This window comes from Phascolarctos cinereus, unplaced genomic scaffold (assembly GCF_003287225.1).
Source record: "Phascolarctos cinereus isolate Bilbo 61053 unplaced genomic scaffold, phaCin_HiC Scaffold_7;HRSCAF=346, whole genome shotgun sequence".
In the NCBI taxonomy this organism is placed as follows: domain Eukaryota; kingdom Metazoa; phylum Chordata; class Mammalia; order Diprotodontia; family Phascolarctidae; genus Phascolarctos; species Phascolarctos cinereus.
Genome location: NW_027556180.1, coordinates 1,082,831 through 1,150,001, shown reverse-complemented (window position 1 = coordinate 1,150,001; position 67,171 = coordinate 1,082,831). Strand labels below are relative to the sequence as shown.

Genomic DNA, 67,171 nt, shown 5'->3' with positions numbered 1-67,171 from the left:
GGCTGGGAGGAGGCTTGGCCTTTGGCAGCACCTTGGGTATGAGTTTGGCATTTGGGGTTTTTTCCATCCACTGCCTCCCCTGAGGCACAAAAACCTTTCTCCAAAGCTCCTGAGCTTTAAAAGCAGGCCCTTCCCCACCCTGGCTGCCCTCCTCTGGACATTCTCCAGCGACCAATCTACAGCCTAGCTAAAATGTGGCCTTGGAACTGAGCGAGGCTGGCCACAGCACTAATGGTGTGGTCAGAGCCCAGCTGGGCCACCACCTCCCAACATGGACATCATGACCACATGCGCTTTTCATCTCTGGGCAGAATGTTTGCATGAGCTGTTCCAGCCACAAACCCTCTTCGCCTGAAGACCAACGGCCTAGCAATGACCAAACCTGGCCAGGCTAGGCCCATCCCGGAGGCCCGAGCTGGTGCAGAACTGGGAGGGCTTTCAGTGGGCAGTCAGCATGTAACAGCACCATCTCAGGGTCTGCAAACAGGCAGGTGCAGAGACATCCTGTGCCTCCTTCCTTCCTTCAAAGAATCCAAGTACTCTGGCAGATTTGCCCTGAGGCTGAACCCAGAAGACCAGGTGAATTTGAGGGAGCCACAGAGGAAGGCCCCGAGAAGGTGTCTGAAGTGTGGACCCTCAGCCACAGAGGGCTCCTTCAGCCCAGCTAGTATGGACTCTTGTCCAGGAGAGGAGGTCAGGGTTTAATGGGTGAGGTCTGCCTTGGAAATATTTTGATTAACAAAATTAAAGTATTCAAACCTTTGAACTAAAGAAAGATTTTTGGTATTTGAAGAAGTGAATGATGTAAAATGGATTGCTTCAAAAGATAATGAGTTCTCCATCTCTGAAGGTATGCAAGCAGAGACTTGTCAGGGTTCGTGTCCAGAACATTGCAAACGGCAGTTTCTGAGCTCCCCAATCCTCACTGAGCCTTCAGAGAGAGCTTTTGGGAGGGACTGAAGAGGCAGGAAGGAGAGGGGAGCAGCGCACACCAAAACTGCCTTTAGCTTTTGTCCCTAGGTCTGCCAATTTGGGGACAACAAGCCCTCAGACTCAGATGTGGGTCCTGGAAACAAACTCCTATTAATTGTGCTGTGCACAATGCAGCCTCTTAGGGCAATGCAGGGTCCAGAGCCCGGGGTTTGAGCGTCCTTTAGGTCCCCCCCCCCCCAGCACTTGCTGCCTTGTCTTGCCAGGCCAAAGCTCAGAGCCCCAGGAGAGGGGTTGGCCCAGGCGAGGGGCTCTGACCAGCTTTGATAAGTCCTCATTGGGAGTTCCCTAAATCAATGAAATTACAAGGTAGACCCAAACCAAAGCAAAAACAGAAGCATCATGGCGGGACCTAAACCTGGAACCTGAAGGAAGCTTACTGGTCATCTGATCCAATGCCCTCATTTTACAGAGGGAGAAACTGAGGCTTGAGGAGGTCATGATACCTGCCCAAAGTCTCACAGGTAGTTAGGGCAGAGTCAGATTCCCTCCCAGGTCCTGCACACTCATGGTAATCTGACCCTGGAAAAGCCTCCCCATCATGGCCCTGCACACCCCAGCTCCACCCCTCCCCAGGGGTCCTGACCTTCCCACTCAAAGACAGCTAGAGCAGCAAGCTAGCATGGGGGGGGGGGGTGGAGGCTGGCAGCGGGAGGGCCATGGCCTGCCGGGGCTCAGGGCTCCCTCCCTGTACCTCTCCAAAGTGTCATTCCACAGGACACCTGGAGCCCCAGGAAGTGAGGATTTAAGCCTCCCTGCGGCCATGAAAGGGCTTTTAACAGCCAGGACATTCTTGGCTACCCTCTAAAGCAGCAGGCAGTCATCCTCCAGGCCAGGCTCCTGCCCCAGTCAGGTCTTGGGGGCCAGAGCTTTTCTCCCAGATCGCTAACCAGCCTAGAAACAGCCTGACTAGGGCCTAGTGCTCTGCACAGCCCCACCTCTCGGAAAATCACCTACAAGAAGTGGCGGGGTGGGGGGCGGAGACCCTGGAGTCAGAGCAGAAGCCAGGCTAGGAGAGGGGAGGGAGCAGCCAGCACCTTGCCCATAGAATTTTAGCACCCGACATCGCCTGGTCGGACACTGAGACCCAGAGAGGGCAGGGCAGCCCTGGGTCGAAGAACTTGCATGCTGCAGGGCTGGGATTCGAAGCCAGATAGCTGACTCTAACCCGGTGCTGCCTGCCACCTGGTCTTGAACCCGGCCTCCCATGCCAGACAGTCTCACTTCCCCACGATCACCATTGCTGCACCTCTGACCTCTCTCCACCTTCTCAAAGGGGCTGCTGTGCTGGAGCACCCCTCCGCCCCCTCTCCTCCTCCTCTCACCTCTCTCTCCCCCTCTCCCTCTCCTCCTCCTTGAACAACGGGGTGGTCATCTGGCTTCTCAAGCCAGGCTTAGTGGAGACAGCATCGGGGTGTCTGTGGGTGCCCAAGTCTGGCACAGCTGAGGTGCTTGAGACCCAGCCAGGTTGCCTGGACAAGGGAAGAGCAGGAGCTGGCCTCCAGATGAGTACCACCTGTGGCTGCCGTGGCCACCCTGGGCCCTTAGGGCTTAGCCTTCCCTCAGAGGGCCTCAATATTTCTGGTCAGAGGGGCCCTGGATGCTGGCGTGCATTCCAAGAAGCCCCAGGCCTCCACCTTAGAGCATTTCTGCTGGGAGGGGACCCTTCTGAAGGTGCTGCCTCAGGATGACCCCATGGGCGGTGTAGCTGGGGAGGAAGAGCCGGGGAGCTGAGCAGGGACCACAGTCCTCATTTGGGGGCACCACCGTCCAAGCCCTATCCTTGCCCCCTCTCCTTTGGGGGCTGCTTCCCTGGAGTTTTGTCTGAAGCAAGACTGCACACTCAGGCAGACTCCACTTGGCTCCTCTCCTCCCCCCTCTTAGGACCAGCAAACCCCACACCCTCCCAGGAGATGATCCCAAGGGCCTCCTGACAGGCCCAGCGCATAGCCCTCCGCAGCCCTAAATCCCCCACCCATCACTCTGGAGCACAAAACAGGGCCGGACTCACCTCGGCGGCCACCTGCAGGAGTGCCGGCATTTCCCAGGGACTCGGCCCCTCTCTGACCACCTGGCCCAGGCCCGAGGTCCCCTTGCTTCCCAGACGAGCTGGAGCTGCAGCCGATGGTGCCGGGGCTTAAGTACTGCCCTAAGGAGGGGGGCTGTGGGATGCTGGAGGAGGGACAAGGCAGCTGCGGCTGCTGCTGCGGCTGCGGCTTGTGGTCCCAGGAGGCCCCAGAGCTCTTTCCCATCATTTCCCCCCTTTTTCAGTAGCTTCATTTAGCAGGGGCCCCTCCCTGAAAGCTTTCAGGGCTGCAAAGCATTTAGGTCCATCACACCCATCTGAGGCCCTGGGCCTGAACTCGGTAGAGGAAGCAGCCGCCAGCCAGTCAGTGGAGGAGCACCGACTAACAGCGCCTACTCCTATGTGCCGGCCCTGGACTGAACACTGGGGCCACGAGGAAAAGCAGAAGACAGGCCTGCCCTCAAGGAGCTGCCAGTCTAAGGGGGGAGACGAGGCTTGAAAGGAGCGTGGTGGTATGGACAGCCGATGATGCCAGCCTGGCTCTGCCTGCCAGCCTTCACCCATGAGCCCCAAGGAGCCAGGAAGCCTGACAGCTGCAGGACCCAGAAGGGAACAGACACAGCAACTGTCCCTAGCAGTATCCTGGGATGAAGTCAGGAACCTGGAAGAAAGGCTAGAAGCTCAGCACCCTCTGAACGGAAAAAGGGTGAGCTGGGAATAGCAGAGGGGGCTATGGGCTTGGCTGCAAGGACCCAGCTATGTGGGCTCCCACTGCCAGGCACCCTTCACCTTTGGGAGGATGCCTAGGTTGTGCAAAGCCCCCCCCAAAAGGCCCCCAGACAAGCTCTCAGGGCTCCCCTCCCCCCCAGCAGCCCAAGGTTACACTTCCGACCTGTAAATGAGCACGGACTTGCTGGCCCTCCCTATGTGCCAAGGTCTAGAGGAGATAATGGGCAAGGCCTAAGAAGCCATTATCATTCATTAATCAAACAGAAGGAAGCCATCCTGACATATTAATAAAAACCCTGGCGAGAAGTGCCCCAAACTCCCACTTGCCACAACCATTCCCCCTCCCCCCCACAATGCACTCGGCCAACTTTTAATTACCCAAGGAGATCAGAGGAGAAGCAGGGCAGGCAAGGAGCATCACTGGCCAGGCCACACCTCAGCCCCCTGAGCAGGCATCTCTGTGCTGCCCCTAACCCTATGTGCCCAGCACTGTGCTGAGGGGACATATACCAGCAAAAACCCCAGGCCCTGCCCTTAGGGAGCTGACCCCTGAAGATGTGTTTTCTTTCAACTTTCTTCCAACAATGAATCAGTTGATTAATTAATTAATGAAAGAAGATAAAGGAAGAAATACTGGCCTGGAGCACAGCATCAAAATGGAAAAGTGGGAAGCAGAGCTGGGAGGGGGAGGAGGGGCAGCCAGCCTGGGCCCATTCTCCAACTAGAAGCCCCGGGGGTGGGGTGGAGGGGCTCATCACTGGGGAGAATGGGGCAGTTCCAGATGGTTTGGGGCCACAGCACCCTCAGAGGTCCAGGCCCCTCCAATTTCCTAAGTGACACTGGACAAGAGAGCCCAGAATTTACCACAGATATTCCTACAGGCATATGAAAGAGGCATGTAAGCATGTAGGGAGACACAAGAACACACACACACACACACACACACACACATATACACACACACACCCCACTATGGAGCCCAGTATGTGTCTCTGGGGGGGGGGGGAGGCTGGCCAGCTCAAACCAACTCAGGAGGGATGGCTCAATTTTCAGGATGAGTATGTATGTCTTGGAAAAACGGCAGTACAAATGATTGATCATTGGGCTGCTGGTCTAGACTTGACAAAGTGATGGAGGCTGTGGCAATGCCACAGTGGCCCATCTCCAGGCAGGAGAGGCCAGACAGAGTCAGGGCCAAGGCTCGGCCTCCCACTGCTGCTCCCCACTGCCCCTCCTCTTGGCACCAGGAGCTCAGACACGCCCCAGCACTCAGACCTCATCTCCCAAGTCGCCCAAGGCACAAAATCAATCCATCAATTCATTCCAGAAGTATTTATTAAGCACCAACTAGGTGCCAGGCACGAAACTGTGCAGACATGTGTGGTGTAACCTCCAGAGGGCTGCCACTCCTTTATGGTCATCCATTTGTTCATACCGGATTGACCGTGCGTCCCTCCTCCGCCAGTAATGTTCCAAACCTCAGCCTCTCTCTCCTCAAAATCCCCACCTGCCTCCACTCCCCCTCAGCAGATGACCTCATCTCCTGTTTTCCAGAGAAAACCTAGGCCATTGGTAACATGGACTCTCATCTCCCTACTCTCTTCCTCTTCCCCAGCCTTCTGCATCTTCCCCATCCACTGCTCTAAGGGGCCCTTCTCACAGTGCCTTTCGCTCCCACCCTGCCCCTCTCCCCCAGAAGTTATTTCTCTCTCCCTTCCTCCTTCTCTGTCTCTCTCTTCCTCCTATCTGTATGTCTCTGTCTCTCCCTCTCTCTTCCCCCCTTCTCCCCTCTCTCTGTCTCTGTCTCCTCTCTCTCTCTGTTTCTCTCTCTCTCTCTCCTCTCTCTTTCTCTCCCTTCTCTCTTTCTCTCTCCCTCCCTCCTTCTCTGTCTCTGTCTTTGTCCCTCCCTGCCCCGAACCGCTCTTTCTTCTTTTATTCCAGCTCCTACAAACTGACCCTACCATCCCCCACAGCTGCCATCCTCAATTTCTCCCTCATTTCACCTCTTAACCCTTACAAAATGGGGGGCTCCGATGCCTCCTGTCCCCCTTGATCCTCAGACCCTTGCAGTCTCACATCTGACCTCCACTCTGCCATGCTGGCTCCCTCAGAGATCTTGAAACTGCCCAGGCCAGGGGCCTTTTCCCAGCCCTCCTCCTCCTGAGAGCTCTGTGGTTCTGGCCCTGTGGACCACTCTCTGCTCCAGACAGCCTGCCCTGCCTCTGGCCGGGCCTTCTACCCTCCTAAGCCTGATGGGAAGCTCAAAGACCCCACTTTTAGCTCTCCTCCTTCAACTCCCCCCACCCCCATCCAGTTAATGGACTCACTCAGTCTGGGACTTTGCCCTGGGACTGAGCTTTCCTAATTGGAGGGTGAGTGAAAACTCCCCTAACCCATCGTGGCTGGGTCATATCCAAGCAAGGGCCTGGCTGGTCTTCTTGCCTCCAATCTCTTCCCTCTCCAGCCCATCCTCCACAGAGGCCCAGGTGACTTTCAGAGAGAGAGAGAGAAGAGAGAGAGAGAGAGAGAGAGAGAGAGAGAGCGAGCAATGCTTGGACAACAAACAAAAAATCCCCAGGCATTTCCACTAGGGGCCAGGCTATGTTGCAAGGTGAAGAGAGAGTTTTGGAGCCAGGAGAATTTGGGTTCAAGTGAAGCCTGTAGCACATCCTCGTTGTAGGACCCTGATCAAGTCACTTATACCTCTCAGGGCTCTTGGCAACCCTAAAAGACTGTAAGTTACAGAGCATTTGAATGAATGAATGAATAGATGAAAAAACATTGACTGAGCACTTACTGTGTGCTCAGCACTGGGGCCCAAACAGACAAGGGGGCAGTCCCTGCTCTTAAGGAACTTATGGTCTAAGGGGGAGCCACACAGACAAGGGTTCAGCGGCAGGTCCGGTCCAGGAGCAAGGTAGCCTGGTAGCGTTTAGGGGGCAGCAGTGAGGCCCGTGGTCAGGTCTCTTCTGTCATTTCCACTGATAAAACCTTATCTGTTTCTGACACTGAGCTCCTGGACAGGGCCGAGTACTTGGGTGGCAGACGTTGCTTTAGTGGGTCTCCAGGAGCTTTGGTGGCTACAGCACCCAGCACCCAGCAAAACAATGCCCAAGTTACATCATCTCCACAAGGGCTGTTGCCCTGAATGATAGCTTCAGAGGCCAGGCTAGCAGTGGAGCTGGTGGTCTGGGAGGCCACTGGGTTCTTTGCCTCAGGGCCCTGGACAGTCCCCTTCAGGGTCCTAGAGTAGTGGGTGTATCCCCTGCCTTTTGCTGCTGTCTCAGGGTGCCCAGGCACTTCCTATAGGCTAGCCTGCCCGTCCTTCCAGGGGCAGTGAGCTGGCAGTGGGTGGGATGCAGAAGAGGGCCCCAGCTCCCCAGGATGATGGGTCTGAGCTGGGAGCAGGGCAAATTTTCCCAGCAGAAGTTTCCCACTCAGAAGAAATCAAAGGTCAAGGGGAAATGGCCCAGGGGTTAAGGATGCACCAACAAAAATGACACTGTCTCTGCCCTCAAGGAGGTTCCATTCTACCAGGAAAAACTATACACATCTAAAATAATTTTGGGGGGAATCAGGAGAGGCCATGGGCAGAAAGGAGGGGGCCCTGAAGCTTGACCCCAAAGGATGCTCAGAAAGGAGCAGCTCCCTGCCAGGCAATAGGCATGAGACTGAATCTGAGAACCCTAGCCTTGGCCTTTGAGGCTTCCTCAGACACCCTCTGCCTTTCTGTTCTGCTTCTCCCCTGTATCACAGGATGAAGCGGCCTTACTCTTGATCAAGGCCAGCCTCTACCTGCACAAGTGATCTCCTTCCATCGTGTCTCCTCCAGCAGATTGCTCCCTCTGTCAGCCCCACTTTCACTTACCTTCCATCTCTCCCTCCACTGGCTCCTTCCCTACAGCCCACAAACATGCCTGAGTCTCCCCCATGCTGATAAAACCCTCTCTTGGATTTTTCCACCCCCTGCTAACTATTGTCCTGTGTCTCTTCTGCCCTTTGTACCTAAATTTTTCTGCAATAGGGGCCTCCCCTGTCTTTCCTCTCACTGTTCCCACTCACTCCCTTACATTCTGGCTTTTGACCTTATCATTCTACCAAAGCCACTCTCTCCAACATTACCAATGATATCTTAATCATGAAATCCAATGGCCTTTTCACAATCCTCGTTCTCCTTGGCCTCTCTGCAGCCTTGGACACTGTTGGTCACTCTCTCCTCCTAGATAGTATCTTCTTTGTGGGTTTTCAGGACATCCTCCTTTTCTTCCTGGTTATCCTCCTCCCCACTCTCTGACCACTCCTCCTCTGTCTCCTTTGCTGTATCTTCTTCCAGATCACAATCTCTAACTATAGGTAGCCCTCAGGGTTTGTCCTGGGTCCTCTTCTTTTCTCCTTCTATACCACTTCACTTGGAGGTCTCATCAGCTCCCATGAATTTAATTACCTTCTCTACACTGGTAATTCTCAAATCTACCTTTCCTGCCCCAGTCTTTCTGCTGACTTCCAATTTGGCTCTTAGACATCTTGAACCATGGATAGCCAGTACATATTTTAAATTAAGCAAGTCCAAAATGGAACCATTCTCTTTCCCCCTAAACTCTCCCCTCTTTCTACCTTCCCTATTACTGTCTAGGGTACCCGTTCCCTCACAGTCCCGGAGAACAACAGACCAGGAGTCACCCTGGACTTCTCACTGTCTCTCACCCCCAATCAAATGTGGTGCTAAGGTTTGTCAGTTTCAACTCTACTACATCTCTGATCCATTTCAACTCTGTGGGCTTGCGCCCTGCCCCCCCCCCCCAAGCACCTCTGGTCCATTTCACCCCTGCAGAGTCTCTGGTCAATTTCACCTCTGCAGGCCCTTGGACACATCCCCTTCTCTCCTCTGCTGTGAGAGAAGCTAGGTCTCAGCCTCAGTTCTCCAGCGTGTCCCTGGGGTGGTGGCTGCTTCCTGAGCTTCCGGCCCATAGACTGAGGGGGTATCAGGTGGTTGATCAGAGGGGGGATTTCAGGGATCTTTTTGCTGAGGCAGGAATCTCTTGCTTTGCCCGTGCTTGGATCTGGGTCACAGTTCTGGGTGTCGATCCTGGGGCAAGGAGGACGCTGGTGGGGTGGAGTTTGTAGTGGTTGTACAGAAAAACTCCTCCTCACAGTTCCAAGACAGAAAAGAGTGCTTGTGGTCACTCATAGACCAGAGCACAGGCCAGGAAAGGAGTAAACACCTCACCCCTTATCATACCACCTTGGAAGAACTGAAAATTTACAGGTCCCTACAAGTATCTCTGAAAACAGCTGTACAAACCCCCGAAGCTTGGAACAGTACATTCTCCACATTGGAAGCAGACTCCTACCTTAACAAAGAGTTTATAACTCAAGTAATTGGCTGGGATCATGAGCAAACCTCTCAAGAAGTGTCAGACCACAGAATCTTTTTTTGGTAGCAAAGATCAAAACATACAACCAGAAGAAGACAACAAGGTCAAAGCTCCTACATCCAAAGCCTCCAAGAAAAATATGAATCAGTCCCAGGCCATGGAAGAGCTCAAAAAGGATTTTGAGAAGCAAGTAAGAGGAATAGAGGAAAAACTGGGAAGAGAAATCAGAGTGATGCAAGAAAATCATGAAAAACAAGTCAACAGCTTGCTAAAGGAGACCTCCCCCCCAAAAAAAATACTGAAGATAATAACACCTTAAAAAATAGCCTAATCCAAATGGCAAAAGAGGTCCAAAAAGCTAATGAGGAGAAGAATGCCCTAAAAAGCAAAATTGGCCGGATGGAAAAGGGAGTCCAAAAGCTCACTGAAGAAAATACTTCCTTAGAAATTAGAATAAAGCAATTGGAAGCTAGTGACTTTATGAGAAATCAAGACACTGTGAAACAAATCCAAAAGAATGAAAAAATAGAAAACAAAGTGAAATATCTCATTGGAAAACAACTGACCTGGAAAATAGATCCAGGAGAGATAATTTTAAAATTATTGGACTAGCTGAAAGCCACGATGAAAAAAAAAAAGAGCCTAGACGTCATTCAAAGCCCTTCATAACCTGCCCCCTCCTCCCTTTCCAGCTTCTTGCCCTTTGCTTCCTTTCATGCGCTCTGCTCCAGTGTCCCACCCTCCTGGCTGCTCTGCAAACAAAAGCCTCCATTTCTCCAATATGGGCATTTTCCTCTAGCTGCCCCTGATTCTGGAATGCTCTCTCTCCTATGCTCCCATTACTCACCTCCCTGGTTTCCTTTAAGTCCCAACTAAAATCCCACCCTCTACAGGAACCCTTTCCCGGCCCTTTTTTCTTTTTAATATAAATTTATTTATTTTTAGTTTTCAACATTCACTTCCACAAGTTTTTGAGTTCCAAATTTTTGCCCCATCTCCCCCCTCTCCCCACCCCAAGATGGCATGCATTCTGAATATCCCTTCCCCTAGTCTGTCCTCTCTTCTATCTCTCCCCCCTTCTCTTATCCCCTTCCCCTTCTATTTTCCTGTAGGCAGGATAGACTTCTGTACCCCATTTCCTGTATTTCTTATTTCCCAGTAGCATGTGAAAACATTTTTTTAAACATATGTTTTTAAAACTTTAGGTTTCAAATTTTTCTCTTCCTCCCTCCCCACCCACCCTCATTGAAAAGGCAAGCAACTCAATATAGGTTATACATGTGCAGTTATGCAAACACTTCCATAGTAGACCTGTTGTAAAAAACTAGCTCTATTCCCTAATCCTATCCTGCCCTCCATTTATTCATTCTTTTTTTGACCCTGTCCCTCCTCAGAAGTATTTCTTCTGATTACCCCTTTCCCAATCTGCCCTCCTCTCTATCATCCCCCTGCTCTCTTGTCCCCTTCTCCCCCTATTTTCCTGTAGGGTAAGACAGATTTCCATACCCAATTGAATGTGTATGTTATTCTCCTTAAGCCAAATCCTATGAGAATAAGATTCCTCATTCCCTCTCACCTTCCCTGTTTCCCCTCCACTGTGAGAGACTTTTCTTTGTTTTTTTTTGTGAGATAATTTACCCCATTCTACCTCTCCCTTTCTTCTCCTGAGTATCATCCTCTCTCATCCCTTAATTTTATTCTCCAGATATGACCCCTTAATCTTCAACTCATCCTGTGCCCTCTATCTATCTATCTATCTATATATATATATACATACATATAATTTTTTTCTTCAACTACCATAATACTGACAAAGTTCTGAGTTACAAATAACATCTTTCCATGCAGGAATGTAAACAGTTCAATCTTAATAAGTGTCTTATGATTTCTCTTTCCTGTTTACCTCTTCATGTTCCACTGAGTCCTGTATTTGAAAGTCAAATTTTCTATTCAGCTCTGGTCTTTTCATCAGGAATGCTTGAAAGTCCTCTATTTCACTGAATGACCATTTTTACCCCTGAAGGATTATACTCAGTTTTGCTGGGTAGGTGATTCTTGGTTGTAATCCTGTCTCCTTTGCCCTTCGGAATATTATATTCCATGCCCTGTGGTCCTTTAATGTAGAAGCTGCTAAATCTTGTGTTATCCTGATTGTGTTTCCACAGTACTTGAATTGTTTCTTTCTGGCAGCTTGTAATATTTTCTCCTTGACCTGGGAACTCTGGAATTTGGCTATAATATTCCTAGGAGTTTTCCTTTGGGGATCTCTTTCAGGAGGAGATCTGTGGATTCTTTCAATTTCTATTTTGCCCTCTGGTTCTACTAATCAGGGCAGTTTTCCTTGATAATTTCTTGAAAGATGATGTCTAGGCTCTTTTTTTGATCATGGCTTTCAGATAGTCCAATAATTTTTAAATTCTCTCTCCTGGATCTATTTTCCAGGTCAGTTGTTTTTCCAATGAGATATTTCACATTGTTTTCTAATTTTTCATTCTTTTGGATTTGTTTTACAGTGTCTTGATTTCTCATAAAGTCACTAGCTTCCAATTGCTCTATCTAATTTTTAAGGAAGTATTTTCTTCAGTAATCTTTTGGACTTCCTTTTCCATTTGGCCAATTTTTCTTTTTAGGGCATTTTTCTCATTGGCTTTTTGGACCTCTTTTGCCATTTGGGTTAGGCTATTTTTTAAGGTGTTATTTTCTTCAGTATTTTTTGGGTCTCCTTTAGCAAGCTGTTGACTTGTTTTTCATGATTTTCTTGCATCACTCTCATTTCTCTTCCCAGTTTTTCCTCTACTTCCCTTACTTGCTTCTCAAAATCCCTTTTGAGCTCTTCCAAGGCCTGGGACTGATTCATATTTTTCTTGGAGGCTTTGGATGTAGGAGCTTTGACTTTGTTGTCTTCTTCTGGTTGTATATTTTGATCTTCTTTTTCAGCAAAGTAAGATAATATAGTCTGACTCTTTTTGCGCTGCTTGCTCATGATCCCAGCCAATTACTTGAGTTTTAAACTCTTTGTTAAGGTACGAATCTGCTTCCAATGTGAAGAGTGTACTGTCCCAAGTTTCAGGGGTTTGTGTAACTGTTTTCAGAGATACTTGTAGGGACCTGTAAATTTTCAGTTCTTCCAAGGTGGTATGATAATTGGCAAGGTGTTTCCTCCTTTCCTGGCCTGTGACCACAAGTACTCCTTTCTGTCCTGTAACTGTGAGGAGGGGTTCCTCTCCACAGCCACTACAAGCTCCTCTACACCAGCGCTTCTCCTCTCCCCAGCACTGCATCCCAGGACTGTGACCCAGATCCAAACAGGGGCAAAGCAAGAGATTCGTGCCTCAGCACTGGCAAAGAGATCCCTGCAATCCCTCTCTGATCAGCCACTGGATTCCCCCTCAGTCTGTGGGCCAGAAGCTCGGGAAGCAGCTGCCCCCCCCCCCAGGGCCACGCTCGTGGGGAATGAAGCTGAAACCCCCGCCTTCCTCTCTCAGCACCAACAGAAACAGACTTTTTCCATTGACCTTCTAAGTTGTCTTTGGCACTCATGGATTGAGGAGTCTGGAAAGCTCCACAGCTGCCCGCGATTCAGTCCTCTGAGGCCTGCTCCAGGTTCACTGTGTCCTGTGTGCCCATGCTGCGCTTCGCTCCCAGCCCAGCGTGATACACCTTTCTGATCAATCATCCAGGTTGTCTTGGGCTGGAAATTTGTTTCACTCTGTCTTTTTGTGGGTTCTGATGCTTCAGAATTTGTTTACAGCCATTTTTTATGAGTATTTGTGAAGTACTGAACTCCATGTGCTGAACTCCATTTTGTTTTCTGACCTTCACCTTGTATGCCCTTCTTCACGGAAGTAGGAGTTCCAGCCTTTGGAGTTCCCGCCTTAGGAGTTCCCGCCAAGAAAGATACCCGACCCAATCTTATTCCATGATCCTTATATGGTCCCAAAGGCAGGATTAACCAGTCGCTTGTTTGGCTTCTGTAACTTCCTGCTTATACAACCCCTTACACAACCCCTGACCGGTTCCTCTGTGGCCTCTGCCTTTATAAACTCAAGCTCTGCCCCTGATCGGGGCTGCTTGATTTGGGTGTGCACACCCCTTGCAGCTGCGCACTAATAAATCCACATTTCAAATTATGTCTGGGTCTCGCTCGCTGATTTCTCTGTACAACGTTTGAAGGCCCCAGTGAGATAGCAGCAAACCGTGTCACTGTAGAGACCCACCTGGGGAGGACATTGGCCTCGGGAAGGGGGAATTGTTTTGTTCTGACTTTTAGGAGAGCCGGCCCCTGATGATGTTCCAGGTCCCCAGAATTTAGGACTAGGAGAAGCCTCCCTCCCCGACTCCAACTGTACCTCGTTTCGGCCTTGTGGATTCTGGATCTGGTCACCTTTTGGAGGTAAGTGTCTGCAGACTTCTGTTTCCTGGTGGAGAATGATTGCCAGATGCGGCAGTAGCCCTTAGCGCCTCAATCTCCCGGGCATCCCGAAACGTCGGGACCATGCCCGTATCTGGTTCCTGGTTCCTGGTTTCTGTCTGTCGGGCCCATATCTGTCTTAGTTCTGTCGGCCCGTATCTGGTTCCTGGTTTCTGTCTTAGTTGTTTTGGTCTATTTGTTTATATGTGTAGAGACTGTGCTATGTGTTTGTGTTCAGGCTTTTATTGTTTGTCTATGTCTGTGTTCTGTGATAATGGGGGGTTCAGCTAGCACATCCAATACCCCTTTGGGTTGTATGTTGCGCCATTTTAAGGAAGCATATATTTTCGAAGTGTCAGATCTGAGTTAGAAAGTAATGGTATGTGGCAGTTTTAAAGGGGACTTTAATCAAAGTCCATTAGAAAGTCAGGAAGGTTTAAGCTTGTAGGGGAGAGGAGTATGTGTAGAAAGCTTAAGGAAGGTGTAATTTATTTGCATAGTATGAATAGAGCATTTTTGAAAGTAAGAAGGTTTTGAAACCTTTGAAAAATAATATAATAATTTCTCTCTCTCTCTCTCTCTCTCTCTCTCTCTCTCTCTCTCTCTCTCTCTCTGCATTCTAATTCTGGCCAAATTTGAGTGTCGAGACGAAGAGAGAGAAGGGAAAAGCAATTTTTTATATATAAGCTAAATGTTGTTAGGTTCCTTTTTTATAAGGCTAACAACCAGGTTTGTTGGGGGATGGGGGATTTAACATCTAGAATGTTAAATGAATTGTGTCTTCAGAGAAAAGAGAAAAAAAGGAATGAATTTGGCTGTTGGGGCATTTTATATGATCCTGTTTTGTAACATTTCCTTTTGAGTACTGCAGTTTAAGAAAGCATAAAATTTCCGAATTTTATCTTTACTGAAAGGGAATTTTTAGTTGAAATTGTTTTGTTCATGAGATTGTTAACTAAGTTATTTGGGGTTATTGTTTTAATGTCAAAACCTAAGATTGTTAATTGATTACTTGTGTGTGAAAAGGAGGGGCACATGGAAATTCCCCTTATTTTGTAAACTTGCTGGGATCCCTGGAAACTATCTGTGGGGGGAGGGCAAGGTCATCTGCTCTGAGAGAGAGTAAAGAAAAAGGTGCAGCCTCCATGTTTCTTTGACATGTGGCATAGGAAGGGAATTTTCTTAATTGAATGGGTTGTAAATTCAATAGAGCGGGAGGGTGTCAAAGTGTCAGCTGAAATTATAGACCAAGATATCTGTGTTTCTTTTACCATTAACATGACATAGCATAGTCTATGTCCATGAGATACCAAGATAAGAGAAGTCCCATTGTTCTGGAGAGTGTTTGGTCCCAGACATCCTGGGCTTAGTGATGACAACAGAAAGAATGTTGGTCAGTTCTATCTGGTCCTGGAAAGAGATGTTTTTAGTTCACTTGACAAAAAAATTTTAGTTCGAGTTTTTGGCCCTCATTGGGGTTCAATTGATCTTAAATGATTATACTCACCTCAAGATGTTCCCATTGTTTAAAGGAATTATGAGAGCGGTAGTATTTTTCTGTGATCAGTCTCTTACCATTACCAATGTGAGATTAAATTCTTATTATCTAGGATTTGTGATTTTATGGGACAGAAATTTACTATTGTTTTGAGTTTTGATTACCAGGATAATTGTCTGAGTTGTCATGAAGCCAATAGTAGAATGGCATGTGCTGCAGGCTGAGAACTGATAAAGGTGGATGTCTGTGCCTGGGAAGAGTTTTGAGGACGACCTTGGACACAGCCTAGGTAGGATCTTCCTGACTCTATTTCCCAATTGTGCTATTTCCTTTCAGAAAAGGAAAATTCCCACCTGATTAATCCTAAGCCCTGCTTTTAACATCCAGTGACTGCATGATTGGCTATCAGATATGACTCATGCCTGGAATCAAATAGAGCTAAGGAAGTTCTTTCCTTCTGTTATGATATGACCTTGTCCCTCTGGAACATCTCTGAGTTATCATAATATGATGCAAGTTACAATTTTAACTTGCAAAGGCGTAATGTGATAGATGTCCAATTAAATAGGATAGCAAATTTTGAGAAAAGCAACAGGATTAGACTGATTCCTCTAAGAATTATATACAGATGTATATGATTGGCTTCCAAAATGTATCTGTCATGGAAATCCGAGCTTTAAGCATGTTTAGGTAAGAAGATCACAGATTTGGGTTTTTACACTAAGCCAGAGAAGCAGAGCTTCCTTTTTGAACTGCCTGTGAATTAAACCTATTGTACATGAGCAAGGAACTTAATGTTAGTTAACATTGGTAATACTGATTGTATCGATTTGTATGGTTCATGTCTAAGGTTCTTTGTTATCTCGATTACATGTAAATCTCTCTTCTCAAAACTAGTCTATTGTGAGCTTTTCTGATTAGTTTAATCTGTACCTGACTTAATGTAATTATGCAATTTTTTGAATTATGAAAAAACTTTGTTGTATTGTTTGGACCTAGTCCTGTGTGACTGGGAAAACTGAACCATCTCTATGTGCCTTTAACTAAAGACTTATGAGGGATTCTGTGATAACTAGGAATTCAGTTTCCTTAATAATACTCTGGAATTTGTTATTTAAGAACTTTTACACCAATTTAACAAGGTTTTATGAACAAGAGTGGAAATGCATGCAAGCTATTTAGGGCTTATATGTTACTGGGACTAATGTTCCTGTGTGTGTTCCCATATGAGTTAGGGTTCTTTATAATTAGGTCAGGAGTTTTTGAGAATGTTATTGTGTTATTTGGATAACATCATACTTGTTTAAAGTTTTGTTACAATTAATAATGTTAAAAGGAGAACGGCTTGTGGTTTATTTTGTAAATGTAGTCAGAGAAACATGGCATGACTGAAAGTTTAAGATCTTATATGTACTGTATTGAAATGGATTATTTAATATATCTATGTATGTACTGGAGTCTGTGGATTAATGTAAAGTACGAGACACTGGGTTCTGATGTGAATTTCTTGAACATGACAATTGGCCATGATTTCAATTCTGAGTTTGTAAAAATGATCAGGGTCATAAGGATTAAAAAATAGTAATTTAAAACTGTGCTAAGATCACTTTTGTAGGAGAATGGACAGGAAGCTGGCTCCTACAAGAAGACAAGAAGAAGATGCTGAGATGCTGCGCTGGAGACGGCTGGAACAGATACCAAGGACCAGAGGCCTTCACTGATGATGTTCCTTGCCACACAGCTGTAGAAGAAAAGACTTTTTGAATCTTAAAGGGACAATTGCATTATTGTTTTCTTTTGGGTCTCTGTATCTGTATTATGAAGGGGCTGCCCCTTTGACTTGTCAATGCCTATATTTACTTAAAGGGGTGATAGTTAGACAGCAAAAGAAAGCTGAGAAGAATTTGAATTCGGATTTAATGTGAAAGGTGCCAAGTGTTAAAGCTCTATCAGCCCCTGGCATCTGCCTCCTTTGTACCCTACAATGGTTCAGCCCCCGCCATGTCAAGGGTTTGACATGGTACACAAAAGAAGCGGGGAATGAAGTACTGAACTCCATGTGCTGAACTCCATTTTGTTTTCTGACCTTCACCTTGTATGCCCTTCTTCATGGAAGTAGGAGTTCCCACTTTAGGAGTTCCTGCCAAGAAAGATACCCGACCCAATCTTATTCCATGATCCTTATATGGTCCCAAAGGCAGGATTAACCAGTCGCTTGTTTGGCTTCTGTAACTTCCTGCTTACGCAGCCCCTGACCGGTTCCTCTGTGGCCTCTGCCTTTATAAACTCAAGCTCTGCCCCTGATCGGGGCTGCTTGATTTGGGCGTGCACACCCCTTGCAGCCGCGCACTAATAAATCCACATTTCAAATTATGTCTGGGTCTCGCTCGCTGATTTCTCCATACAGCATTTGGAGGGGTTTGGAGGAGAGCTCCAGCAAGTCGCTGCTTTCACTCCGCCATCTTGGCTCCGCCCCTCCCGGCCCTTCTCAATGTGCGTGCCTTCCCTCTGTATTTATCCTACGTAGGGCTTGTTTGTACATAGCTGTTTTTATGGTGCTTCTCACATTAGATTGTAAACTCCTCGAGGGCAGGGACTGTCTTTGGCCTCTACTTAATTCTCAGTGTTTAGCACAGTACCTGGCACATAGTAGGCACTTTATAAACTTTATTTCCAGAGTGGCTGATTCAAATCAAGCCTTCCTGATATGATTGGCTCCTGCTTTCCCCAACTGCCTCCCCTATGTGAACCCTCTGTGCCATCACAAGGCCTTGGGCCTTCCCGCAGTTGTGCCGTGGCTAGCGCCCGTGCACCCGCCCCAGATGTTCTCTTCCCTCTGCTTTGCTGGTCCTTCCCAGCCCCACATGAAATGGCTCCTTCTCTTGAGGGCCCAGGCTGCCCAGCCCCCTGCAAACCCTCCCATAAGACCGGGGCTTCTCTCCCGGGGCCTTGAACTCTATCTACTACTGTGGAATTTCCCTCAGATGCTCAAGTCTCCTCTCTCCTACCCCCCCACCCAGGTCAGGATCTGGGGATTTCAGGTTCTTGTGACCTCAGCGGTGCACAGTGAGCAGCTTGAGCTCAAGCGATGTTTGCTGTTATCGTCAGGCAGCCGGTGAGACTCTGGGTGGCCCCGCGGACCACACTGTGGGTCTGTCTTGGCAAAGATTCTGGACTGGCTTCCCATTTCCTTCTCCAGTGGATGAAGACAGACAGGTGGAATGATTTGCCCAGTGTCACACAGCTAACGAGTGTCGCCTGAGTAATGTTTACTATGGTCATAATAATACAGTCAGCCATAATAATAGCTTGCATTGATATAGCACTTTAAGGTTGGCAAAGCACTTAAATTTTTTTTGTTTTTAATCCTCACAACAATTCTTAGAAGTAGGTGCTGTTTTATTATCTCCTTTTTACAGATGATGAAACAGAGGGCCAAATAGGAGAAAGGATTTGCCCACGGCCACATTGGTGGTAAAAGGGCAGGGCCAGGAGAGGATCCTAGGTCACCTGACTCCAAAGCCAGGACTCCTTCCTCTGCCCTATGGATGTGTCCACAAAGGGCAGAGACCTCATTTTTTTTAAAAAAAAAATGTTATTAATTTATTTTGATTTATCAACAACCACTTCCATACGCTTTTGAGTTGAAAATTTTTCTCCCCCTTCCTCCCCCCCACCCTCCCCCAGACAGTGCACAATCTGATATAGGCTTTACATTTACATTCCTATTAAACATATTTTCACATTAGTGAAGTTGGAAGTAAAAATTAAAACCAATAGGAGGAACCATTAGAAAGATGAAACAAAACTCAACAGAAGGTAAAAATAAGTGATAGCGATTCGACTTCCATAGTTCTTTCTTTGGATGTGGACAGTTATTTTCCATCCTGGGGCCTCTGGAGATGTCTTAGATCCTTGTAATGCTGAGAAGGGTTTTCAGTTTAACAGTATTAGTCATCGCATAACGTGGCTGCTATTGTGTACAGAGTCCTCTTGGTTCTGCTCACTTCACTCAGCATCAGACCACACAAGTCTTTCCAGGCTTTTCTGAAGTCAGCCCGTTCCTCATTTCTTATAGCACAATAGTATTCCATTACATTCATATACCACAACTTGCTCAGCCGTTCCCCAGCTGATGGGCATCCTCTCAATTTCCAATTCTTTGCCACCACAAAAAGAGCTGCTGTGAATATTTTTGTACATGTGGGTCCTTTTCCCATTTGTTTGCAGATACCTCATTTTCAAAGAAGGAAAGAGAACAGAACCCTTATCCTTGGCTTCTCCAGGCTGTCCCTGTTCCGTTTGAGGCCAGACATCCTGGCGCTGCAGAGCCAATGTACCTATAAAGCTAGACTAAGGAATGAAGATGCAGGCAGCAACCCATCAGTACTAGGGGTGGGGTAAAGGGATGGAAAGAGAGAGAGAGAGGGAGGGGGAGGAGGGGGAGGGAGGGAGAGGGAGGGGGAGAGAGGGGAGAGGAGGGAAGGGGAGAGGGAAAAGGGAGTGGGAGACAAAGGAAGAGGGAGGGAGGGAGAGATGGAGAGGGGAGGGGGAGGGGGTGAGGGAGTGTGGGGGGGAGAGAGAGAGAGAGAAGGAGGGGAGGGGAGAGGGGGCAGTAAAAGCCCAAGCAGACTGGGGCATTGAGTCTCCAGGACATTCCAGCTCCAGCCAGCCGCTCCCTGACATTTATAGAAGGGCAGACATTGACATGCCAGGGCTTTAAAAGTCTGTAAAGTTCATTCCACACTCGATTTCCCTGGATCCTCTCCAGAGCCCCGGAAGCCAGCTACTGCCCTTTTCAGCGATGAGGAAGCTGAGGCTGTGAGAGGCTGTGCCTCCAGTCAAGCATTAGCAGAGGGGCCTGCACCACTCTGCCACAGAAGGTCATCTGTCCCAAGTGGAGGCCAGTGAACACAATGGCCCTGATGGGTTTCTGGTCTGAGCTGCAAACTGCTGGACGGCAAGGTGGCCTGGCTGTTCCTCACGTGGCAAGTCCCCTGTGTGGCGCCTTTGTCCTGGCCACACCCTCCATTCAGGCCTCACCCTCCTCTCCCTCCCCTCCTTTAAAATGTTGCTCAGGTGCACATTTAGGGTTAGGGCTAGAAACTAACCGTAACCCTAACCTACTGCCTTGTGCTGTGAAGCCTTCCCTGATCACCCCCACTCAGCCACCCAGCTGCTGGTGCCCGCCCTCCCACCTGACCTGGTGGTGTGTTCGATTTAATCACATTCTCCTGATGCTGTCCTCTCTGTTTTTATACGTCCTTATCTGACCCATTAGAACATAAGCTCCTGGTGGGCAGGGATGATTTCATTCTTCCTTGGACCCCCAGCACCAAGCACAGTACCTGGCACATGGAAGTGCTTCATAAACAATTGTTGATTTGATTGAGCCTAGAGACATGAGGAGGATATTGGGATTTATTGCAGGGAGAGGCGTGTGTAACATGGTCTAACCTTCACTTTAGGAAAATTACTTTGGGACTCTTGGTGCACAGATTGGAGGGGGGAGTGCCTTGAGATGGGGTGCTCGACTCTGAATAGTCCTGGTGAGAGGTGACAGCTGCTTGAAGGAGGGTGTGAGGATGGTTTGTGCAGAACAGCCTGGCAAAGACCACACGATGCACTGGCTTCCTTCTGAGGGCAGTGAGCAGTGGTCTGTCCAGTGGGAAGAGCCCAGACTTGGGGCTCAGCTCTTCACTCCCTCCCAGTGAGACTCATCTCCACCAATAAGGGGCTTTGGGACAGAGGTGACATTTTCAAAGCTGCTTCATCTCTCTGGGCCTCAGGCAAAGACAACCTCTAACCCTTGTGCTTTTGTGCCTTGACAATGCCCCTCCCAGGACCTTCTCCTTATGACTCTAGAGTCCACCAGTCTTTATCTGCTTCTGCAGAGATCTGCAGACCTCACATAAGGGGCAAATTGCTTCCTTCTGGAGGCCTCCCTCTAGATCTGCTCCATTCCTGGGCACATTGAGGGGCTTTCAGTAATGGCCTGGCCAAGGTCTTCTTTGCAAACAGACAAGTTAGACAAGTGTCTACCCACAGATTTTCTCTGTGTTCCCGATCCCCCCCCCCCCCCACTGCTGGTATGGGCATGGCCAATGGAGAGAGGCTTCAGAGCTTGAGCCTGAGAAAAGGGTGGGGATGTGGGAGTGGGGTGGGCAGGGCTCTAGTGCCCGTAGATCTGGGCTGCGGTGTGGGGTGAGGCAATGTTTTAGGGAGTATGGATTGTTTTAATTGATCTGTGAAGGCCTCTCTAGGCTAAAGCTATTTGCAGAACTCGAAGAGTTTCAACCAACTCTCTCGCCTTTGGCCCGATGTTGGCCCAATCAACGGACACCAGAGGATTCTTCCTAATGCTTAGAGGAGGAGAATGACTGCCTGTGGGATTCATTAAGAGGCAATCAGCCACAACAGGAGCTAATTCTCCTCCACAGCAGAAGCGTCTATAAACAACGTGACATCAGGAAGTCTTGACTCAGCCAGGCAGGCCCGGCTGGGAGAAAGGCTCTTTGTCAAGGATGCAGCTCCTGAGCATCTCAGAGGTGCTGCTCTGCAGGAGGGCAAGAGAAGGGGGTTGGGTGGGCAGGGCCCTGGGGATTCAGCAAGGAGAGAAGGGAGAAGGGGGGATTGAGTCAGGCTTCCAGGCTGGCCCAGCAAGGCCACTAGCAGTCACAGGCCTGAGGGAGGCCCGCCTCTGATGAGACAGCAGAGGCCAATAGCCCATCATGGCCTGCTTGGCACTGGGCCTCTCTACCCCAAGGCTAGGCAGGACCTCAGGCCACACACCGGAGAGGTCTCGAACCTGCCTTCCGAACATGGCAGGATTCCTGGGGCTGGGCTTCTGATGACTGGACTCCCCCTGGTGTCCCAGGAGATGAGATGTCCAAGAAATCATTTCAGCGACAGCTGCCTGTCCAGAGCTTGGGCTCACTTTCTGCCAGCTACAAAGGGCCTTCCTCAGAGGCTGTCTAGTATGGCACCCCAGCCCCAACTCTGCCCAAGGCAGGAATTCCCACCTACAGCATTCCTAGCAGGCCAGACTGATGCTCCCTGCCCTCCTCCCCCACTGACTAAGGTTGGCCCTTCTCAGTTTCATCCTGGGCCAGGCCCTCCTCCCTCCAGCCTCAAGCCTCCTTTCTGCTCTTACTCACTCCCCACCCCTTCCTGGCTCTCACACATGTCCAGACTGGGAACCTGAGCTGCCCTTTGCAGTCTTCTTGTCATTTTTCTCCCCACCCCCACAGTTCTGCCCTGCCTTGCTGACTCGATTCTCCTTATGGGCCCTTTTCACCATTATGTAGTTGCATCGTTTCAGTTGCGACTGAGTCATTTGAGATCCCATTTGGGGATTTCTTGGCAAAGATACTGCAGTGGTTCACCATTTCCTTCTCCAGTTTGTTTTACAGGTGAGAAACTGGGGTGGAGTGACCTGCCCAGGGTCACACAGCTAAGAAGGGTCTGAGGTCCCATTTTGAACTCAGGAAAATGAGTCATCCTGATCCTAAGCCCAACATTCTATCTATTGTGCCACCTAGCTGCACCCTTTCACCTCCATGCCCTCACGTAAAATGCCGCTGGACTTCTACTCTGGCTGGGTCCCCCTCCTCCCGTGAGACAGAACTGCTTCATCTCTTGGACAGTTTGGAAAATTGTCCCATCCTTGAGGAAAAGGATTGGACTCCCTTTTCCAGCCCTCAGGGAATGACAAGTCAATACAACTGTTTTTTACACTATTGATAGACTCAAATCCCGGCCCCAACTCTGTGTGACTCCAGGCAAATTCCTTAGCCTCTCCAGGCCTTAGTTTCCCCATCTGTAAAATGGGATGATATTGATGAGGTCTAGAGGTTTAGGGGTGCCAGAACCCCAAAATCAACACATGCAGGTCCTACCTGAATTCGACCCAAGCCTTTTTTCAGCCAGAGACAAGGCTTGTTAAGGATTGGTCATATTAGCCAGACTCTTAAGGAATCTGAGTATGTGTAAGCTATTGGCTAGACTGTAAAAATCTAAGCATCTTAAATGGACACTACATGGACCTTATACAAAGAAAGACTTCGGGAGGGATCTAGGAAGGATCTTGATGGGAGTGACTGGGAGGTTGAGAGTGGGATCTAGATAGGGTTATGGGTGAGAAGTAGCCAGGGGCCATATGTAGGCAGGTAAAACAATGGAGGGCTAGGCCAGATTAAGGGCTACAGAGAATTGGGAGATTAGGCGATAATGAAAGGTCAGTTGATAGGACCATGGCCTCAGGGGAATGCTACAGACCTAGACCAAATGGGAGAATTCAAGGAGAATCCCTTAGACAAATGGGACCCAAATTCTTTTTGGAGTAAGGGGCAAAGGTCTCAGCCTGGGTCCACACCCCATCAATATTCTCTTCCTATGTTGTATTAAATGAGTTGATACTCACAAAGCACTACAGACATGCCAGGTGTTATAACTTCTCAACCAAATGCGGATTTCTAGCCCTGACCTCTCTCCTGGGCTAGTTTTCCATCACCTGCTGGACACTGCCTCTCATTCTACCAACCAGCAAGCATTTATCAAGAGCTTATTCAATGCCAGCCCCCTGCCAGTATAAAGATAGATGTGAAAGACTGACCCTGCCCTCAAGGGGTAACAAAAGGACCCCTATTAGAAGACACAAAATAGAGTAAGGTAAACAAAAAATCAAGCCAAGGTGGTCTTTGGGGCGAGGGTGGGGAGTCAAGAAAAGCTTTCTGTGGCTGGCCTTGAGCCAAGCTTTGGAGGAAGTGAGGGATTCTCAAAGGCAGAATCAGGAGGCGCAATAGCAAGTGAGCCACTTGTCTGGATGGCAGAGCATCTGAAAGGGAGTAATGAACAACTTGTCTGGACAAACAGGCCACCAGCAAGTTGTAAAAAGCCTAAACGCCCAACAGAGGAATCATCATCTGATCCCAGGGCGATGCTGGAGGTCCTGGAGCAGGGGAGTGGGCTGGTCAGGTCTGTGCTGGACAATCAGTGAAGAGCCAGGCTTTTGTTTTCAGTCACAAGATGAATTGCTTTTTATTCTGCACAAGAAGTTGTTATGTTTGGTATTTTGAACACACACCCTAACCGGAAATCTCTAGGCAAGAGTTCAGTGATTCATTGTGTTCATGCCCCGTATTGTGGCATCTAGCTCAGGCATTAACCAGCTGGGAAGCTTCGCAAAGGGCTCCGAATTTCATACACTTTTCCTACAGCAAACAGGGTTGTGAAGAAAGCCAGCCCGAACTGGTCAGTGAAAAGCCAGATGGAGACGGCCAGCATGCTGCTGGTGACACAGGACTGGAGCTCAGGATGACCACCTCTCCACGTCCATCCAAGAACAGGGGCCTTCCCGATACAAGTGGGGACTTTCAACAAAGACACCCATACGTTTCACGAGTTTCTAGAGCCTTGCCCTTTAATTAATACAAAACATTATGACAATTATTCCATAGGAATCAAATCCATTTTATAAAAAGAGGTTCATAAAACAATCAAGAAGCATTTACGTGCCAAGCCCTGCAATGAGGGCCAAGTAACACTTTGATTCTGCTCATACTCCAAATCTCAGCATTCAATGTTGAAAGCATTGGTCCTGACCGTTAAAATCAAGTTCAATTAGCAGCAAGCTGCTGGGGACCCTGGAGGGCAGCCAGGCCCTTCCACTCAAGCCAAGCCCTCCACTCCACTGCTCCTCTGCCCCAAGCAAGGCAAAGCCAGTGCGGGCAACCATCATGTCAACTCCAAGTCTCTTCTTCGGGCCAAATGGCCCCACTTGCTTCAGCTCTTCCTCAGCCGCCATGATTTCCAGCCTCACGGCATTCTAGCCACCCTCTGGCTGACTGGTGTGTCTTGGGGTACTGGGTGTTCAGGATGAGTATCACCTTCAGGCAGGGTCTGAGCAGTGCCTTAGGAAGCCTTTCAAGCAGCTTCCCTATTAATTAGTTGAAGATTGAAAACACTTGGGTATCCAGATCCTTATGCTTGATTTTATCACCGTTATTCTGCAAAGTAGAGCAACAGGTGTCTACAGGCGTCAGGCACTGAAGGACTGCCACCCCACAAAAGGGCCGCGGGCCACCTCTGGCCTCCACAGAGCTCGATGAATAAGACTCATCGATGGCTGGTGACTGGGCCCTCCCAGATATCCAACAACACAAAGAACCCCGGGAACGGCAGTGCTACTGTCGTGGTCAGGCACTCCGACAGCACCCCCTGGGAGCCCTAGAGCCAGCAAGGGCGCTAATGCTGACACTGTATTCCATACACTTGCCTTTCACAGCCTGTTAAAAGCCTGGTCTTGTGGCACAGCACAGTGCAGCAGCTTAGCTAGCTGACTCTCTTTGGGTCTGGAAAACCACACCATAGGGCCACAGATCCCCTCCCAGACCCTGGCCAGCTCTCCTGTCAGCGTGTTTAGGAGCCCAAAGGTGCCCAAGCAACCATCTATGATAAACTGACTCAAACTTGTCCATGTTCCAGGAAAGGCATTCAGTCTATCTATGCCACCCTGCTGATGGTGGCAGACCAGTCAGCTGTGTCTTTGGGCCTTTTCCAAGATGGTGGTTTAAGCTTGAGAGCAGATAAGAAGCCAGACCCTAATTCTTGGTACCAACACACTTTTCCAGTTCCTAGAGAATGATAGGTCAGCTACTAAAGAATGATGCATTCACCCTCACCTTGCCCACTAGGGAATCATTAAGAGGGTGCTCCCGGGAAGTTGGGACAACAGGGTAGTGATTGTGCTCAGCTTTTCCTTCTTGAAGGATGGCTCTGAACCAGGAGCCACTTTTAGATTGTATGCTGAGGCAGACTTGGGATCCTCCTTTTCCCCACTACTTCCAGGGGGTCTGGGTTCCCCAGGGGCCTGCTTGGAGATCAGTCCACCCCTATGGATGGATGGACAGAGCGTAAACCCAAGTGAAGAAATCAAAATACCATCAAGAATGATTAGAAAAAGCAAGGCCTCCGGTGCCCTTCAGCTGTCCCCCCGGGCGCTTTCCTGCAGCATCACCAGGGCAGCACCGGCTGCAGCATCCACATCCTGGCCATAGGAGAAGGGGAGGGGGAAGGCCTTCTCCGCTTCTTGCCTTAGCACCTCATTTCTGGACAGGGCACTGCCGCTACCAATCACCCGCTCTATACCCCATGCTTTCAGCTGCTGAGATGGCAGCATGGCGTGGATGTTCTGAACGATGCCACGGCATAAAGCTCTGGTCACGTGCCCAAGAGACAGATTCGACGGAGAGATGCTGCTCACAGATGCCTGCTCCTCGGGAAGGTGTCTCTCTCCCAAAAGAGTCGGATTAATGATGAGCGGGGTGTCTGTCTGGGCCAGGGCTGTCTGGATCATCTGGGAATAAATAAGAGTCTCCAAAACGTCCAATCCTATCAAAATAAAGAAAATGTCAATGCAGCCAGTCAGCCCTTGGGTGTTTTCCCTGATGCAGTGAGAACACACATTTCCCAAGTGGGAGGGGACAGTCCATTGTACCCCCCCACCCAGAGGCTCCTTAGCTCAGTGGTGAGAAACAGTGCCGGGCTCATGGGGTCCGACACCTGCAGGAGCCAAGCAGATTTGTGCTGCTCACGTCCCAAACCCAGCGAAGCATTTTTAGACATGAACTAAAAACCTATTGTGTGCCAGGCTCCATGCTGGGATACAAGTCTCCATGGCACCCTGAAGCCCCCTCCCCTGCCCAGCAAAGCCCCCTAAAGGGGTATCCCAGAGCAGTAGAGGCTTGCCTGCTGTGCTCTCTCCAAGGATCTCCAGAGCACACTGTTCTGCTCTCCACCACCATCCTTATGGCAGACGACAGCACCCCCTGCTTTGCTGGAAGGATGCCCTCACTCCTGCCTCCAGCCCAACCCCCATGTTCAGTCCCCATGGCCCCATGACCCCCCCCTTCTTCTTCCTTCACTCAGGTATTCTCATCCCCACCCTCTCTGCTGAGGACTTCTCTGTGCTGTTCACTCAGGCCCAGCCCCTGGCCAGCTTCTACCATGCTCACCAAGTCCAGAGGCCTTCCTGCCTGCCCTCCTCAGTCCTCCTTGACTTCCTGATACCACTCCCACCCCAGTCCCCAAGGGTCTATCTGTCCTCTCCTGGCCCCCCCCCCCCGCAAAGGTCTCATACCTCCAGGCCTCCATCTTTCCCTCAACTCTGCTGCTGGGCCTGGCACGTCGGGACTCTGGGTCTCACCCCTCTCCCAGCCCCCAGCAGCCCTTGCACGTCTCATTGCCTTCTCCTCCGTCACAGCCTCCCCTCTCTGCTCGCTCTACAAGATCCTTCCCATTGCCATCTTAAACCACCTTCTGAATGACACCTACCTCCCAGGGCTGTCCCAAATGCTCTGCCTGACATTCAAGGCCCTCTCAAGTCAAGCATCCCACCCCCTGCACCCCCAGGCTGCCTCCTCTCTAACTTGAAGGCATCTGCCTCCACCTGGGCCAGCTGCCGGGCTACCACCCGTCCTCGAAAGCCCAGCAGGACTTGGGGCACGGAGCAGCAGAGACTGAGGCCCAGGATTCCCTCCAGTGTGACCACTTTCGGCCTCAATTTCTCCATCTTTCGAAATCTCTGTGTCACACTCCTCTAAATGTTTTATCTCTACCAGCCCCTACCAAGGTACTCTGCATGCAGTGGGTGATCGATAGGTATTTGGCAAATGTCAAGCAAGCGAACTTTGCATAGCCATAAAAAGGCTTTACCACCCTCCCCACTGTGTACTTTGGGCCAGGAACTGGCCTCCTGGCAGTTCTTGGCATGAGACCCTCCATCTCCAGATGCTGGGTGTCTGCACCCACAGTGCCCCCTGCCTAGAATGCTTTCTCTCCTCCCCTCTGTCTTTGGGCCTCCCTAGCTTCTGCTGAGTCTCAGCTCAAGTCTCACCTTCTCCAAGAAGCCTTTCCCAGGCCTTTCACTGCTTCTCTCCAATCTGTCCTGTCTGCACAAGGGCTCCCTGAGGGTAGGGACTGCCTTTTGCCTTCCTGGTATCGTTAGCCCAAGCCCAGGGCCTGGCACACAGTATGCGTTCAATTGATGCTCCTCTGCCCCTGGGGGCTGATTTACCTAGATCCGCCATCCACTGAGCCAGCATGGTGACAAACGTGGCCAGCACGTTGCCGCCATTGAGAGACGCAGCGACTCCCAGGTAGGTCCGGTTGAAGTAGGGAAAGTAAGCTACCGGGGCTGAAGGATCAGGGCATTTTGCAGGCTTGAACCCTGGAGGCATGGAGGCTGCCAGCTGCACGGAGGTGCTGATGTTGAGAACTGAACACCCAGAGAAGAAGATGAACTTAGGCCTGGCCCATGACCCTGGGTGGCCAAGGCAGGGCCGGGTGGGGACTGACGGGCTGACCTTCCCTTGCCTTGCTGGGCTAAGTCGCATACTCCGTCGGGCAGGGTGGGGCATGAGTCACGGCTATGGGCAAGGGCAGGGTCAGCTTTCTTTAGATGGAGGCTGGACAATGTCCAGTATGTGAGCAGCAGCTCACATGTGAGGCCAGGCAGGAGTCTAACATGCCACCCAAGCGTGGGTTAGGGTCAAACAAGTGAATGAAAGCCCACTTCCAACGCCCACAAGCGGGCTGGCCCAGGAGGGCCCACAGAATCAAAATCCCCCCCGCCAGCACTGTCTAAATCACATAGTGCAGGCCCGGCACCCTGGGGATCTCATGGCCTAGTTCTTGGAATCGCCTGATTCTGAATCAGCAAGGGAGGTCTGGTCTGGCTGACAGACACACACCAGAGGATGGCACATCCGTTGCCAAATGAGCGGATGGCACCACCGGCAGCCCTGCCCGCTCTCACCTGCGTCTGTGCTCCGGGACATACAGGAATACACAGAACACTGAAGGTCCCCCAGGGCCACACCGACTCTAGTCCCCTGGGGGATGCCGAACCACTGGTGGGCGCTCCACCCTGCTATGGTACCGGCCTCAGCCACATCTGGGAGCAGGTGGGTGGGAAAGCCAGACTCTTCTAAACTGTAAAACAAGGCGGCATCCCCACTGCTGCCTGGGCCACCATCTCCCCTAAAGCAAAACGGGCTTAGGGGACCTAGAAGCTGCACCTGGACCTCCGCCAACCCCAAGGGGAGCTTTTGCAGGCCCGACTGCAGGGAGGGGAGCAGGGGGTCTCCAGGAACCCATCACGGGAGATGGGCAAGAATAAAGCCAAGATGGCACCAGGGCGTCAGAGACCCGAAGCCTGCCGTGAGAACAGGGGCCAGCCAGCCGAGCACTCGGGGTAGAAGGGTAGCCACAGCCTCCCCTTTCCCAGGTGGCCTGCTATCCACACCCTCGGCAGCAGACTCCAAGGGGTGCCAGAGACTCACATGCGGGAATTCCAGCTTCGGCTGTCAGTGTTGAAGTATCCCCAGCTGGCTGCGTTGTGATCAGACATGAGGGGTCTCTGCAGGCCACACAGCATGGCCACCACATAGTCTTGTATGGTGCCTGCTGCACTATATGGCTTCAGGAACTCGGGGCTGTTGGCAAAAACAAAAACCACATGGCCTGCCACCCAGGGGTCTGAATCGGAGCCAGCACCCCCCAATCGCTGCTCTATGGGGTCAGTCACTGGACACTGCCGCCAGGGCCAACGTGGCAGGGCTTCCTGAGCTCTGACCCATGCTTGCAGGGTGCGGACAGAGGTCCTGAGAGCTGATGCTGGGAAAGCAGCGCAAGGCAAAGGGCAGTGGAAAATGAGCCTTGCCTCTCTGCCCTTGGGGCCACAGCAGGACACCCCGACAGGGGGGTGAGGAGATGAAGGGAAAAGAAAATCCTTCCAGAGATGAGGAAGCTCTTTGGCCTCGGCCCCCGGTGGCGAGGAAGTTCCGCTCTGGGGCCTTGGGACCTACCTGTGGCGCGAAAGCCAGTAGATGGTGGCAGAGCCAAAACCCGTCGCCACACTGAGGTGGGACTCGGGCTGCGGGAGGGACTCCAGGAAGCTGTTGGTACAGCGGCCATCCTGCCAGGTAATGAGACGGCTGACCTGCTGCGGCTCAAAGATGCCATGGGGGCCATTCTCCGTCCAGGAGCAAGCTGAAAGGAGCCACGTCCCCGGACACTCAAGGCCTGATATGACACGGGCCACACCCCCGTCCCACCTCCTAACGTTGCCCTCAGAGCTGCCTGGTTGAGGACGTCGCTGCTGTCGGGACGATGGCCAGAGGACTGGGCCTCACGTCAGGTCTCAGACACCAGACGGGGCCCCAGCGGTGGGAACCTGGGCTGATCTCTTCCTTGCTCTCAGCCTGTTTCCTCAACTGCCAAATGGGGTAAGAGTGCTGTTGGGAGGCTGGGCAGGTACCCAGCACAGTACCTGGTACACAGTACGTGCATAATCAATGCTCGTGGCTGCAGACTACATAGAGTGGGGGAGGGTGAAAAGGGCCTCCTCAGGGCTAACACCTAGAGGGAGGAGGCAGGATGCCTGAGCAAGGGCAGCCAGAGGTCCTGGGAGGGACCATGGCCACAGGCAGAGGCCTGACGGTCAGGTGGGCAGCCTGGGGATGCACGTGTCAGGGTCTGGAACCAGGCCCAAAGGTCCCGACCCTGCAACGCCCCAGCTCCGTCCCAAGAGAACCCAGGGGGAGGGGCCCAGCGTGCAGAGAGGCTTGGCACAGCCGGCCCCATAGGCAAAGCTGCCTGAACCCCTCCCTGATCACCGGCCCAGGGGTCTTTGAGCAGAAGCGCTGGAGGCCTGCCTCATGACTCAGTCGCCATATCACAGCTCCTGCAGTGCCGACCTTGGCCCTGGGAGGAGTGACCAAGACTCCCCCGGAAGAAGATGAAACTGAGGCAGAGAGGGGATGTGACTTACAGTTACCGGGGTCGAAGGCTGCCCCGGCCTCAAGGCCAGGGCTTGCTTCCCTGTCCCGTCCTCCCCCCCAACCGCCCAAGCTGTGACCTAGCTTTGAATCAGATGCCCTTGAGGGAGGCACCAAGCAGCAACTGACCCAGGACCCAGACTGGCCTCTGCCCCCTGCCCTTTTCAGGGGGGCTGCCACGGAATTTCTCAGCGCTGGAACAAGGGCCCTTCCCCCTGGGGCGACAGATCAATTACCTTGGTGGCTTTTCCAAAACATGACCCCATGCATCTGTCCCGACACGCCGATGCCACGGACACTCTGCAGCTGCCACATGGGGAGAGCCCTGAGACATTCACTCAGAGCCTGCAGGATTCTGTGCACGTCCTGTTCCTGGCCCTGGAGATACCGGGACCGAGCCACGAATCACCAAAAGGCCCCGCACAAGGGGCTCAGCTCGGCGGTCCTCGAACCCAACACAGAGCAGCGGTGCCCAGATCCAGGAGAGACTCCGAGGTGTACACGTGAGTACGGCACACGTGGGCACGCACAGGCTCACGCGTGAGCACAGACCCACGTGGCAGATGCAGGTACGTGTGTGAGCACAAAGACACAGGTACATACATGAGCACAGACACAGGCATGTGCGTAAGCACAGACACACATGGGCACACGCCTGAGCACACACACATGGGCACACACACACTCTCTCTCTAGCAGGATGGCACCTCCCGAGCAGAGAGCCTGGGACGGGAAGGAGGCCCAGTTTCTCTGACTCTCACGCAGCTCCCGCTCCAGGGGGGTGTGTGTGAATTGGGCAGAAGGCAGGGTCTCAGGGACCCAGAAAACAAGGAAAATGGAGGGCATATGCTAAGAACCAAGCAGCCCTGAGGCAGTCTCTCCCTTCTCCCCCCTCTGCTCTTTTCACGAGGTCACCTCTACGAGGGACAGCGTGGGACCCCCAGAGAACTTGGAATGTCAAGCATTTCAAAAGCACCTACTACACGCCTGGCCCTATGCCAAGGGGCAGGGCAATGTCAGAAACAAAGGTCCCTGCCCACCAGGTGCACGCCAATGACCATGCCCCCAGATGTATCTAGGGCAAAGGATGGGGAACCTGGGGGGGGGGAACCACTCAGTGGGGATCCAGAGAGGCTTCTCGTAGAAACCATGCACACAACAAGTGCTTACTGAATGCTTTGTTCATTCACTCAGGGAGAGGCCAGACTGGGGGTCAGCCAGGGGAGATTCAGTAAGCCCCGGAGCTGACGAGGTCACCAAGTGGAAGTAGAGGCTTCTTGGGCTTTTGGGCCTGGACTGGCTGGTCATAGACAAAAGCACAGAGCCCTGGGGCACTCCACCAGAGACCTCCCCTCCAAGCAGCCCCTCCACTGCAAACCCAGGGCATCGTCTCCCAGGAATGGGGTGGAAGGCGGAGAGCGCAGTCACCCATCTCCACTGCAATCCTCATGGGAACACGGCACGTGGCTGGCCTGGCAGCACCTGTGGGGGAGGGGGAAGGCCCGCCGCCTCCTGGCCCTGGTGCTCCTCCTTTCTCCGCCTCCAGCTTACGTGACTCACTTGCCTGCTCCAGGCTCTTCCGGGCGCGATGAAGCACCTACACTGGGCCAAGAGTGTGGACAGCCGGCCACTGCATCTTCTCATTCTTCCGCTGGTTCCTCTGGGCTGGGAGTTCCAATTCTTCAGGGTCTCTCCCAGAGAACAGTGCTTCTCACGAACAGGGACTCTGCCTCCCACATGGCCCGGCCCTGAGAAAGCACTCCCTCGGAGAAAATCGAGCCCACTGAGCCACACACGATGGACGCTGAGCTCTCCTGACTCCACAGCAAGGGTCACAGTGCCTCACGGCTCCCTCGTTGGCCGGTGGCCCTCTCTGAGCCTGTCTCCTCGTCTGGAAAGGCCCCTTTCCCCTCTCAGTTCAGGACGTGAGGAAACCAAAAGTGATGTTACATCTGACTCAGGTATTCAGTGATGGCCGGTCCAGGTGCCCCACGAGCCACCTCAAAGCAGTACGTAGTCTCTCCACATCTCGCCACCCGCGCACACTGAAGGGAGGCCTGCAGGGTGCCGGCCGTTAGTCCTTCACCAATGCCCAGCACCGCCCATCGGCTTCCCTCAAGCTAGCCCCGCATCCCAGACCTCGGGCCAGTCCCCTTGTTTTCCATCAGTGACACGACCTGTTCTCTGCTCTCCTGTGCTCCCCAAACCACACGAAGGCCAGGAAGCCCCATCTCATGGTCTCTGGCTGAACACGTCGAGTCGAGACACCCCTGGCATCAGCAATGACTGTGCTTGGAACTTTGTGCCTTGGTTTACCTTCGTTTCAATCGCGTGCACACATCTGTGCTTTCGAGTACCTAATGAATACTACTTTCTAAACGAGAAGCCCAACCAGATCTTGGGGACCATCCAAGCCCCCAGAGCTTTCATGGCTGGTTATCAGGCAGGCTAAAGGGGCAGGACCTGTGAAGATCCTCTCTCCAGGGAGACTCCAGCACATCTGCCTCGGTGGGAGATGACATCAAACCCTTCTCCCATCTCTTGGGCGTCCCAGATCCTGCCGGTGCCTCACACCATCCACCTGCTGGCATGGCCAAACGTCCACAGCTGCGCCAGGAGCATCTGCTTTGTCGGCCACTGTGTGATCTTAACTCTGCTCCCACCTGTCTCCTCTGCACCCCCCAACACAAGCTCGTCCCCCACCCTGACTCTTTTGACAACAACCTCCTCCAGGCCCCAGGATGGTGCTGGGGACAGGGGCCACCCCTGCCAGACTGGAGTCCTTCCCCTTGACGCATGCCAGCCAGTCACTGACCCTCACCAAGAAGTTACCAGCTAGCAGGCCAAAGTCTGGGCAATCAGACCAGGAGCTCCTCTGGGGCATCTCCTGGCCCTTGGCACAGCGCGGGCACAGGCTCACGTCCCTGGTCGACTTCCAAGGGCCCAGCGCTCTGGCCCCCCTCCTGAGGGGGCTTCTCTGGACCCTCAATGGGGGCAGAGGCTCTTGCCTGGGGCTCACTCTCCCCCCAGGTTTCCCTGGTAGCTCCATGTGTTTCATGCGCCACATTTCCAGGCATGTGAGCCCCAGGGCCCTCTGTGCCTCTCACTCACTCCCTTGCAAGGCTGTGAGCCCCCAGAGGAGGGTCTGGCCAGCTCACCTGCCAGACGCAGTAGCAAGCATGCACCTGGGAGAACATGGGCAAAGAAAATCTCCCCTCCAGGACCTGGGTCCTGGGCGCAGCAGCAGCAGCAGCAGCAGAGATGGGATCCCCCCTGGAGCCCAAAACCAGAGCAGAAACTGCAGAAGCAAACAAAGCTGGGACAGAGGAGGCCTGGCCTCTGAGGATGGGTCAGGCAGGGCAGTGAAGTGACCCTCCATCTCCCACCTCTGGGCCTTTGCCTCGGCTGTGCTCGACGCCTACCCCACCTTCCTTCCCTGAAATCCCCGGGGGCCCTTCCCCACAGGACGTGGGTCCTCTGCAAGTGCTCAGACATTCCTTCGGGTCAGCCCGGCCGACTTGGATTTGGAGCTGGGCGGTGACTGGGGCAAGAGGAGGCACAGAGAGGGAAGGCTCGAGAGGCCCCGCCCCCAGGGGCCCAGAGAGACCAGGCCTCGCAGGGGGGGAGGGGGAGGGGGACGGGAGCAGGACAGAGGGGGAGGGGCATCCGCTCACCCGTGGCCCGGCCTCCCCGCTCGGGGACACGTCGGCTCGCGTGGCCCGGCTGGCGCTGGCCGTGGGAACCAGGGGCCTGCCATGGGGTCCGGCCTGCAGCAGGACCGCCTTCACGGACGAGGTGCCCAGGTCGAGGCCCAGCACGAAGCCGTCTCGGCCGTCGCCGCCCGCAGCCGCCATGGTACCAAGCGGGCGGAAAAGCCGGCGCAGGCGCAGACAGGCCGATGACGGGCGGCGGAGGCGCAGACTGCCCCACAGGGGGCAGGATCCGCCGCTTCCGGCCCGCCCCTGCGTCGGGGGCGTGGGGACGGGGCGGGGCGCTGCGGTGCTTCTCTCCTCCCATTGGCTGGCCGGCCGCGGGGCGGGGCCGGGCCTTCACGTCAGGCCAAGGCGGCCCCCCAAGTAGCCGCGGGGCAGCTGAGCTAGACCTTCCTGCCCTGGTCACGGGCCGTTCGTTTCTCTACCTCGCTTAGTTGCTGGGTGAGTGGATGCAGCCTGCGGCTCCGGCCCCGCGAGGCCCCTTCGGACCGCCGGACGGAGCTCCAGGGCGGGAGGGAGAGGGGATGGAGTGCCTGGCGTCGGGCTGGCGTCTAGCCTATCGGGGGCACCGGAGCCTGAGTGCGATGGGGGAGGGGGACAGGCGGGCCCCGCGAGGCCCCTCTGGACGACTGCCGGAGCTCCAGCCTGGCGGGGCTCCGGAGGCAGGAGGGAGAGGGAGAGGGGATGGAGTGCCTGGCGTCGGGCCGGCGTCTAGCCTGGCGGGGGGCACCGGCGCCTGAGTGCGGTGGGGGAGAGGGGCAGGCGGGCCTCGGGCTCCATCTCTAGCCTCCAGAAGTTTGCTCCTCACCGGCCCAGCGGTACTTGGAACGCAGCTGCAGCCCAAGAACCCTCCAGCCCAGCTCACTCCACCCCATTCCCCTGATGGTTCTTAAGACCTGGGAGCTAGCCCTTATAGAGGAAGGGGCTCGGGCGGGGTGGGGTGGGGCGGGGCAGGGAACCCAATATAGAGAAGGTGGGGAGGGGGTGATGACCTGGAAACCCCCCCTTACAAGGGAGGGGGCTCTGGGTGTGGTAACAACCTTAGATACCTTCTCTTATAAGGGAGGAGGCTCAGGGGGAGGGGACAACCCTGGACCCCCTTATAAGGGAGGGGGTGCTGGGGGCTAACAACCTCGGACCCCCCTTACGCGGGGGGGGGGGGACCTCCGGAAGGTCTCTGAGCTTGCTTCCATCATCGGGGCTCCCTGACTCCTTAAATTCCCTCCTCTAGGCCAGAACATGCCCAGGTGGTCATGGTCATGGTGGCTCCTCTTGGTGTCTGAGCTCACTCGAGTGTGTGGTGAGTGGCTGGGGGCTCCCCTCAGTCAGTGGGTCTAAGGATGAGCCAGGATCGGCAGGAGGGGTCAAGGCCGCCCCAGCCCCGAGTCTGGAGGACCCCGGGTTGTCTGGGGGGCATCTCTTAAGTCCAGGAGGCGCTGCCTCTGGCTGCCTTCTCGCTGACCCCACGTACCAGTCCTCAGTTATCTGAGGCTGTTCTTCTGCCAGGATAGCATTGAGCTTTCCCCCTCCCCCCTTTCCTGGGTGCATTTTGAGGATGTAACTGGAAGAGGGGGGTCATTGGGTCGAGTTATGGTGCCTGGCCCCTTGGTCCCTAAGGCTGACCAGGGTGGGCGGGGACACACATACACCAGAGCCCATCAGGTCCCCATCCACCCTGGTCCACATGACAGGAGGAGAGGAGTCCATAGAGATGATGAAGGTTATCTGGGCAGAGGCTTCTGTCTGTGAAGGCATGGTCACTCAAGCCTTGCAGGAAAACCCCGGGCAGAGAGCTGAGGGGCCTCCCCACTACCAGACAGTTGTCTGGACAGCAGGGGAGAGTGGCCTCTTTAACATGAGGTTTCCTCCGGGGACATTGACCAAAAACTTTCTGCAGAGAATGTAGGGGCCAGCCCCCTGAGGTGGGCTGAGGGATCGGGCTGACAGTGAGCATTTGGGGGTGGGTGGGGGGCAGAGGCGGTGATGCTGGAACATGGGTCACTTGGGAGGAAGGGGGTGAGCCTTGGTACCATACCAGCAGGGGAGAGTGGGGGGTGTGGCCAGTCTCATGGGGGGGGGGCTTCTCCAGCATTTCTGCTTCTCTGGGTTGGCTTGTGAGCTGCTCTGCTAAAGAAGGCCAGAAAATGGGCCAGCTGGCAGTTCTGGAGGCCCCCCCCCCAGACTGATCACGTGGTCAGCGTGATTACAGCCCAGGCAGTGGACCCTGGCCTGCCCAGACCAGAGGGTCCCCTCCTTAAGCCCTGGTTGCCCCGAGGGTGACCTTTTGGGGCCAGCTGGCTCTTCCTGTGATTGAGCCACGGCTGGCTAGGCATACACTGTCCTTCCTCCCTGGTCCCCCCCACTCACCATGCACCCTGAAGGTTGGGGAGGGGAGCAGCGGCTGGCCTAGCTTGGAGTTGTAATCGCTGCTTATCTGCTCCCATCAGGCGCCACTGTGAGCCTCGCTGCCCCTCTGATGGTGAAACTTGAGAATGGTGACTCCAGAAATGTCACCATCACTCTGGGGTGAGTGTGTCAGCCCACGCTTGGACCCTCCTCCTCAAGGAGCAATGGTGTGTGTGTGGGTGTGAATTGTGAGTGTATGTGTATGTGTGAGTCTTGCCTCTTTTTGGAGCACATGTGTTTGTCAGTGTGCGTGAGCACATAGAGGTGTGCAAGCCTTGTGTATTGTTGGGGGTGTCAGTGTGTGTGGAGCATGAGTGTGTGAGGATGGGTGAGTTGTAAAGGAGTGGACCAGGAAGCTGCGGCCCAGCCTTCGGGCCACGTGTTGTCCAAGGGTTGGGGGGGCAGGAAGGGAGTAGGTCCTCTCCTGTCCCCCCCCTCCCCCCAAGCCTCACCTGCCCCTTGCACAGCCCCCTGGACCACCGGCTCTTCCTTTTGTCCTGTCGTGCCCCACCCCCACCCCCTCACATGATTGTGTTCTGTCACCCCCCACAGACAGGTCAGCGCAGGAGAGCCTGGACACCGTCTCAGGGCTAGGTGTGAGCTTTGTCAGGGCTGCAACAGAGGACTTTGAACTTGGAGGGGGTGGTGGGGGGAGCCAAGATGGACCGGTGGGGTAGGGCTGGCTGGGGACCCCCCCTCCTCCATGCCATGGCCATCATTGCCCAGCTTGGGCCCTCTGAGCAGTCCCAGCGGGCACCCCAGCCGGTCCCCCTGCCCATCCTCCTGTATCACGTCTGTCTACCTACCACCCAGGCTCCTCCCCCACACCTCTGAATGTCGCCCCTGAGGTGTGGGCAGGGGGGCTCCCTCCTCCTCCTGCCTGACCTGACTGGCCCTAACCTTCCTCCCTTCCCACCTCCTGAGGTTCCAGAGGTGACCTTGCTCTCGTCCTTCCCAGGGCTCCACTGGACGTAGCCTCAGTGTTAATGCTGGACGTCCTCTACGTTTCCAAAAATAAAACCATCCTCGAGTTTCCTCATGAAGTAAGCGGCTCGTCGGCCGTGGTGGGGAGGATTCCTGGGAGCTCCTCCCTTGAGGCTGGGAACGGGGGGCTCCCTCGCTCTGCACCAGGGCTGCGTGGGCAGGGCTCTCTGCTGCCCCTCGCAGGTCGTGGTGCCAGCGTGGCAGAAGGCTTTCTTTTTCTCTGTGACCGGGCGCGACGTGGGCCAAGTGACTCTGGGTCTGAGCTTGGACCGCTCCAACCAGACCAGGTGAGCATGGCTGGAGCGGCCAGGCAGGGTAGGCAGAGAAGCTGCCCACCCTCGCCCCCTCACCGCCGCATCCTGATCCCCTCACAGGACCCCCGTCCACTTCCTGGTGTTTCGCAGCCGTGCTCTGGAGTGGCTCAGCCAGGTCATTGGATGGATCTACTTTGTGGCCTGGAGTGTCTCATTCTACCCGCAGGTGTGCGAAAATTGGAGACGCAAAAGGTAAAGGGGGGTGGGCGGGCCACTGGCCTCATCTCCCCAGGAGGAGGGGCGACCTGGCACGTCTGGGCTGCGTCTAAGGGGAGTGAGCGAGTGAGTGTGCTTTACTGCGGACCCTGGGCCTTGCTGAGCCCGTGAGAGGCTGAGGGGGCAGCAGTGGGGCTGGAAGCCCCTACCCAGGGAGGCGGCATCATGCTGGGGTTGTTGGGCCTCAGGCTTCCCAGCCCTAGCCAGGTGCTCACCCTGGTTTGTGCCCTAAAAGCTTGGCTGGGGTGGCCAGGTGCCATGGCCTAGCCCTTGAGCAGAATTCCAGGCATCGGGCCTCTGCCACCCATCGGGGTTCTGTTATCAGGGAAAGGTGGGAGAAATGGCCAACCCCCTTCCATGTCGGCGAGGCCTAAGAGGTCAGTGGGGAGAGCCAGGACACTACCATGTAATCTTTTAGAGATGGGTTTATGCAGTCACCAAAGGAAGAAGGGAGCAGTGTCCCCCCAACACACTCACATGCACATGCACACCCCTGCTGCCATGTTGGAAGGAGGGATCCCCAAACTTGGGGAGAGAGGGCCCTAGAGAAGGTGCCTGAGCCTCGGGGTGGGGTGGGGGTGACCTAGAGAAGGACCCTGCATCTCAGGGGGGCCCTAGAGAAGGTCCTGAGCCTCAGGGGGGGAGGGGCTAGAGAAGGTCCCTGCATCTTGGGGGCCCCAGGGTGGCTGGCCTCCCTGCCTGGCCCTGTGGCAGGGCGGTGGGGAGGGGCTGCTTCTCACTAGTGACTGCTGGCCCTGTGGGTCACACAGCCCATGATGGGAGCTGGGCTGGCAGGCCACAGATAGACTCCTGCCCTCTTGGCCTCTGCCCCCCGACCTGTCCTGCTCCCGTGGTCAGGCTCTCTACATTGGGCCCTTCCACAGAGGGGGCCTTCCTGGGTTTCTGAAGCAGAAGTGGGGAGTGCTCTGTGGGGGCGTGGGTGGGAGGGGCAGCCCCTGGGCTCCGGATACGAGGGTCTCGGCTCATTGTTTTGCAGCGTGGTCGGCCTGAGCTTTGACTTCATCGCCCTGAACCTCACGGGCTTCATAGCGTACGCCGTGTTCAACGTCGGCCTCTTTTGGGTGCCCTACATCAAGGTGAGGTGTGAGGTCTGCCCTCCTCGGGCCCCGGTCAGCGCTACCCTGCGGCTCACCGCTTCTCTGCTCTGGCCCCTCAGGAGCAGTTTCTACGCGAACACCCCACAGGAGTGAACCCCGTGGACAGCAATGACGTCTTCTTCAGCCTTCACGCTGTGGTCCTCGCCCTGGTGGTCATTGGGCAGTGTTGTCTGTACGAGGTGGGCGAGGGGTCGCTGCTGTTAGGGGAGGGTCTCCTTAGCGTGGCCTGAGGCTGGTCTCTGGCCTGCCTCAGAAACAGGAGTCACAGCCCCAGGACAGGAGAGGTGGGGCAAGGACCTTGGCTAGGCAAACCCACGAGGTCCAAGAGGACCAGGAGGATGAGGCCCACGGTGTGCCCTCAGGAGCTCGCTGGGGCATTGGCGTGTGCCTCATCGGCTGGTCCCGGCTGGGCTGGAGGCTGCTCGAGGGGGGCCGCCCTCTCTGGGGATTTCCAGGTGCCAGCGGAGGCAGCATGGGGCGCGGGTGGGGCCGAGGAAACAGAGACAAGGGTGAGGTTGGGCTCCCCCACGTCCCTTCTGCGCGAGGCCCCCGTCCCCGCTCAGCAGCGCCCCGCTCTGTGCCCTCAGAGAGGCGACCAGGCGGTGTCCCGGGCCTGCACGGGCTTCCTGGTGCTGTCCTGGCTCTTTGCGCTCGCCGTGATGCTTGCGGCCACTGCGGGGGCTGTCAGCTGGCTGCAGTTCCTCCTCTGTTTCTCCTACATCAAACTGGCCATCACACTCGTCAAGTACTTCCCACAGGTGGGCCCAGGAGTGGGGCAGGACCGAGAGCCTGGGGGCAGGGGGGTCATGGCCCAGAAAGGGGGGGATTGGCAGGAGCCATGGGGAGTCCGAAAGCAGGCACGTGTGCGCCGGCGAGAAGGGGAACGTGAAAGGGGAGGCTTTGGACGTGTCTGGTCTGTGTGGGGGCGTGCCAAGCGGGAAGGGGGCCCTGCCCCGGGGCCGCCGGCCTCCTCACCCTCTCTGTGCCTCTGCCCCTCTGTCCGCGTCCCAGGCGTGCCTGAACTTTCGCCGGAAGAGCACAGAGGGTTGGAGCATTGGCAACGTGCTGCTGGATTTCACGGGAGGCTTCTTCAGCCTCCTCCAAATGTTCCTCCAGTCCTACAACAACGGTGAGCGGCCTGGCGCCCGGCCGCTGCTCTGGGCTGGGGGAGGCAGAGGGCAGGAGCAGCCTCAGACCAGCAGTGCGGGGCGGGCACCAGCAGCCCCTTAAGTGGCTTTTTTCCCCTTTTAATTATTTTTAACATTTTTTTAAAAAAATTCTGAGTTCCAAGTTTCCCCTTCCCCCACCTCGAGAAGGCAAGTGGTAGGTGAGCCGTGGGAGTCGTGCCCCGCAGGACTCCAGAGTAACCATGCTGAAGCAGGAGAAATCCTCAGAGTCAAAGGGAAGGACCCTCAGCGCAGTCTGAGGGGCTGAGGGGCAGAGAGAAGGGAGGGCTTCTCAGGCCTGGGAAGGCCCAGGTGGGAAGGGGGTGGATGCAGCCATCTGCAGGGAGCTGGGCCAGGCCCTGGACACAAACGCTCCAAACGCACAGCGGTGCCTGCTCTCCCGGAGCTCCGGAGGAGGCTGGAGCAAGGCTGGGAGGTGGGCCTGACCCGGCCCAAGGGCCTCATGGACCGGGTCCTCCTCCAGGCAGAGGCTGCAGGCTCTGGGCCTCACTCATGCCCCTGTCTCCCAAGAGCAGCCTGGTGGGTGGCCGTCATGGAGGCTCTGACTACCCTTTGGGAAGACAGTGCTGAGGACTGCTGGTGCCTATTGGGTGCCTACTGTGTGCTGGGCCTGGGGCTGCTTTCTTTACCAGCATGACCTCATTGGATCCTCACAACGCCCCTAGGAGGTGGTGGGTATGGTTATTCTATCCCAGTTTTACAGATGAGGAGACTGAGGCAGACAGCTGCAGGGTCACCCAGCTAGGCCACATCTGAGGTTAAACTTGAACTCAGGTCTTCCTGCCTCCTGGCCACGGCTGGGCCGAGGGAAGGAGGGCTCCCCCGGGGCTCACGTGCCTCCTCTTGCCTGCTCACAGATGAGTGGACCCTGATCTTTGGAGATCCCACCAAGTTTGGCCTCGGCATGTTCTCCATTGTCTTTGACATCATTTTCATCGTCCAGCACTACTGCTTATATAGACAGCCAGGGTACGAGCAGCTCCCCTAGCTCTGTCGGACAGCCCCACCAGTCCCATAGGCCGAGGAGCCACAGCCAGTCCTGTGTCGGCCCTGTTGTCCGGACCGCGGGAACCTTGTCGTCCGACGGATGGCGCTCCTGCCTCTGCCCGCCGGACGTGCCGCCGCGCTCGCTTACTTGCTGGCTCACAGCCAGCAAGTTTTCTGTTATCATAAGCCTATTGGCTGCTGAGATTAAAACCCGCTGATCCTGGCTTGAGAGATGCTTGTGCCCGGGATGATGGGATTGGTGTCTGTCTGGGGTCCCTCCTCCCCCCAGGCCTCCCGGCTCCTCCCAGCGGCCGCCTGTGTACGCGGCACAGAGGCCGCTTTCTCCGAGGACACCTACGCTTCCCCAGTGCTCAGAAATGCCTTTCTTTGTGTTTTGTGTTTTCAAGGCTCTGGCCACCGTTCACAGGTTCTGAGGCGCATTTCTAGTAGCATCGTGCCAGAGGAGGGAGGAGGGAAGGGAGCACAGCCACCCTGGTGCCTGCTGTCTGTCTGTCGCTGCTCTGTCCAAGCATCCCAGCCCAGGGCTCCTTCCTAGCCTGCATGCTGATGCCTCTGCCCGAAGCTGCTAACCAGGCAGGGCCTGGCCTGAGGCACAGTCCCACAGCTTTTTGGGGGGAGGCGGCTGTCTTACCAAGCTTTAATCAGCTGCCCCTGCATGACCACACTCCCAAAAGCAGGTTTTTTGGGGGGTGGGGAACCTCGGGCTCCACAGACATGCACACACACGCACGCACGCACACCAGACATCCACACACACCATCCACACACCCTCAGTGCACCCAGCCCACGTGCCTGCCCACCCCTCTGTCCTTCCTGCTCCACGTGGGTGTAAGGCTGTGCCCTTCCCCGGGCCCTGGGTGGCCACCGGCCCCCGGCTCTCTGCTGTCTCCCTGTCCCCCTCCTGCTTCTGCTTCAGGAAGCTCTGCAATGATGGTGGTGGTTTGCGGACATGATTTTTTTCTACTTCCTATGTATTTTATTTTTAAAAGATCAGTGTAAGAAATCTACCGTTTTAAATTAAAACTAACAGTTAATTTTTCATACTATTGGCCAATGATCTGGTTTTAACAGTCTGGTTAACCCTTGTCACCAGCAGCTGGACCCTTTCCCTCCCCACCCCCATTAACAGGTGAGGAAAGTCCCATGCACCCCCAGCAGAGATCTCTGCTTTGGCCACTTGATTAGAAAAGAAAACAGCTTACTAAACTCTCCTCATCAGAACCGGGCCACCTGCCTTAGAACGAAGGTTTTTTTGTGATTTCCGGTTTTAAGATTCTGATTTCACCCTGGCACAGGGCAGGAACTCAGGCCCTGAGAAGGAGGCTCTGACCATTTCTCTCCCCAGCCTGTCCAACCCCAGCTGCCAGGGCAGTCAACCCTACCCCCAATAACTCCAAACCCTGATGTCAGATAAAAAATGTCTCGCTTGTGAATGAGGAAAAATACAGGAATTCTAGCTTTATTTATTGAGTATAAGAAGCAAAGATACAAGAGGCAGTAATAAAGATAAGGCCTGCAGGCTTGTTAAAAGATTTATTCCTACCAGGTTAGCATTTTCAAAATTCAATAGAAATTGCTACATATAAAATTTTAAGGAAAAATACAAAAGGGACCCATCATCCCAGGAGTGGCAGCTTCATAGGCTGGGGGTGGGGGTGGGGGGCAGGGCAAGGACAGGGGTGCTGCCTGGAGACTCCTGAAATCTCTCAGGAAGGGGTCAAAGGCTGGAGGTGGTGGGCTGGCAGCTGCTGCCCCCCCTTCCACAGTGGGGGTGCCTAACCTTGGGAAAAGTCCTGCTGTGCTCCTGGGTGGGGAAGCCCATGGGGAGCCCTGCTCAGGGAGAGGCGCTGGGACAGGGCAAAGCATGGTGAGGGCAGCCCCAGGGTCCTGGGCCTTGCCGCAAGAACAGTCCTGGAGGTGAGCCCAGGCAGGCCAGGGCAAGCCACGCCAAGACGCTGCAGGGAGGCCTTAGAGATGGCGGCACTGGCCCCACTGCTCATCGATGGAGCACAGCGGCGTCCGTGTCAGTCCATGTGCCCAAGGTGAAGAGGGATGGGACCCCAGGCCCTGCCGAGTCACCCCGACTCTCTTTGGCTCACTGCATTGATGGCAGGACTCCCCAAAATACAGGCTTCACTGGGCACCAACCTGCCCCCCGCGTGGTGCTGGGTCCAGCCTCTGTCCTCCGCCCACATCTCCCCAGGGCTCAGGGGATTGGGGACGCGCCCCACCCACGCGGAAGGTGGCCTTACGCCAGCATGGATTGCTGCACCGCCTTCTGCAGGCCCTGCCGTGTGACCAGCAGCCGTACCACCTCCTCGCTCCTCTTGGTCAGTCTTTTCCTGGCTTGGTCATGGGTCACCATGGTCATGTCCCAACCATTCACCTGTGAACCACAGACTTGTTCCAGCCTTTCTTGTGACCCAGAACACCCACCTGGGGGCCCCCCGAGGCCCGGTCTGGCCCACCTGGACACCGTGTGTCCAGGGCATCCCCTGCTATCCTGGCAGAGCTTTCAGGATCCTCCTGGGCCTGAGAAGACCCACTCCCACGAGTGCAGCCCTCAACAGACTGAGACCCGCCCCTGCCTACCCACTCTGGCCTGAGAAGGGCCTCCCTCAGGGGCCTATAGGGTGGCTCAGGGAGGCTCCTGGGAAATGGTGTGAGGATGCGTGAGCCAGGGAGGGCCTCCTCAGAGGCTGCCAGCCTGCTAAGGTCAGTCCCCAGGTGGCACTTCCCACCCACCCCCCAGGCCCAAGAGGATGGAGTTCAGAAAGAGGGTGCCACACGCTATGGGGCAAACGACTTTTGGTTCAATTTGGCTCAATCTCTCCTCCCTGGAGGCCCAGGGTCTGAGTCCGGCTTGCCTACTCAGCACTGAGTGCCACGTAGCCTCAGGGGAAACAGGGTCAGAACCACTTAGAAAGGAAAGTACAAGTCTGCCTTTTCGCCATGAGGCAAGAAGGTGCCCCAGAAGACGGGCAGGGATGGCATGGACGTGGCTAACGGTTTTAACCATTCTGATCTGGTGGCTGAGTGGAGCTGGAAAGGTATTTGCTCCAAACACTCGGTAAGAAGGGTGGAAGGGGAGGATTAGGGATGAGTCAGGGAGGCCAGGGAGGGCTGTGGAAACAAGCCGAGGAGCCCACCGGGGGCGAGCTGCATTTGAGGCGCTAGGGGGTGGGATGTGTGCCTGTGCCCAGGAGACAGGACTGCAGAGATAGTCAGGAGAAGGGGCTCAGCCCATCCACACCGGGGAGGCCCAGGAGGGCCCCATACCGGGACCACTCTGGGAGAGGCATGGAGGGGTCTGAGGGAGCCAGGGAGGCGTCACAGGAAGAGTGACTTCCTCCCTGTGGGATGCCACTGGCCCTGGGGACAGGGCCTGGTACAGTGCCTGGCACAGTACAGGCCCTTGAGAAATGGCAGTGTGCACAGAACGCTGGACCTGGGGTCAGGGAGACCCGAGTTCAAATCCAGCTTCAGACACTGGGTAGCTGTGTGTCCCTGGCCAAGTCACTTCACCACTACCTGCCTCAGTCTGTTCAACCATAAGATGAGGATCCCAACAGCACCGCCCTCCCGCACCTGCAAGGCCCTTGGGATGCAAGCTGGACTGATGCATTTAGCTGGGACCGCCCCAATGTTCAGAGGGGTGAGTCTGGAGTGAGCCCATGGGCCACTGCTCACGGCCAGGGATCCAGTGATGAATAACCCTCCCTCTGCCCTCCTCACCTGCATTATCTTGTCTCCGATCTGGAGGCCGGCCACTTCTGCAGGGCCCCCTTCTGACACCCTGGTGACATAAATGCCCTGTGAGGGGGAACAATGTCATTGCAGGACCATCCAGAGGCAGGGTCCCCCCTTCCCCCTGCTCCATGGGCCCAGGAGGGCACGGAACCCCTTCCAGAGCCAGGGAACCCCAATGGAGTTAAGGCCCGATCAGGAACACAGGTTAGGAACCGAGGATGTCTGGGGCCACGAGGTGGGGAAGACGAAGTCCCAACTCCACAGCGTGGGCCCTCCTGGTCCCTGAGAGGCGGCCGCCCTCACCTTGTCTGTCTTATCTTCTGAGAAGAGGGGTTCTGCGCGGGGTCCTGATCAATGCCCCCTCCGATGCTGAATCCAAGAATCAGGTTTTCACCTTGGCGCAGTTTGTGAATTTCTACTCTTTGCTAGTTAGAAAAAAGGGGGAAAAAATCCAGTTACCGCCCAAAGCTGTCTTTGCAGGGATGATAGGAGGCGTGTGGGCCCTAGCGGTCCTGCCTGCTGGTCTCTCCACATGTCGCAGAAGGAAAGCAGTGGTTTGGACTCAAAAGCTTTTAGCCAAAAGTCTTCAGACCCCAAATTATCCCTGCCAGCTGTCCTCCTGTGGGAGTGTGCATGGGGTGGGCAAGGATTTGGCTTCTGAATCCCCCAGGGCCCAGGCTACAGCTGCCACCCCCCACCCAGGGCCCAGGGCACAGCTGCCCCCTCCCCAATCCAGGGACCAGGCCATGGCTGCCTCCCAGGGAAGGTCCCCCAATCTGAGCTGGGAGGAGGAGTGGTTCTGCTCCTCCCCACCCAGGCGCCTCCCCCTCATCTGCTCCTGGCTCTGTCCCCTCTCACTAAACTGCCTCGTCTGTCCACTTCTCCACTGTTCTTGGCATTTCTTTTCCTTGTTTTCTGGACATCCTTTCCCTGCTTATCTGTGACTCTGTTACTTAACCCCTGCCCCCAAAAGCCTCCCTCTTAGCAATGAAGGTGTGGCCACTCTGAGAACCCACCTCTTGGCTCGTTCCCCAACCCCCCACCCCAAACCACGCTCTGGGGTTGTTGAGTCCTTTCAGGACCGGGAGGGAAGAGGAAGGAAGGAAAAGAGGGAAAAAGGGAAAGCAGGGAAGGAAAGTGGGAGGGATTCTTAAGCACCCTGCTGTGCTAAGCACTTTACATCTGTTATCTCCTTGGTTCCTCACAAGCACCCTGCGAGGTAAGAAGGTGCTACTGTGAGCCCCTTTCACAGATGAGGAAGCTGAGGCAGAGAGCTGACCTGCCATGGGTCGCTAGCTCCCCCCATAGGATCTTAGGCAAGTCCAAGGCCTGGCTCTCAAGGCCTCACGATGACAGTCATACCAGACAGTCTCTGAGGTTCCTCCCTCCCAGCCTAGGGGATGCCAAGGGCTGCTCTCTGGCCCTAAGCCTGCTGGCTGCCTTTTCCCACTAAAGACCTAGAGGCCTTTGGTGCACCCCACAGAGAAATCGTTTTTCCTGCCTGTTTATGGGAGAGAAAGGTTACAGATGTGTCAAACATTAGCTTTAGAGACAGGAGAGGCCTAGAATGAAAAGCCATGCGGTCAGGCATGCTGCCCCGTCCAGTGCAGAGAGCCTCAGCTCTCGACCTGCAGGCCCTAGGCTCACTCCCTGCCTGCGTGACTGGCCTCGGGCCTTCGGCATCAGTGTCTCTGTCAGAAGGTAAGGAGGCTGCTCGTGCCTCGCTAGGACCCGGTGAGCACTCATCCCTGCCCACGTTGTCCATCCTCAGGAGGACAGAGCCCACCCCCTGCACTGGCATGAGCTGGCACGGCCAGAGATGAGAAGTCCACCCCACTCCCCACAGAACTGCTTGGGGCAGGGGCCCGAGGAGACAGAAGCTTGCGGAGCTGAGCCAGGGCTGTGCCCAGTCCCCCAACACGCAGGGCTACATGCCCTGAACAGATTCTGCTGCATTGCAGGGGGCCTCTGCTGCCCAGGACAGGGAAGGGGACAGGCCGGGATTTCCCTGGGCCTCGCTCCTATCATAAGTGGGTGAGGAGGTGCACTCCTGCCCCAAGGGTGCAGGCCAGGGAAAGCCCTTCATCAGCCCCCAAATGCCCTGGGGTCCCTGCTGAGTCACATTGCAGGCACCTGCTTCTAAATCTGCCTTGGCTACACCAGCGGGGAAAGAGCCCTTAAGGGGCCCCAAGGGACGGAGCAGGCAGCAGAGGGATGGACTGATACAGACGGATAGATGGACAAATGGCTTCTCTTCTCAGAAAGCCAGGCTCCAGCAACATCCCACTGAGGCCTGTCCACCTGGAACATCTCTGAGTGCCAGGTGCCAGGAGCCACACCCTCCCCCCAACACACACATACACACCAACACCCATTGCAGCACATACTCCCACATGCACACAGAGACACACAGACACACCCCACCATCTGCCCCCTTCTCCTTAACAGTTAAACTGCTGGCACTTCCTGGCTGTTTCCCTATCCCTTGGGCACAGCCCTGTCAATTCCACTTGCACCCCAGGTCCCCAGAAAGCCTGTCCCGGCCCCCTGGATTCCAGCGCCCTCCCCCCGGTGCCGCCCTCCCATGGCTGACCACGGCTGACCAGCCATCTGGGTTGGGGTGAGTCCTGGAGGGCATGGGCCATGTTTTCTTGGTATGCTGACCCTCAGCACAGTGCCTGGCATTCAGTTGGTGCTTACTAAATGTTTCCTTTCCCTTCTCTGTGCCCAAAGCCCCAGACAACAGGACACCAATTCTAGTTGGGTGAGAGCTTCACCATGGGCTGTTGGGCAGGAATTTTTTCTGACTTGGTCTTGAAACCTTGCAGGAGAGGAAGTGGGGGGGACATACAGCATCCCCTGTTGACCATCTGCCCCCCCAAGTAGGCCGAGGAATGGCATGGGAACAGGCTGCTACAAGGCACAGGAGGAAGGAAACCAGGAAATGGTGACTCATTGTCAGCAAAGGGCTGGAGATCAGCTGCCATTCCAGATTTCTGACTCAGCCCCAGGCAGCCTCCTCCTCCCTCTCCTCAGTTATGCCCTTTGCACCCCGGGAAAGAGAGTGAGGGCCTTGGGGGCCACACCAGGCGCTGCTCCCTGAGATGTCCAGCCTCCGGGCCTTTGCCGCAGTGGGCAAAGGCAAAGCTGTCACTAAGCCACTCTGGCCCTCCAGCATTTCCGTGGTCCCTCCTGCAGTTGCTGCTGCTGTTCAGAACTGGCCGAGCCTTCCAGGCCTGCGGGAGTCAGACTTGGGCCAGGCATTTTCTGACTCTCCCCCAGCTGGCAGGGACCTTTCCTGGTCCCCCCAACCCATCCTGGAGGGATCTCCCGTCCATAGTGGTCCCCATGCCATCTCCTCCTCCTGTCTTTCTCTGTATCTCAGCACCGTGCCTGGCACACAGTGGGTGCTTCACCAATGCCCCCAACCAGTCCTGACTTCCCCAAGTAGGGACACCTTCTTCCAGAGCCAGAGGCCTTGGCAGTCATGAGCTCGCCTCCTCGTGGCCTTCCTGACTCCCAACTGGACAAGGCGGCTTTTACCTCCGAACCGGACAAGGCGTGCCTCGTGAGCTCGGGCCAGGGGGCAGACTCTGGGATGGGCCAGCCGGCCGTCCAGCTCAGGAAGGTCCTGAGACCCTTCTCCCTCTCCCCCTCCTCCTGCAGGGCCCTTGTGCCCCCCACCACAGAACGGGGGACGACGTCCCAGGCTCACCAACGGCCGGGCCCGCCCTGGTGCGTGACCCCCAAGGCTGCCCGGGCTACCCACAAAGACAAAGCGGGGACCACCGGGCCAAGCAGGGAGTGGAAGGAAGACGTGGAGACGAAGAGAGGTCTGGGGGCCAGAGGGGCGGCAGGAGCTGTCCAAACTTGGGGTGAGCGGCGGCTCCCCCCCACTCACCGCCCGCTGGGGTGTGTCGTGCTCCCCTGGCTTGGGGACACCCCCCCCTTGGGTGTCCGGGGGGAGGGGCTTGCCCGCTGGCGCCCCCCCCCGCCCTCGCGGGCACGCACTGGGCAGGAGCCTGCCCCTCCCCCCGGTCTCGGGGGCGCGCCTCCTGTGTCCGCCTCCTCACTCCGCGCCCCGCTTCACGGCGGGGACCCCTGGACCCCTACACTCACCACCACCGCGGTGACCGGCTGTCCGGGCACGTAGGACATCTTGGCTGCGGCTCCGACCCCACCCGGCCCCACCCTCAGAACAAAAGGGCTCGGGCGGCCCCGCCCCTCATGAATCATGCATGAGCTCCGCAGCCAATCACCGAGGAGACCGCTCCTCCCGGGCTCCGCCTCTGGGCTAGCGTTACGGAGCATGCGCAGAGTACCCGGGCGTGGCAGAAGCAGGTGGGGGGGCGCACATGAGTCTGCGCATGCGCCCGGGCCGGCTCTCTTCTCCCGGCAGCCTCAGGGTCAACATGGCGTCTGTGCAATTACCGTCGTCTCTGCCCGCCTGAGGGAACGACGCGGTCACTGCCGCCACCGCCACCCAGACTAGGTACGACCCTCGGGACCCGATACTGGTCCGGGGGCCCCCGAGCTCTTGGGGTGGGGGTGGGGACACGTGTCTGCAAGCCCCCTCCTTCCCCGGGGACCCGTGACCCAGTCGGCCTGGGGTCAGGGGGCTCTGCCTCCCTCTGGAGCCAAGCCTCTAGTGAGGCGGGGCCCTGCCCAGGCCGTTCGGCGTCGTCCCGTCCCCCCCCCCCCCCGGCATTTAGCAGCACGGGGTGGGGGGAGGGGGCCGGACCTGGCACGTGGGGAGCAGCCCGTCCGGCGGCGCATAAACTGGGGCATTCTCGGCCCCCAACCAGTGTAATCAGGCAGGAGGAGAACCCCCCCCCCGCTCCCTCTGGTCCGTGTCTGGCACATAGTAGGGACCGATCAGACCAGCACGACACAAGGGTTTCCCCCCGCCCCCTCCTGTCATTCCTCCGCAGCCCCTCCCGCCCCTTGTGTACGTGGGCTCTTGACCACCCAGTCGTTTTGCTCCCCCTTCCCTCCTGGCCCAGCATCTGCGGGAGCTGCCCTCTTGTGTGCGGCCGTGGCCACCTCTGTTGTCCTCAGTCTCCTCGTCTGTAAAATGAGAAGGGGAGGCCGGCTGATCTCCAGTCACCTCACAATCTGTATCTGTGCCCCCCGGCCACAGACCGTGGGGGGAATTCACGGTGCTGTCCAGCAGTCCTCTTGGACGTCCCCAGAGGACCAGAGTTCAGTCCTGTGCTTTAGCCAAAGCTTGTCCATTTCAGCCCAGCCTAGAACGACACTGTTCCTCTCTCGCTTCCTAAAGAGAACCCCAACCCCCCTGACTCATAGCTGACTAGTGGATGGAAAAGGAACCTTAGGAGCTTGGCTTTCTTCTGCTCTGCCCTCAGTGCCACCCAGAGGAGCGTCGGGGAGAGCCATGGCCACCACAGCCACCAAGCGTGAGGGGCCCCCCTTCATTAGCGAGGCTGCCGTCCGAGGGAACGCTGCTGTTCTGGACTACTGCAGAACATCCGTGTCTGCCCTTTCTGGGGCAACAGCAGGGATCCTGGGCCTGACTGGCTTCTATGGCTTCGTCTTCTATTTCCTAGCATCTACCCTCCTCTCCCTGCTCCTAGCCCTCAAGGCTGGAAGACGATGGAACAAGTATTTCAAATCTAGGCGACCGCTCTTTACTGGGGGCCTCGTTGGGGGGCTCTTCACCTACATCCTCTTCTGGACTTTCCTCTATGGCATGGTGCATGTCTACTGAAGGGAGGGAGGATCAGCATGCAGAAAGACGCCTGCTGGGGGTAACAAGATGTAGTCTGCTAGTTTTCCAAGGGAATTGACTGTTTGTGCTGTTAATATTATTAGTAACTTATGTTGGGAGAGAGATCTCTGGTGAGAGTCCGCAGATTAAATCAAATGTGAAACGTGTCGTGCATTGTTTTCTGCTTTGTGCAAATTCTGTTAGGGTTTCTCTTCTGCCAGTGGCAGAAATAACCCGTGAGGAGCAATGCTTTCTCTAAACCTTGGGGGAGCCCCGTGGGCAGGGCATCACACAGCTAGTAAGTGTCAAGTGTTTGGTCTGAGTCCAGATTTGAACTCAGGTCCTCCTGAGTTCAGGGCCAGTGCTCTATTCACTGTGCCACCTGGCTGCCCCCTGACTTGTCCTACTTTGGAAGGGACCAGACTCACATCTTTGCTCCCATTTCTCATGGGTTACAAGGCATTTTATTACGCACTGATTGTACAAAAGTTAGCATTGCCATGAACAGCTGGCACGAGCCCCAGATGTCAGAAGAAGTGGGGCTGTGTGTGTCTGCTCTGCAGGCTCCAGAGATGCTCCTCCAAGATGCTTTTGAGCAGACAGACCCCTGTTTAGAAATGCTCTGCCCTCACCCCCAGGCACCTCTCGCCTCTAAGGACTTGGAGGAGGGTCCCCTTGTGCTCCTTGAGACAAGGGCTGCCTTAGGGTGAGACTGGCTGACTGAAGAGTGGGGCCCCCCCCTGCCTGCCCAGCCTCGTGTGCTGCTTGGGCCTGGCGGGGGGCTCGCTCCAGAGGCCTGGTGAGAGGATGGGACTTCCCTCGCTGGCCCCAGGAGCCTGGGTAATAACGTTTGCTGAGCACTTACTCAATCCTCAATCCTCATCAGAACTGAATTCTAAGTTTCTGGTCTAGGGCATGAGCAGAAAGAAGGTTCTAAATTGTAGAAGTTGCCTCTACCCACCAAACTTAGGCACCCCCAAAAAGATGGGAACTCACTCAGCTGTCAGGGACACCCCCAAACAGCGCGGCAGAACGGTGGCTCCTCCTGGTTCTGACAGACAGGGGCCCAAGCTACACAGAACCACGCGTCAGCAGGACATGTCTACCCCCGGGCTGGCTCTGCCCCAGCTGAGAGCCCCCTGGGTCACCCTGACTCCGTTCCCTCTTCAGAGTGGGCAGGGGAGGTATGGAGGGTGCTCCTGCAGCCCCCGGGGGCCCAGGCACTGCTCCCAGCATGTTGTGGGTTCCCTTAGCCCTGCTTGGCAACAGCCAAGAAGAAGGAGATGGGGTGGCCCCCTCGGTGAGCTGGCCTCTTCCCCACCTTCTCCAATGATTTCTAAAACAACTGTTGTTTGTCCAGGGTGGCTGACCCCTCCAGAAGGCAGACACTGGCTGCTGACAGAAAGCTGCAACCGTCAGGTCCGCGAAAAGGTTCTGGAGAGCGGGACCGGTTTGGAGCAGTAGACCCCCTCCGTGTGTGCCCCAGGCGCCAGCTCCCTTCCCGTGCTCCTTTGTGGCAGGGGCGCTGCCCAAGCCACTCTCAGGAGGGAGGCTCCAGCTACTTCTCCACCGTCTGGACTTGCCCCAGGGGCTCCTCTCCAGCTGAGAGGCCTGTATCCTGTTTCCCATTTGCCAGGTACTTAGACAGGAGTTTTTGTGAGCTTAACCTGTGGAGAGAAATGAAAGAGAGGGGTTGTCACCATGAGACCTTAGGCCAAGGAGGGCCTCTTTCCTGGCACTGGGCTGATCTTCCCTAGTCTCTGGCTTGGCAGACACCCGATGGCGCCGAATGCAGGGCAGCAGAGAGGGGCAGGCCTGCAGGGGGTGGACGGGCAGCTCACCTCACTTGTTCAAATTTCTTTTCTCGATAGAAGTGGCTTTTTTTGATCAGGTAGATGAGCACTAAGTCACAGAAGAAGGCCCCCTAAAAAACAGCCAGTGATGTCAGCACAGGACCTCCCGGGGGGATCCCTGCCCTCCCTGAGTCTGTCCTCTGCTTTTAGCTTGTCCGAGGGCCTTTTGCCACACCCCAGAACCTCCTGGCAGCCAGCCCCTTATGAGGCTGGCCTGCACTAGAACCCGCGATCTCTCCCACCTGAGGAACCCCAACCTCACAGGAACTACAGTCTGGGCCCAGCACCAAGAGCCCAGCACCCAGGGCTGCCGGAGGGAATGGGGATGGGGGGAAGAAAGAAGCCATCTCCTTGTCTTGGCCAATGGTGACCTGCCTCGGGGCTCCAGGTCTGGCCAGCAGGGGGAGAGGAAGGGGCTGGGCTGGGTACTCACGGCACCCATGAGAGCCATGCTCGTGCCCACGTTGATGACCATAGGGATGATGTTGAACTTCCCGGCCTGAAAGAGTCCAAAGGGGTCTTTGGTGGGGGGCAGTCGGGCTTGGGGTCCGGAGGGCACATGCCCTGACCCAGCTTGAGTGTGGGAGAGCCCATGGCCACGCACCTTGCCATTCACCAATACATCAAAGCGGATCCCATAGACCTTCATCAGTGTGCGGAACTCCACCCCATTGGCATCTTGGTAATACTTAGCAAATCTGGTCAAAACAGGAGGCACTGATGCCAGGTTCTGGCTGCCGACCCAACCCCCATGCAGAAAGCTAACTCATGGGTCTCTAAGCACCGTCATCCCAAGAAGAAAGTCGCTGGTCCTGATTCACTGACAGCCGGGGAGGCCCTGGGTGATGGAGCCCACCCTGGCACCAGAACCCCAGGCTTTCCGCTAGCTTAGGCTGGACGGGGTGAGGGGGGGAGTGCTGATTCTGCTGCAGAGCTCCCTGGAGAGGGCAACTGCACCCCTGGCGGTCCCAGACTTGTTCCCCCCCTTCCTAGGGACCCCTCCCTGTTCCCAAGAAGAGGCATCCGAGCCCTGCCTTGCACCCATCAGGGGGACCACACGCCTCATCCCCAGTGCAGTCCCATTTACCTGAAGTTGTATCCTGAGGAGACAGACTTCTCTGCAAACCTGTTGTCCAGACGCCTGAAGGAATACTGAGGCTCGCAGGCTGAGGGACCTCTGTCCAGATCGCAGTCCCATTCAATGTGAATCCCTATCACCCCGCCCTGAGAGAGAGAGAGAGAGAGAGAGAGAGAGAGAGAGAGAGAGAGAGAGAGAGAAAGAGAGAGAGAGAGAGAGAGAGAAAGGCGGGCAGAACTCCAGGACACAAGACACGGCTAGGCCTGGGGGAAAGAGGGGGAGGAGGGAGCAGGCATGCCATCCTGGGGCCCTCCCCACCCGTCAACTAACAGGTGTGTCCAGATGTGTGACCCAAAGCGCAGTGGTCCAGCTGTGTATGCAAAGTATGTCAGCGCCCCAGGTGTAACGTGCCACGGGTTCCCGTTGCCCAGGTGTGTATGGAACATCTCCTTAAGCCAGGTGGGATAGAGCCCATGCGGGGGTGTCAGCCAGGTAGGTCTAGGTGGCCCAAGTGTCTGTTAACGAGGAGGCTGTGAAACTTGGGCTAAGGCCCAGATGCTCCCCCAGGCACCCGCCTCTGGGAGCTCGCCCAGCTCCTGCGCCGGTGGGTTCCCAGGGGCCCAGGGCTGGAGCCAGCCGGTGCTTTGGGAAGGCATGGGTGTTTAAGGGCTGTTACCTCCAAGGCCATTTCCTGGAAGTCATTCCCAGTATAGCTGACCAGAGTGCCCAGCCGGAAGATAGGGCAGTAATGGTTGTCAGGACTAAAGCGGCAGAATTTCAGAAAGCTTCTGTCTTTGGTCTGCAACACATTGGACCTGTAGAGGGAAGGTTGGCAGATCCGTGACAGGGCCATGAGCTCTATTCCTGGCCATGGACACTTAGCCATGGCCGGCTCTGGGGAGCATGCCTTAATCGGGTTTGCAGGTGGCATGAAGCTAGAGGGATCACTAAGTAGACCCCACAAAGTCGGCATGACATGCATGGGGAGATGGGCACAGCCACAGACTCCCAGAGGCAGAAGTTGATCTGAGAGAGGCCAGCCTTCACCTGCAGATTCCTTCCCCACGCACCCACGGGGCCATCCCAGGGATGCCTGAAGACCAACAGGGAAGGAAACTTTCTAAGTGGACTGGGGTGAGGAAGATGGGGCTGGGGTCGTGAGATGAGGTGGGGTGGGGAGGTGGGCACACCGCAAGCCAGTCTTCCAGTAGCACGACAGGGCAGCGCCCGGAGCTCGTGTGACTCTGGCTAAGCCTGGCCTCCCCCCTGCCTGGAAAACCTGCTGCTCCCATTCCTGACCTCGGCTTCCTGTAAGCCTCCACTCAACCCCCCCTTCGACAGGAAGCCTCCCCTTGCCCTCCTAATCCTAGTGCCTTCCTTCTGATCATTATCCCTGTTTATCCTGCACATAGCTCCTTCGTGCACGTTAGATCGTAAGCTCCTCCAGGGCAGGCCCTGTCTTCTGCCTCTTTTTGTATCCTCGGCACTTAGCACAGTGCCTGGCACATAGTAGCTGCTCAAGAGATGTTGGTTGATTATCCTAAGTTGCTTTAAGAAAGGAAGTGACTGGGACTAGACAGGTCACCATCCCACTGTCCTCCACCCGTACGGACTCCTCTGGAGGGGTGTGGTTGGTTTAGGGCGAGAGAAGAGTTTGGCAGGCAGGAGGGGTGAGAGGGGAGACTGGAAAGGACGGGGGGGGGGGCTGTGTGCTGAAGAGCTCTGAAAGCCAAACAGAGCAGTTTACAAGGCTCTAAGGCCCACTCTCCCACAAGATCCCTTTGACCACTGGGTGGAGGATGGAATGGGGGGAGGGGGAGTTGGAAGGCAAGCAGACACCTTCCCCACCCCAGCAGCTATTGCAATAGTCCAGGCACTAGATGAGGAGACGAGGGTGCCGGGGGTGGCAGTGTCAGAGGAGGGAAGGGGGCGTGTTTGGGAGATGTTTCAAAGGCTATGAGTTGGACGCTGGGGGTGAGAGTGAGGCATCGAGGACGACAGGCCGTGTTACACGAGCCGCAGGGACTGGGAGGGTGGGGGTGTCCTCTGTGGTCACAGAGGAGGCAGGGAGGGGAGGAGTTCTGCATTGGACACGTGTTGGAGATGTCTGAGAGGCACATTTGGAGGCTGGCAGAGAGGTCGGAGCAGGAGAGGGAGATGGTCATCGAGATGCCCGAGTGAAGTGGGATAGAGAGCTTTGAGGACACATGTGGTTAGTGGGCACGGCCTGGATAGAGATCCAGTGAAGGAGACTGGGAAAGACCGGGATGATTGCATTTGAGATGCCCACTGTTAAGTGAGGGACAGGCTGGCCTGGGCCAGGTTTATGATGCCCACTTAATAAATCTCAATGGCTGCTCCCATCACCTCTAGGAGCAAACCTAAAATCCTGTTTAGAGCTTGTCACAACCTGGCCTCAGTCTACCTTTCCCATCTCCTCTCTGGGTACCCTTTGGGCCAGCCCTGCCACTCGCCACTCAGGACGCCCCACTTCCCATTGCCCTGCTTATAGTGCGCCTTCCTGCTGTCTACCCAGCAGATGCCCGGCCTCCTTCCAGGCTTAGCTCAGACGCGGCCTTGTCCAGGATGTCTGTGGGACCTCCCCCTTCCCTCTGGCCGGTCATCAGTATGGGTCTCCCATGTCACATCTAACCTAGTGATTGGCAGGGAAGCTGTTTCTGTGGGTCTCTCCCTTCTCCCATGCTGAGCACAGTGCGGGTCACATAGTAGGTGCTTGGTAAATGTGATGGCGGACTCTAGACATCAGAACTAACATGTGGCTGAGGCTGTGGCTAGCCCCACCCATCTACAGAAGCTCCTCCCTCAGGGAGGTGCGAACAGGGCCCCCAACACCAAGAGGTCTCCGTGGGGACATTCTCCAGTGCCAGAGCAGGGCTCCAAGGCCTCTGACCAATGCAGCTCAGGGAGTCCAGGGTCCCCCCGGCGCCTCATGCTCTCTGAGGTGCAGTCCAGCTGCTGGTCTCATCTGTATTTCCCATCTGAACGGGGCATCATGGGCTGGGGAGAGAGTGGCACGGTGCCCCCCCCGGGCAGCTCCCTCTGCCCCTCACCCCACCTCTGCACACAGCAGACCTGCATGGCCACAGTGGCGCCCTCTCCCCTTCCAAAGCCCGGCCTCAGTTTCCTCATCTGCCAAATGAAGGAAGGACACTAGCAGACCTCTAAGGCCCTGTGAGTCCCGGTGTTCCATGGCCCGGTGATCTCAGCGATGCCTCCGAGGTGGCAGCCGAGACACACCACCAGGCTTGGTCATGGCGGTTATTCAAAGGCACCTTCACAAAGAACTCATCACGTCCACTGACACTGCAAACGTGCAGTAGTGTGCATACCCCTACACAGTGCACTCTGGCATGCTCGTCGATGCCATGCTTGCTGGGCACCCTAGCACGCTCACTGATGCCATGCTTGCCAGGCACCCTGGCACGCTTGCTGATGCCATGCTTTGCCGGGCACCCTGGCACGCTTGCCAATGCCACTCACACACACATGGATGGGCATCCCTGATCTTATTTCTGTCTGCTTTTCACACCACATCCCTATGAAGAGGGCAGAGAGGAGCTCCCACCACCCTGCACATGCACCCTTCATTTGGAACTAGCAACCAGGGCTTCCTAGAGCAGCCACCCACCCTACTTACTTGGAAAAGTTGAACCTGGGGAAGCAGATGGTATTCTTTATGTAGACGGTAAAGTCTTCAGCCTTTCCCAAAAGTGGCTTCCTGAAAGTCCCAGCAAGTCAGGTTAGTGATTGGTGGTCTGAGCTGAGCTCCTCAGGCACACTGGGCTGCCAGGCTAGTGGGGAGAAGGAATGAGGAGACCCCAGCAGCTTGTGTGCGTACAGGGCCGCAGGGTGCTCAAAGCCCTATGTCTAGGACTGTCTGGGCTTCGCCCTACTCCAGCTTGGCCAGCTGCCATCCCACCCTGGTTCTCTCGCCTGCCTCCTAGCTCTCCTGCCTGGATGGAGGAGCAGAGGCCAGAGGCGGCATGGACTGCCAGAAGGTTCCCGAAGGGTCATAGCTGCCTCAGGCATCTGTTCCTCCCCCTAATCCCCTCTCCTCACACCCGGAGAGACTTACGTGGGCTTAGACACCTTCTCCACCGGGCACCAGGCAAAGATCTCACAGGTGCCACTGCTATTGCCAGCCCCCATCAGACAGGTGCCAGTCTTTACTCCTGGGCAGGGAGGGAGCGATGGATTGCGTGGCGGAGGGACTGGTGCTCCGAGTCCAGCCCCGCCCCAGGCCACCCCGGCCATGGCTGCCCCCCCCCCCGTGGCTCACCGTTCCCAGTAATGACAGCTTCTCCTTTGGGGCAGTCACTGTCCTGGGAGCACACGGCGCCAGGGACGCGGGAGCTCTGCTGGGCGGAAGGAAATGGGGGTGAGGAGACCAGAGAAGGCACAGCACCCCAAGTGCTGGGCTCGGAGTCAGGCAGACCTGAGTTCAAATCCGGCCTCAGACACCTGGTGACCCTGGGCAAGTCACTTAACTGCTGTCTGCCCCAGTTTCCTCAACTGTAAAATGGGGATAATAATAGCACCTCCCTCCAGGGTTGGTGTAAGAATCAAATAAGATAATAATTGTGAGGGGCAGCTAGGTGGCGCAGTGGATAAAACACCGAACCTGAGATCAGGAGGACCTGAGTTCAAATCTGGCCTCAGACACTGGGTGACCCTGGGCAAGTCACTTAATCCCAATTGCCTAAAAAAAAGCTAATAATTGTGAAGTGCTTAGCTTGAGCTTGGACAGCTTAGGTGGCACCAGAATGCAGAGAGCGCCAGGCCTGGAGTCAAGAAGACCTGAGTTCAAATCCAACCTCAGACACTTACTAGCTGTGTGACCCTAGACAAATCACTTAGCCTGTTTGCCTCAGTTTCTGCATCTGTAAAATGAGTTGGAGAAAGAAATGGCAAAGCACTCCAGTATTTCTGCCAAGAAAACCCCATATGGGGCCACAAAGAGTCTGACACAACTGAAAACGAAAACAGTGCCTGGCTCGGTGGGTGCCTGAGGAGGCATTGTAGAAATCCTTCCTCCCCAAGGAAGGTTCTGGAGATCCAGCCCCTTCGTCTCCCATCTCCCCTCCCAAACCCCTCTGCTCCCCAGCACCAGATTCAGCTTCCCAGCTCAGAAGGCCTCAGGGGCTCCTCCCTGCCCAGACAACCTCCAGACTCCTGAGTGTGACATTCAAGGCCCTTCACAAACTGCCTCCATCCACTGGCCCGATGTCACCCCTCCCATCACTCTCCTCCAGACCATTCCTTAAACCCAGTTCACACCTTCCTGCCTCCCTCACCCATGCCAGCTTTGCCCGCCCAATTCCTCCAAGACCCAGATCAGATGCCACTCCCTCCAGGAAGCCCTTTCCTGCCAGCTCCAGTGCAGACAAGTTAAACTCTGCCTGAGGGTCCTGAGCCTGGGGAGGCCTGGGCACCATCCTCCCAAAGGGCTTTATGCTCTCTGCTGTCTTTTGTCGAGCCCTAGCTGGCATCTGGGCCCAGCCCCTTGGGCACCAGCCCTCTATTCCCTCCTCTAGGCATGGACCCTGCGGCCCCTCAGCCTCTCCCACCAAGGCCCACAGGATTCTCTCCAGTTCCCATTCCATCCTGGCAACCGTGGCTCTCTTCCTTCTCCCCTCATCCCTTGTTTCATAAACCTCTGAGCATTCAGTGCCCACATAACAGTCCACATCCTCAGAGCCTTGAATTAATCAACTTGCAAGCTTCCGCCTCACTCTGCCCTAGAAAGAGCCAGGCAAACCAGAAGATAATAGGTCTAGAAGAGGCAGCAGGGACGTGATCAGATGCCCAGAAGAGGCACCTATCTTTTGTCCTGCCTGGGGCTCTAAATAGTGGCATGGTCAGAGCTTCAGTTGAAGACAATCCCTTTGGTGGATGCTCCTTTGTGGGCGGGGTGAATGGAGGTTGGCAGAGACTGGAGGAATCCCATTTATCCTGCTATCTCCCCCTGGCACTGAGAGTCAGTGTCCTATATGGAGCAGGTGCTCAGGAAATATTGGATCAATTGAATTGAATAGAATATGGATGAGTTTGCAAAGAAAAATTCTGCTCCCTGTCCAGAACCTGACTCCTAATTCCCCCACCCACCCACCTACACACTTCTTGCTGTTCTCTCCATAGGTGCCCTGCTAGTTACAAAAAGGACTAGGTGAGAGGGGGTGGGCATGACCCATGGCATAGGGAAGGTGGCTTGGCTTGGCTCAGTGTTGGAGACAGCTCTGGGGCCAGATGGGGATAATGGGAGGGGAGGATGGGAAGGGAGGATGGAAAAGGAGGATGGGGAGGGGATAATGGAAAGGGATGTTGGGAGGGAAGGCTGGGGAAGGAATGATGGGAGGAGGAGAGAATGGAAGTGGAGGGATGATGGGAGGGAATGATGGGAAAGGATGGTGGGAGGGGAGGATGGGGAGGGATGATGGAGGAGATAATGGGGAAGGGATGTTGGAACTGGGATGATGGGAGATGAAGGGAAGGGAGAATGGGAAGAGATGGGATGATGGGAAGGGATACCCAATGGGGCTGACAGCTGAGGAGGCTTCCCTGGAAGAGGGTGATATAATTTTTTCAGTGTATACCCCTCCTTCTCCCAGTTCCCAGTCAGTCCTTTCTGTGCCCCATGGCCTCTTACCTCAGCACAATGGGACTGCCGCTGATTTGGGGTCACAATCAGGTTGGTGACAACAAAGAAAACATTTTCTCCCTGAAAAGCCAAGAACAGGACAGCATGATCCACATCCCAGATCGGGCCCACACAAATCCCCCTGTCCCTGCCACGGAGGCCATGTTTCCTCTCTGTCTGCCTTCTGTCTGAGTCCAGGGCTAGCCCCAGACCTAGGCTGTGGACAGAAAAGGTAAAGAAACCCTTTTCTACTAAAAGTTTTCATGCCTTTAATTTCACATCCTTCTGCCTCTGAGCTTTACCCCAATCCCAAGTCTCTTCTGCTCCCATGTTCCTGGCCTGGAACCCCCTGACCTCTATCGGCAGATCTCAGAGAGCTCCTCCTCTCCCCTCCTCCTCAGCACAGTTGCTGCTGCCTGAATCTAAGCGTGAAAAAGAAAGAGGAGGAAGGGAAGGGGAGGATTTGCTGCTTCCCCTCCGCAGCCCAGAGCCTTAGCACTTGCTAAGGACTCAGGTCTTCTCAGACTCCGGGCTGTTGCTACTGAGACAGACTGCTAGATGAAGCCAGGCCATCCCCTCTACTGCCAAAGACAGCGGCTAAGGACTAGGATGCATTGGGAATCAGAACACCAGAACCCCAGAGTCAGCAGGTACCTGGGCTTGGGATGGGGGGACCTATTGTCCACCCAGACCTCAATAAGAGCCCACTTTAAAAGGTCCCTGATAAATGGGGGATGGTCCAGGCTCTGCCTGAAGTAGGAGAGAAGCTACGCCCCTCCTGAGCAGCCCACACTGCCTTGAGACACCTCTCAATGTTAGGAAATGTTTCACTGAGGCAAAAGCTTCCTCTAACTCCCCCCGCCCCTCCCCAGCCCCCCAGTCCTGCCTTCTGGGGCCAAGCAGAACAGGCTGGTCATTCTTCCATAGGACAGTCCCCATGTCCCCCTGGGTCACTGGGTCCTGGCTCCAAAGATGGAAGGGACCCTAGGGGGCAGCCCCCTCATTTGGACAATCTGAAGCCAGTAAGGCTCAGTGATCTGCCCAAGGTCACAGAGGGAGCAGAGGGCAGAGCCAGCATTTGAGCCTGGCTCCTCTGGCTCAGTTCATGCCCTCCCCCCCACTTCTCCAGATTCTTGAACTGCATGATGCCCTGGGTTGGGGCTCAGACCTGGGAGGGAATGACGTAGTCGGCCACATCCCAGAGACGCTCCTTTAGCTCTGAAGTATTGGTGAAGGCCACGCCTTTGACCTTGGTGATGACGGAGCTCTGGATTGATGTGTTCACTTCCTGGTAGCCTTTCTTCACTAGGAACACCCACCTACAAGAGGCAAAGGAAAAGGGTGAGGGCCAGAGCTCTGCTAGCCACATCGACACATTGTGACGATTACAGCAACAATGAGTAACTGACATGTCTAATGCCAAAGCCCTAGGGATACATTGTCTCATTTGAAGTTGAAGGGAACTGCAAGGACTGGCTGTCACGATTCAGCCTTACATGGGTCACCCTGGGCACCCCTGGCCAAGGTGGATGAATGAGGCAATTGATCCCAAGCCTGGTGGAGAACCCCTGCTGCGGCCCACAGCCTGGGGCCCTGCCGCTTGTGCAGGGGATTGCAGCATCGAGGCTGACCCCTGCCGCTCAGCATCTGTCCTCTGGCCAGAGAACCCAGAGAAGGACCAGCTTCCTTGGGGATCACTCTGGGCTGCACCCGCTAGCTCATCCTAGAGCATCTCCCACTCTCCTTGTTGGAGGGCACTGCCCCCAAAAGGTTGGAGGAGGGAAAGGGATGAGGGCCACAGTGGCCTATGCAAAGGACTTCCTGTCACTCTGGTGGGCAAGACTGGCCAATTCTCAGAGGACCCTGACCTGGCCTCACGGCCAAACTCCCAGGATCCCCGAGGGCTGGGTGGGTCAGGAGGGGCCACCTCATCCAAAGACATTAGAGCCAAACACCATCCAGCCAGGTGTGATGGAGGCCCTGCTCCAGGCCCCTCAAGGCAGGGTAGCCTTTCCAAGGCAGCCCCTTCCGCTACAGCTTGGATTGTCTGGAAATGCTTCTCAGCTTCCAGCTTCCAGCGGCGTCTCTGCAGCCAGGACAAGCAGCACGCGGCTGGTCCCTTTTCCATCTGGCTGCCCTTCACACACTTGAAAGAAGCCACCTGTACTGCCCAGCCTGCCCCCTCCAGACTTATCTTCTTCACACTGAATATCCCCAAAATGTGCCAAATCAGGCTTCACCTTCTGACTGCACTCACCCAGATCCTTCCTGAAATGTATTAGCCAGAGCTGAGCCCATAGCAGAGGACAGAGGGACCCCATTGACTCCCTGGGCCTGGACCCAGGCCTCTCTCAAGGCATCCCAAACCGAATCTTAATGCACTGTTTCTTCATTATTCTGTCACACTGTGGAGTCACACTGGGCTTGGAGGCAGTGATTGCAGGCAGAGAGGTGGCACCACTGGGCTAGGAGGCAGGAAGACCTGAGTTCAAATCTAATCTCAGACACCTACTAGCTGCATGTCCCTGGGTGAGTCACTTCACCTCTGTCTGCCTCGGCTTCCTCATCTGTAAAATGAGGACATTAATAGCAGTGCCCTTGAGGACCAAATGCGATCATATTTGTAAAGTGCTGTGCCAGCCAATGCTGCCTATTGGCCATTAGTCCACTAACCCTCTCCCCTCCCCAGATCTTTTAAGAGAAATTCCACTCTGCTTGAGCCTCATCAACTAGCAGAGCCTCAGCTAGGGTGAAGAGTTGAGATGAGGTGCAGTGTGGCTGGTGTTTTTCCTTTGGGGCTTTTTACAAAGACTTGGATCTACTCAATGAAGAGGTAGGAGTCTCTGAAACTGACTATACAACGACTGAGGAGGCATGGGGGAGGGGAGGAGACCACAGGTCCTGTCTTCCTTCCCAATCGACTTCTCTTAGTGGGAACGCTTCCTCCCCTCCTCCCTTCTCCTCCTCTTATTCCTCCTCTTCCTCCTCCTCCTCTTCTTCTTCTTCTTCTTCTTCTTCTTCTTCTTCTTCTTCTTTTTTCTCCTCCTTCTCCTCTTCCTCCTCTTCCTCCTCCTCTTCCCCCTCCTCCTCCTCCTCCTCTTCCCCTTTCCCTTCTCCTTCTCCTTCACCTTCACCTTTCTCCTCTTCCTTCTCCTCCTCCTCCTCCTTCTCCTCTTTCTCCTCTCTTCTTCTTCCCTCTTTTCCTCTCTCCTCTCCTCCCCTTTCCTGTCCTCTCCCAGTCTATTTCTCCCCAGGGGCTCAGTGATACCTCCTCCTCTCCACTGGTTTTATACTGTTGACTCACCTTAGCTGATCTGACCACACATGTGGCAGGTCACTCCCATTGATGAAGGACTTTCTCTGCTCTTAGCACAGTGCCTGGCACACAGGAGGTACTTAGTAAATGCTTGTTGACTGACTACACTTAGTTTAAAGCCTATGACTGACTGATCAGCACCTGTTCCAACTTAATTAAGGAATCCAAGTAGAATATTTGATCACTTGCTCTAAATGAGAAGGGGGATTGATTTATTCCATCAGGCCCCACCCTCACCTTCCTTTCTCCCAGGATGCTCTGCAGGACCCCTCACCTCCACCCTTCTTCCTAGGAAAGAATCAATGACAACTGTCTACCCCCCTATTCTGTTCTGCCTCCATCCTCAGCCCCGTAGTTATACAGTCTTTCTATCCCAAATAGGCAAGAAACCCTGAAGTCATCGCCATTGTCTTGGTAGGTAATGAGTTCCCTGTCTCTGAAAGTTGTGAGCTAGAAAGGGAATTCCTACTTCAGACAGAGTTTGGAGTCCAAGACTGTCCTTCTGATTCTATGATGGGCATAAGTTTCTGATGACCAGCATGCAGAGGGATCTGAAACCATGCCACACATACCACAAGGATCAGTCCAAGAAAGGAGGGATGTGACAGCTGCCTTCAAGGCAGCTAACCCTAACCCTAATCCTAACCCTAACCCTAACTGGCTGTTCTGCTCCACCCTTGGGGCCAGAATTGGAAGAAATCTGTCAGGGTTGCAGATGGGGCAAATGGGGCTGAGAGAATCTGCTAAGCCCAGGAGCTGCCTGTGTGGGGTGGGCTGCCGGGGAGGTGATAATGCCAACAGTGCACATTCCTAGAGGGTCATGAGGTTTGCAAAACACCAGACAAATATGCTCAATTGCATTTGATCCTTGTAACAACCCTGCAAAGGTAAGGTGCTATCAATGTCTCCATTTTACAGGTGAGGAAACTGAAGTAGGCAGAGGTGAAGTGACATGTCCAGGATCACCCCAACTAGTGTCTGATGCCAGATTTGAACTTGGGTCTTCCTGTTTCCAAGCTCAGGTCTCTTCCACTTTGCCCCCAGCCTAACCTTGATGACATAGGTGAGCTCTTTCTCATTAGAAGAAGCCTTCGGGCAGACTGGCTGATTCCAGTTCAGGAGCACTTCAGAGATGCAATTTCTGATCCAGCTCTGGGATCATGACTCCTCCACAGGACCAAGGCCGAGGACAGCCATCAGGCCCAAGAAGGCTCAGCGCCTTCCAGTGACTCTCCCCAAGAAAGGAGGAGTGCCCTGTGAGCAGTGCCCTGGATCTAGGGCCACAAGGTGAGAGGCTCTGTCCCCAGGAGGCTCTGTACCACTGTCACCTGCATCTAGCTGGCTCTAACCAAGCCTTGACACACCTCCTCAAGGAAGTACCTCTGCGCCTCCTCCCCTCCCATCATTCCAGCCAATCAGCTTCTCTAAACCAGCCTCTCCCACCATAGTTTAATTAGAGAGGTGTGTTCAGCAATTCTGACAGTCTGCAGTTAAAACTCCAGGAATGGTCTGGGTCCTGGAAGTAATGAGTGGATGTTAACTAAGCAGGTGCTGAATCCATGCAGAATTGAAAGAAGGAAGAAGGAAGGGAGGAAGGAAAGAAGGAAGGAGAGGAGGAAGGGAGGGAGGAAAGAGGAAAGGAAGAAAAGAAGAGAGAGAGAAAAGGAGGAGGAAAGGGAATGAGGGAGGAAAGAAGGATGGAGGAAGGGAAGGGGGAAGGCAAGGAGAGCCCTTGGGCCCAGCTGCCTCCCTAGGTCTGGAGAAGAGGGCAATAGGGAGCTCAGCCAACAGCCTGTCCTTGTCAGTCAGCCTGGCCTGGAACCTGGTTGGCCCTGGCTATAAATAATCCTGAGCTGGGGGATGACTCGGCCATCTTCCGGCCACGGGCACCTGGAGGACGATGGAGGAAGGGGGAAGGGAAGGGCCAAGGAAGCTGGCAGCCAAGGGGCCGCCCTTCCCCACCCCCAAGCAGTGGGGGTCTGTAAGCCTTGGGGAGGACAGCGGCGAGAGCCTCCCCTGTCTCTCTGTCCCACCGGCCTGACACCAGGAGCTCCCGTCCCACTAGGCGCCCAACAACCCGTAAAACACAGGGGAGCCTCTTGGAAGACTTGGGGCGGCGGCGGGGAGGAACGGGGCAGGTCCCTTGAATGTCCTTGGGGCTGAGGGTCGTCAGACACGAACCTTCGATATTCTGTTCTCTAAGCCCTTCGGTATACAGACGGGGAAACGGAGGCCCAGACAAACCTGGACGAGGTTACACAGGGACGTAGATGGAGGTTAGGAGGCCAGGTACACACACACACACACACACACACACACACACACACACACACACACACACACACACACACACACTCACAGACACACATTCATACACACACACACACACACATACACACTCACTCTCGCGCGCACACACACACTCACTTACACGGCCGCCCGCGCACTCACCCCAGCAGGTACACCAAGATGGCTAGCTGTATCAACCGGTAGAGCAGTCCAACCTTCTTGTTCTTAACGATCACATACTTTTCCGTCTTGTAGTCGAACAGGCTGAAGCACAGAGTCTTGTAGTCCATCTGGCCGGCCTCGCTCAGCCGCGGGGCTGCTCCGCGCTCACACTAGGGAGGCCCCGCAGCTGGCGGGGGGGGGGGGGGAGGCGGGGCTCATCCTCAGTCCCTCCTCCCCGCCCCTGCCCGCACTGCGGCCTGGGTCCGGCCTTGAGGTCAGCCGGGGAGCGGGGCTCTCCTGGGCATAGCTTCTGCCGCTGTGTGGCTCCCGGTGCTGGGCTGACTTCGGACAACCGATAGCAGGAGCGGCGGTGGGTGGGGGGGGGGGGGGAGGGGCGTGCTCGCTGTGCTGGGGGCAGGGGGGAGGAAGGCGGAGCAGAGGGTCCCTCAAGGAGCTCGGGCCTCCTCCTCTGCTCATCCATTCATTCGTCTGGTCAGTCCTTGGCTGGGGAGAGGGGGGCGCT

The 67,171-nt window shown here is 55.1% G+C and overlaps 5 protein-coding genes across 9 annotated transcripts; 2 read left to right on the top strand and 3 right to left on the bottom strand.

Moving 5' to 3' along the window:
- Positions 1 to 24,432: 24,432 nt before the first annotated feature.
- SHPK (sedoheptulokinase) lies at positions 24,433 to 34,777 on the bottom strand. 3 transcript variants are annotated; one of them, XM_078147314.1, is made up of 9 exons: positions 34,543 to 34,559; positions 32,429 to 32,925; positions 31,105 to 31,246; positions 29,897 to 30,080; positions 29,372 to 29,524; positions 28,846 to 29,069; positions 28,105 to 28,305; positions 25,971 to 26,420; positions 24,433 to 25,036 (listed from the first exon to the last, which is right to left on the bottom strand). In XM_078147314.1, exons 2-8 carry the CDS (start codon positions 32,510 to 32,512, stop codon positions 26,011 to 26,013), a joined length of 1,398 nt encoding a protein of 465 aa, XP_078003440.1. In that variant the 5' UTR covers positions 32,513 to 32,925; positions 34,543 to 34,559; the 3' UTR covers positions 24,433 to 25,036; positions 25,971 to 26,010. The 3 variants fall into 3 exon arrangements, with proteins under 3 accessions (XP_078003440.1, XP_020820441.1, XP_020820439.1); XM_020964782.2 differs by lacking the exon at positions 34,543 to 34,559 and adding an exon at positions 33,046 to 34,519; XM_020964780.2 differs by lacking the exon at positions 32,429 to 32,925 and having other exon boundaries at positions 28,846 to 29,021; positions 34,543 to 34,777.
- An 11-nt stretch (positions 34,778 to 34,788) lies between these two features.
- Positions 34,789 to 42,855, top strand: CTNS (cystinosin, lysosomal cystine transporter). Of its 2 annotated transcripts, none has more exons than XM_020964783.2 (11): positions 34,789 to 35,022; positions 35,813 to 35,881; positions 37,029 to 37,107; positions 37,946 to 38,030; positions 38,155 to 38,258; positions 38,346 to 38,477; positions 39,499 to 39,598; positions 39,679 to 39,798; positions 40,207 to 40,377; positions 40,631 to 40,748; positions 42,201 to 42,855. In XM_020964783.2, the coding sequence occupies exons 2-11, from the start codon at positions 35,821 to 35,823 to the stop codon at positions 42,347 to 42,349; spliced, it is 1,119 nt and encodes a 372-aa protein (XP_020820442.1). In that variant the 5' UTR covers positions 34,789 to 35,022; positions 35,813 to 35,820; the 3' UTR covers positions 42,350 to 42,855. The 2 variants fall into 2 exon arrangements, with proteins under 2 accessions (XP_020820442.1, XP_020820443.1); XM_020964784.2 differs by lacking the exon at positions 42,201 to 42,855 and adding an exon at positions 41,664 to 42,024 and having other exon boundaries at positions 34,821 to 35,022.
- Positions 42,856 to 43,257: 402 nt separating this feature from the next.
- Positions 43,258 to 49,791, bottom strand: TAX1BP3 (Tax1 binding protein 3). The gene is given in 5 exon segments (XM_020964786.1): positions 43,258 to 44,200; positions 45,550 to 45,627; positions 45,868 to 45,891; positions 45,894 to 45,989; positions 49,684 to 49,791. Coding segments are annotated over 5 exon segments (375 nt in total). The 5' UTR covers positions 49,723 to 49,791; the 3' UTR covers positions 43,258 to 44,062.
- Positions 49,792 to 49,904: 113 nt separating this feature from the next.
- On the top strand, positions 49,905 to 51,460 carry EMC6 (ER membrane protein complex subunit 6). Its single transcript, XM_020964787.2, has 2 exons — positions 49,905 to 50,056; positions 50,931 to 51,460. Exon 2 carries the CDS (start codon positions 50,960 to 50,962, stop codon positions 51,290 to 51,292), a length of 333 nt encoding a protein of 110 aa, XP_020820446.1. The 5' UTR covers positions 49,905 to 50,056; positions 50,931 to 50,959; the 3' UTR covers positions 51,293 to 51,460.
- Positions 51,461 to 51,721: 261 nt separating this feature from the next.
- Positions 51,722 to 66,853, bottom strand: P2RX5 (purinergic receptor P2X 5). 2 transcript variants are annotated; one of them, XM_020964682.2, is made up of 12 exons: positions 66,727 to 66,853; positions 62,050 to 62,200; positions 60,891 to 60,962; positions 58,524 to 58,599; positions 58,320 to 58,416; positions 57,882 to 57,962; positions 54,900 to 55,038; positions 54,233 to 54,369; positions 53,750 to 53,843; positions 53,579 to 53,644; positions 53,134 to 53,216; positions 51,722 to 52,959 (listed from the first exon to the last, which is right to left on the bottom strand). In XM_020964682.2, exons 1-12 carry the CDS (start codon positions 66,774 to 66,776, stop codon positions 52,851 to 52,853), a joined length of 1,155 nt encoding a protein of 384 aa, XP_020820341.1. In that variant the 5' UTR covers positions 66,777 to 66,853; the 3' UTR covers positions 51,722 to 52,850. The 2 variants fall into 2 exon arrangements, with proteins under 2 accessions (XP_020820341.1, XP_020820340.1); XM_020964681.2 differs by having other exon boundaries at positions 66,649 to 66,852.
- Positions 66,854 to 67,171: the final 318 nt, after the last annotated feature.

Coding starts and splice junctions, on each gene's coding strand:
- SHPK (XM_020964780.2), bottom strand. CDS start 34,722: ATGGCGGCTGCGGGCGGCGACGGCCGAGACGGCTTCGTGCTGGGCCTC. Junction 29,525..29,896: donor TACTGGCTTTCGCGCCACAG/GTAGGTCCCAAG, acceptor TTTTGCCAACAG/CCCCGAGTTCCTGAAGCCAT. Junction 26,421..28,104: donor TCAGTGGATGGCGGATCTAG/GTAAATCAGCCC, acceptor TTATTTTGATAG/GATTGGACGTTTTGGAGACT.
- CTNS (XM_020964783.2), top strand. CDS start 35,821: ATGCCCAGGTGGTCATGGTCATGGTGGCTCCTCTTGGTGTCTGAGCTC. Junction 40,378..40,630: donor TCGTCAAGTACTTCCCACAG/GTGGGCCCAGGA, acceptor TCCGCGTCCCAG/GCGTGCCTGAACTTTCGCCG. Junction 40,749..42,200: donor CCTCCAGTCCTACAACAACG/GTGAGCGGCCTG, acceptor TGTGTTTTCAAG/GCTCTGGCCACCGTTCACAG.
- EMC6 (XM_020964787.2), top strand. CDS start 50,960: ATGGCCACCACAGCCACCAAGCGTGAGGGGCCCCCCTTCATTAGCGAG.
- P2RX5 (XM_020964681.2), bottom strand. CDS start 66,776: ATGGACTACAAGACTCTGTGCTTCAGCCTGTTCGACTACAAGACGGAA. Junction 60,963..62,049: donor ACTACGTCATTCCCTCCCAG/GTCTGAGCCCCA, acceptor TTGGCTTTTCAG/GGAGAAAATGTTTTCTTTGT. Junction 55,039..57,881: donor CCCAGGTTCAACTTTTCCAA/GTAAGTAGGGTG, acceptor TTCCCTCTACAG/GTCCAATGTGTTGCAGACCA.